Genomic DNA, 72,089 nt, shown 5'->3' with positions numbered 1-72,089 from the left:
GAATACGGCGAACCGAACATGAGTGGTCGCCGAACTAAGTAATTCAACTCCAAAGAAACAATACAGTTACTAATAACGGAGACATGCCTTCTTATTTATTGCTTGGGTAGACTTAGTCCTTCTTCTTCGGGTACCTCTCCTGGGCCTACATTTGCTTCAAAGTCTACAGTTCTGGCAAATGAACTATAGGTAGGTTAAATAGTTGTGACAAGACTACTAATGAGAGATATTGTATGTGATGAAGTAATGTACAATTTCATATAAAAGAAACTATGAACACATGCATTGTGCACAACAAGGAATCACCTTCTAGCAAAACACAAGCATTCATAGTTATGGCGAGAAATTCCAAGTAAAACATAGGTATATAAGCATGGCAAGGAATCACTATTTGTGCAAAACTCAAGTGTACATATATACTGCCGAGGCAAGGAATCATCATCTTCTCAAGCATGTAAAACTCATCATATTGCATCATATAGAATCTCGTCACATAAAATCTCACACAGAGATATATCAAATCATCCAATCTCACATAGAGATGTTTCAAATCATCCACTCTTACACATACATTCTCAAATAATTCAATCTTGCACAAAGATATTTCAAATGAACCAATCTCGCACAAAGATTTTCAAATAAACCAATCTCACATAGACATGTTTCAAATCATCCAATCTCATATAGATATATACATGTTGCACCGGGTAACACACTAGCCCAGCCAACCAACTTGAAGACACCACACATGATACACGTGGGGTATTCTCCTTCACATCTATCAAGTGAGGTCAATTAAAAAATGTTCCACTCCATTCACCACGAGGCATTCTCCTTTCCACATGAAATTAGTGGCAATGTATCATAGGAATGGTTTGGAAAAATGTCTACATGTCCATGATGATTGACACATGGTAAAACTCAGACACACCCACACCCGAAATTACCACATTACAAATCTAAGCCATTCAAAAGTCAAGATCTTAAAATCACGAAGCAAAGATGTTAACCTAATGGAAGAAAATATTATTCAATCATGATTAGAAATGGGAAATGTTACAAAATATGCAATGCAAATCCCATTGTATACCCATAAAATTTACCCCACATTTTCCAATATTATCTTAGAAGCTAAACTACTTGAAAAATACTACGACAGTGTTGGCGCTACTCTTCCTCTTCTCTCCATCTCTCTTTGGAAGTCACTTGCTTTCTTTGAAGGTTCCAACTCCAAAGAAAATCGAACACTTTACGATCTCAAAAGTGAAATTTTAGATTTTACCTTAAGCCATTTATAGGGCGGTGTCATCCAATGTCCTTCTAACTTCTCATGTGCTCGAATAGGAGTCTTTTAGCCCCAGTCATCCCTCTGCAAGATGATAGAGGTTGACCGACAGGACAAGGCACGCATGTTTCTACGGCTTGACTTGCGTCCAATCCATAGTCCTTTCCCAAGCATGGGCGTTACACGTGAAGTTTTACCATACCTCCAGGTTCAAAATATATGGCCTTTAGAGTTATAGCCTTTTCCCTGCAGACCCACTTCAGATGTGACCTTTCAAATGGAGTGTAGGCTTCTGCATATGACAATGCTACCCTCTGAGCATTTCCATGTTATCTTGGAAAGCTCGTACATCCGCTTGGGTTTTTTTCTTGATCGCTGCTCACCCTCCGTCTGAGCTACCATCCTCTTCAGCTCCTCTTTCTTGCCTTCTACACTAGCTTTTCTTGCCTTCATGTTTGCTCACCCGGTACAAGATGAAAAGTCCTATGTTACACCCTATGCTAATCTGTAAGTGCACAAAATTGTAACAAGTAGTAAAGTGTTTTAAAGAAAACAGTTATTGAACCCACAGGGAATAATTATGTTATTGAGTATTGAAATTGACTAAATTAATTACTATTTGGAAAACCACAATTTGAAGAATGATTTATCTAAATTAAATTGAAGAAAAGAACATTAAAATTAAGATTTTAAAAATAATAAAAATATATTTAGAGCATTTGACTTTACCTAGCAAATTCCACACAATTTATTCTTCCTTGTTATATATTCTTAATTATCCCAAGTTAATGATAAAAATTCCTTAACTATTCAATATTTTCTCTTGAAAATACCAAAAATATCTCCAACTAATAACTCCATATCTCTATGTGAATTTAACTAATTAGATATTCATTAAGTTTTTTAGATTTTTCTTGAAAATCACACTAGTCGGGGTAAAGCATCTCTGCTTTCGCTCAACTAATGGTGTTTAATCCTAGAGTTGTAATCGTAAATCACCTCTCGGTCTCATTGCAATCCAAAATATCGAACAATAGTTAGTTAGAAAATTGTGAACATTAAGAACAAAAAATAAACATTCAATCATAGAAATATTGAAAATAAAATGACTTGGAATATAAACTGCGTTCAATGCTAGGCTACATCAAAGCTCTAGAAAATAAAATTAGTTCATAATGAAATTAAAAAGAAAAAGAATAAAACGGGTGTTCTTCGTTGGAATCAGTTGACGAAACATACGGCTCTCGCCTCTGCTTCCCCAAATCTAACTCCTTGAAAGAAGCTCAAATAATAACTCTCAAAATTTGACTCTAAAGTAGAAAGAAAAAGATGAAGAAACCCCCAGTTCATCCCACAATTCGAGACTAAATAGATGTAAAAATGCAAATCTAGAAACAAGAAAATGTAGCTCTAATCTAGCCTAAGAATCTGAAAAATAGTTTCTCAAGATAAATATTAACACAGAAGGAAAAAAAATATCCCAAGAATATCGAATTTATCAAAAACGGAAGATTCAGTGATATTCGGCTTGATATGTAGAAATTGGGAGGATTTAGTAGTTAGCAGATTGAGTTCGAAACTTGGAAGGATCCCATCAGGTAAACGTCGTGTACGCTGAATATAACTAGTGCAGAGATTACAAATGAACGGGCGCAGAGATCACTAATGAACTGGCATGGAGATCACTCATCGCCTACTGAGTGGTAAGTCTTCTCGCCTTTGGGTGCGAGAAATCCTTTTGCTGCCTCTCATCAGTCTGAATCCTTAGTCCATTTTTTTGTACCAAAATGCTCTCCTTTTGCACTAAATCTTCTCATTCATTCGAATGCAAGAAAATAAATAAAAATATGTAGAAATAAAATAAAATCAATAGGATTGAAGGAAAAATGACACTTTTCATAATTAAAATAGGGATAAAAATACATAAAAATAGCACTTATCAGTCAGATGTGTCTGTCAGGCTTTCTGTGTAGTGTCGCTCACCCTTTTGTTGGACTAGTTGCTCTCTGCAAGCCACTTCTACTCATTTTTCACAAAAACAATGATGGAAGGTCATCTTTACCTTCCACTTGTAAGAAAATGCTCTCTTATTCACCTTCCCTTTGCCCTCGAAAGGTGGTTTGTCCTCTTTCGCTAGCGCGATCCTCACATCCTCCCCACCTTAGAACACTCTACAATCATTTTGGTGCAAAATATCATTTCTATGTTAGGTAATGCTAACAAAGCCTTCTACTACATTGATTATGCCTGAATACCGCTCATTTTTGCGAACATAATGGATACAAATGACTGGGATGCACCCAAGTCAAATAGGGTACTCACATGGTATTGTGATACTCTAACTCATCATGGAATGACCGAACAATTTGCGGCTTATGCTACGCTCCTAAAATCATTAACTAACTAAGGTCGGGATTTCATACCTGTCATGACGCCTGTTTCCTGGGTTTCTGGGGCATCCTCGTTATGGGTGTAACCGGTCTGGTTTGGTCCCTTTTTGACAAAATTTAGAATCGAATTGGTATGTACTGGTTTTACATTTTTCAAAACCGATTACGCCCCAGTTACCCTCCTAAACCGGTATCTCCGGTTTTACCGATTTTCGGTCCGGTCCGGTCCTGTTTTCCGATTTTTTTAAAATGTAAAAATATATAATAAAGTGTTACCTCTTATGATAAAATGTTATTAATAATTTAATATATATTTTTTATGTTTAAAGCATATGATCAATTAAATTTTCATCTTTAAGATTAAATTTTTATTTTATAAATTATAATAACATTATCGTATATATAATTATATTAATAACATATAATCAAAAAAATTACAAATGTTCATATTTAAGATTAACATTTCATGTTATAGTTTATAAATTATAATATGAAATTATTGCATATATGATATATAATTATATATTATATATAAAACTTATATATATATATAATATTTTGTATAATATATAAAATTAATTTTTATATATATTTTTTCAACTGGTCCGGTTCGGTCTCAAAACTAAGGAACCGAAACTGGACCTATTCCGGCCGGTTTTCAAAATATAGGAACCGATTTCAGACCGGACCGGTTCAAAAATCGGACCAATTGGTCCGGTTCGGTCCGGTTTTTCGGTTTAAATTTACACCCCTAGTCCTCGTCGACTTCTCCCAAGGTAAGGGCGTACACTCTTGCTTGCATTGCCTAACTTTGGTCTCCCTTTCCTACACTAGGATCAAGACATTGAACTGGCATTGCTTGAGGGCAATCCTTGGCGTAATGTCCTTGACTGCTTATACGCACTCTAATACCAAGTTGTGGCACCGTATTCCTTGATAAAGGATCTGGCGATGATGCATGGTCCCAAGGGTGCTAGCCGATCAGCAACATCCAAGATTTAGATTGAGATCATACATGCAATGTTCATAAGGAATTGCATGTGTTAGTGAATGGTCGTTAAAACCATAGTAGAATAAGTGGCTCTAAAAAAAATCTAACGCTTATGATCTCAAAAGTGAGATTTTGACTTTTACCTTAAGCCATTTAGAGGGTGGTATCGTCAGATGTCCTTCTAACACAGTTCTAACTTCTTACGTATCCGAATAGGAGCCCTTTAGCCTCATAACACACTTCTAACTTCTTATGTACCCGAATAGGAGCCCTTTAGCCTCAACTATCCCTCTACAAGATGACAGAGACAGACTAAAAGTACAAGGGATACACGTGTTTGTAGCTTGCCTTGCATCCAATTTGTAGCTTTTCCCAAGTATGGGCCTTCCACGTGGAGCTATACCATACCTCCGTGTTCAAGGGATATGGCTTGCAGAGCCATAGCCTTTTCCCTGTAGATCCACTCTAGATATGACCATTCAGATAGAGTGTGGGCTCTTACGCACAGGAATGCTACCGTCTGAGCATTTTCATATTATCCTAGAAAGCTTGTACATCTGCATGTGTCTTGTCCTTGATTGTTGTTCACCTTAGGCTCGCACCTCACCCTCCGTCCGAGCTACCAACCTCTTTAGCTTATCTTTCTCACCTTCTGCACCAGCTTTTCTTGTCTTCATATTTGCTTGCTCAGTATAGGATGAAAAGTCCTTCGTTACACTTTATGCTGAGATGTGTCTGCCAAGTTTTTTATATAATGCTTCCCACCCTTTTGTTAGACTAGCTGCACTCTGAAGACCACTTCTCCTTGGTCTTCACCAAACCAATGAGGGAAGATCATCAATTTACTATATCCGAAAACATAATCATACTTCATAGTTTACATATCCCATAAGTCATAACATAGTTCCAGCCAATCCGTATCAAAACAAGTATGGAGACAGCACTCCATAAATACATACATGATAGCAAACTACTGAATTAAACCACTAAGCCGCTTGCACAACTTGGCTATAATATCTACAATCACATCCAAGAAATGGAGCAGCTAATTGATCACATCCAAGAAATGGAGCATCGGCACAATTAGCTCCTCCTCATCTCTTGGTCGTCTATTCAACCTCGTCAAGTTTGTTGGGTGATTCTTTAAGTCCATACATATCGTCTACCATTCCGAGGGGAATGGTAGTTGGGACTATCAAGTGAGGTTTTTACAAATCTCAGCAAGTGAGCCATTAAGCTACCAATAGCATACATATGCACGCATGACAGTAAAGTGACATGTATGCATCATGACATAGATTTGAACATGCGTGACATGACTTGGCAAATAGTATGACATGATCCTGACTTGATAAATATCATGAATTGACATGAACATAAAACCTTGATAACATATACATAATTGATTAATGTGAAATTGTAGATGCTCCTCGACTTCTCTATAATCGTGTGCTCCTGCCTATACTGCATCACATCATTGGCATCTATGCCAGCTATGAATACGTCATAATAACTAAATTGATAAAAAAAAATGTTAAACGTGTAGTTGGCACTACCGGCTTTAGGTGCTTGACTTTGCTCCATCAACCAGTTACTAAGTTATCATCAAAAGCCTATTGATGGTATTTTGTCAACTTAGGAGATCCCACATATAGTTTAAACACTCCAGCATGGACAAAAAAGTTATATTAGGATACTCTCCATACTAGCATTTGGGGTCATAATAAAAATAAAAGACTCTAAATGACTTGAAAATATTTCATAACATAATCAATGCATGTGGCATGGCATGACATGTAACAATATAAACGTGTAATAGATGATATGGCATTCCATGACATGTAATAGATAAACATGTACTGTAATAAATGACATGCCATTACATATTATAACAATTCATAATAAGTATAATAAACATGAAAATGATTTCTTACAACTAAACATACTTAATAATACCAAGAGTATGTTAATAGCTAATTTATAGTGTTAATACGTAAAGTAAAAGCGAGTGTAAAAGTGCGTGAACTAAAATGAGATATTTGCTAAGGTTAGAATATCTAACTGATTGTATTTAATAATTTTAAAAACATTAGCTGATGCCTTGTTACATCGCGGACGTGACTACACAAGTGGCCTTGCTCTGGAAAGAAATAGAAGGCACAGAAAGATTAAGGTTAACATTCCTGATAACTTCACTGGAGGAGTGGATGATAAACATAGGACAGAAAACGTAAAGAATATAAAGGCGAGACATGAAGAAGAATTTTCCGGATGGTTTAAACAACGCGTATGTATTTTAAATGTCCCGTGACTTAAAATCACTTTGAACCATTTTAATTCTTGTTTACTTTTAATAATTTTGTTACTATTTTAATTGTTAGATTTTGGAACAACGTGCTAATGATCCCGCATTAGTTTGTTCCACATTGCATGCATTGACCCACGGTCCCTCACACAGAGCATTTTGATACACTACATGCACGGTTTGAGATTATAGATTCCATACTATGGGCCATGAATGTAATCGAAAGACGCAAAATTGTGGTGTGTTGGTCGAGGGAAGTCATGGAATATATGATATTGACTACTATGGTGTCATACATGACATTATCGGATTAAAATACCTGGATGAGAATGCAACATATGTTTTTAAATGTGATTGATGAGATATAGATGGTGGAAATGTGATTGGTGAGATATAGGCGGTGGTCGGGTTTCAATACATAGGGATAGTCACTTTACAAGTGTCAATACTGTATGTAAATGGTACGAAAATTATCCATTCGTATTGGCTTGTCAAGCTACCCAAGTCTATTAGTTGGTTGATCCAATGAAATGGGTAGATGAAGATAGTAGAAAGACAACTTGGCGAGTCGTAAAAAATTTGTACCTCAGAATATCTATGATGCAAGAATGGTAGCGAATCACAATCATAATAGAGATGAAGTTGACACAACGATTATATAGGCCTACCATGAAAATGGAGAGGTATTAATTTATTTGTTGACCTCGGTGCACTTGAACTAATCCTCTTATGTAGAGATAACATCCCATCCATACATCTCGACCCATCCATATTAAATGATCATTCAGTTCATGAAGTAAGTGAAAAAAAAGAGTCTGAAGAAGAAGAAGAAGAGTCTGAAGAGAAAGTCGATGAAGAAGATGATGATGATGAAAAGATGTTATTGATGTTGATTCTGAAACAAGTATGAGAAATACATCTGGAGATGAAGAATAAAAATATTAAATATTTTATTTATATAGATGAGTACAATACATTTTTTATAAATTATTTTATACTACTTTTTTTTTAAAAAAAATATTAATCATTTTCAAGGATGGCACCAAAATGACAACGAAGAAATGTTCCTCCTCCTTAAGTCTTGAACCCGTTCACAACTCCCCAACTGAGGACTCCGCTCCTAAACAAGTTAATACACAGTAGACAGACAGCCGGTCAACACTTACCAGTAAGGAAACTTTGTTGATAATTAATTATATTTCAATACTTTAAATTATGCAAGTATTGCCACAATTCTAGATCATGAAATTATGAATCAACAAAAACAGTAGCATTAATCTTGTCTCTTTATGCTTTGTTGCTCTTTCTTGACTCCTGAAAGTGAAGGGAAAAGATATAGTAGGAGATCTTGCTTTGCTTCTACTGACACTTGAAGAATTTGAGTGGCTGCCAAAAAATACAAAAATATGAGAACAGTCTACAAGTTTCCTAATGAATGTGTTACAGAGTTGTTCCTAACACAGAAAGCATATACTTTAGGCCATATTTGCAAAAGGAATTCTTGTCTGCCAATTGATTATTAGGTTTTGTCAAATTTAAGCATGATATCCAATGTAGTATTTGTAGGAGACAATTTGAAAGTTTCATTTGCACAGTCTTTGTATATATGACATCAAGAAAGAAATGCACAACTAGAAGTTCTACCATATATAATTGAGTGCAAGCATAGGACAATCCACTGCATGTGAAAGCTCACCATTTAACTTACCAAAAAATGTTCACATTTTTGTTCACTGGATTTTATGGTCGGTGAAAAAGGTTAGGTGCTGAGATTCCAACTTTATCAAAATCCAAAGGAACTCATTCAGAGACAAAAATGGTGAAATACACGTGTTCAATAAAATAGTGCTTGATATACATTATGTGAAGCATCGATTTGGTCAAATAAGTAGGTCCTAAGAGAAAACTAGCAAAAGCAAGACTAATAAGGTGGTAATATAATGTCTACAGAAACATAAACCATTCAAGTGTTCAAGGCAGTCAAACTGCTTACTTAATAGAGAGGGACTCTTTCCGATCCTCTATTATTCCTACAGAAACTGAATTATCAAGTAGAGTTCTAGTCCTTTGATTTACATAAAACTTTCTAACTTATGGCTAAAACTGTAAAGTTACTGTCTATTTGTGGAAAATTATAAATTTGCCCCTAAAATAAGGATTTTGCATAAAAATTTTAAAAATTAACAAAATCTACATTCCTAATGTAGATTTTTTCTGAAATCCAAATATCAACTCATAAAAATTTAAAACAAAATACAACTATGAGAAACATGATTGGGCAGATTCACTTATAGGCCAGAAACTTGATTTTTTAGTCAACTTGAACTTTTAACATACTAACATGCATAAACCGAATTTATCAACTCTCAAAAATCACATCCATAGTTCTAAAATTATGCTTAGATACCAATTTACACATTTCATGAAAACTCAAACTCTCTACATCAAGAAAAATGCCAAAATACCAAGTTTAGGTAAAACAATAATAACTCTTGATGTTCTTGGTCTAACACTTTTGAAATCAACTCCTAGGACTCCAAAAGTCCATAAATACTCTCCTACCATGTTCACCATTCAAACCTAGGCACTATCATGCTCGAGTAGCCAACCAAAAATCACAAAACTCTTCATAAAACAATTGGCTTGCACTAAAACACTAAACTCGAGTATATCATGCTTTGAACTTGAAATAAAATCACTAGATCTTTGATTTTCATACAGTAAATCTTCAAATAATAAAACCATATACCTCACTTTAAATTTATCTAAGCATTAAATCTTGCATGACATGGAAAAATTTTCATAAAAAATATATAGCATACCCGAGAGCCTTTGGATTGAGTTTTAAGCAAACTCTTGCATGTATAACAACATTCCATCAAATATCTAAACAATAACTCTTCAAGAATAAAATCTTAACACATATATTAAAGCCTCAAGAAAACATATATGAACGTTAAAGCCGTTAGATCTAGTTCCTAGAACCAAAATCACAAACTATTCCAAAACAAAAATTGTTTTGAGCCATACAATTTCTATAGCTTTGAAATCATACAAAACTCTTTCAAAAAAAATACAAACATGCTTTGAATACATACCTAACTTCTATATAAACATGTTACCACTTTACCATAGCAAGATCTACCCATTATTTCACCAAAACCTTCACAAAACTTTCAAAATTTTACACAAACATCAAGACTGTCACCATCGAGACTTTTGCATCATCGTACTTAGCTTTCACCAATCAAAATTCCATGAAACATTTCCCAACATATACTCACGTAAACTAGACTCAAAATAGAACAAAATACAGGAAGATTGAACCTTAGGAAATACTCACAAATAGTTTGAATGGTGCAAACAAGAAGCTATCAAGAAACTGCCTCTCAATTCTCTCTCAGTTGGCTTTAGAAAAGTGAGGGAAAAGTGTCTATGGGTGGAGTGAAATGTAAGGGACGTGTAATATAAGAGAGGGACTGACATGAGGGTGGCTGAGTGACCCTTGGATGGGAGGATGGCAGTTGAAAATAGGTGGAAAAATGGGCTACACACTCACTACTTTCCAGTTGTAGTTTGGCTGAGTGGATGGACTAGTGTTGTAGCCTTTCTTTGATTGCCATCAAGTCACTACTTGAGGCTAGCCATTGGGTGGCATGCCAGTCATAGCTTGGACTTAGGAAAAGGAAGAAGCTTGCTCAAGAAGCTTGAGCTAGGTGGTGGTTTCAATGGGCCAGAGATGGGCTTAACCAAGTGGGCTCATTTTGGGGTTTCAATGGGGTTTCATTTAGGGTTTCAGTTAGGGTCAAGTTCAACTCAAAATGTTCTTGGTCCAACGTAATTACCAAGATATCAGAGAGTAGATGAGAGTGAATGACTGTGTACTTGAGTGGTTAATAGCATGTGAAAGTGATTTAACCAAGTGATTAAACATTTAATCACAACCAGCCACTTTAGGGTTTGGAACTCGAGTTTAGGGTTTTAGTCATCACATCGGATTTAGGGTTTTAGTTGACTCTAAAAAATTTAGATTTTTACAAGGGTTGAAACTCTCTTTTGGTTGACCAAATAGTATTTTGGTTGGATGAAATAGTGTTTGGCATAGGTGGTATGATCAAATGGCTTGATTTATCCTTCATCTCCTTCACTTTTGTCCTCCATGTGACAAGTGTCCAAACACTTCACAAGTTGCTAGGATTGTGCCATGTGTCTAATCAAAAATTAATCATAGGGATTATAAGTAGATTTGGACATTATACTTGGCGATTTGACAACTGTTTAAACCAGTTGCCACATAGCAGTCTCCTGGGTGTTACTTTTCACCCGAAAAATCTTGAAACTTTTTATTACACCATAAAATCTTAAATATTCCTAAAAGTCTAGTGGTGTAATTCATTTCACAAAGTTCAAATCCTAAGTGCCTTAATTAAATATAGAGGAACTCCTATTTACTATTTATCCGAAAAACTCGAAACTTTTGTATCGTAAAATCCTAAATATTCATTCGAGGCTAATTGTGAAATTTTTTTTGTAAACTTATACTTCTAAGTGTCTTAATTAAATAGAAAGACAACTCTATCACCACAGTGGACTGGTTACTTATTGAATTGCATAAACATGTATTTTGATTCTGAGTTGTGGCACTTAGTTCCTTGGTAAAAAATTTAGTGAGGATTTGTGGTGCCAAGGGTGCCAGTTGATCAGCAACACCCAAGATTTAGATCAAGATCATACATGCAATGTTCACAATAAAGTGCATGTGTAAGTGAATGGTGTCGTTAAAACTGCAACAGAATAAGTGGCTCCAAAGAAAATCCAACACTTTATGATCTTAAAACTGAGATTTTGGCTTTTACCTTAAACCATTTAGAGGTTGGTATCGTCTTACGTATCCTTTTGATGCACTTTTGACTTCTTATGTGCCCGAATAGAAGCCCTTTAGCCTTTCCCATCTCATTGTAGGATGATAGAGATAGACTGACAAAACAAGGCATGCACATTTTTACGGCTTGCCTTGCGTCCAATCCACAGTCCTTTCCCAAGTATGGGTCTTCTAGATGTGACCTCTCAGTAGGAGTGAGGGTTTCTACGTATGACAATGCTCCCCTCTAAGCATTTATGTTTTTTCTTGGAAAGCTAGTACATCCGCATTAGTCTTGTCCTTGATCGTTGCTCCTTTTAGGTTTTTACCTCACCATCTGTCTGAGCTACCAGCCTTTTTAGCTCATCTTTCTCGCCTTCTGCACCAGTCTTGCTCGCCTTTGTGTTTGCTCCCTCGACATAGGATGAAAAGTCTTTTGTTACACCCTATGCTGAGATATGTCTGCCAAGCTTTCTATGTGGTGTCAGTTGCCCTTTTGTTGAACTAGTTGTACTCTGCAGTCCACTTCTCCTAATTTTTCACTAAACCAATAGGGGAATATCATATTTGCCTTCCACTTGCTAAGGAAAGACTCTCTTCTTGGCCTTCCCTTTGACTTTGGAAGGTTGTCTATCCTCTTTCGCTGGTGCGATCCTCACACTAACTTACCTCACATTATATAAAATACTACAATGGCACTAACGATGCTCTTCCCGTCACTCTCTTGAAGTCACTTGCTTTTTTTGAATTCTTTGATCTCAAAAGTGAGATTTTGACCTTTTTCTCAAGTCATTTATAAGGTGGGATCGTCAAGTATCATTTTGAGGTCCTTATAAATATGAGCCCTTTAGTCTCGACCTTACCTCTGCAGACTGATGAGATAAGGTATGTTGGTTCCTGCATCTTGCCTTACATCCAATCTGCATTCCTTCCCCAAGTATAGGCCTCTCACGTGGCGCTGGACCATACCTTTGAGTTTAGACGATATAGCCCGTAAGACCATAATCATTAATGCAAACTCACTCCTATGTGACCTCTTAGGTGGAGTGGGTTTCTACGTACAATACTTATGCCTTATAAGTATTCCCGTGTTATCCTAGCAAACTCGTACATCCGCATGGGTCTTCCTTGATCGTTTCTCACCTTAAGCTCATACCTTACCCTTCGCTTGAACTACTTGCATCTTTCGCTCCTCCTTCTCGCCTTCTACACCAATCTTTATCGCCTTCGTGCTTGCTTGCTTGGCACAGGGTGAAAAGTCCTTTGTTACACCCTGCGCTGAAATGTGTCTGCCAAGCTTTTTATGTGGTGTCGCTCATCATTTCTTTGGACTAGCTGCACTTTGTAGACCTTGTCTCCTCATTTCTCACCAAACCAATGAGGAGATATCATCTTTGCCCTCCACTTACCAAGAAAAGGCTCTCTTTTTCACCTTCCATTTGCCCTTGAAAAGTGATCAATCCTCTTATGCTATCGCGGTCCTCACATCCCCCCTCCTTAGAGCATTGGCAATGGTCTAGCCATTGCCAAGTCTAAAGTTTGGCTAGAATCTTAGTTTTTTGCTATAATATCAACTTTTGACTAGTGAGTCCACATTGGACTAGCCATTATAAAGTTAAAATAATAATATAATTTTTTATTTTTTTATTTTTTATTTTTTATTTTTTACAAATACAATTTATATATTTTTTAGATCTTCATGCTTTGTAGAAATAATGTGTCTACTCTATCAATTAGTAGAAATAATGTGCATGCCATGCATGTTTTACCATTCAAAGAGAGAGAGAAGTGATAAAATAATTAAATATTGCTTTCCATTGTGAATAGTAGCTAGCTATGTTTAGAGAGGACTTAAGATTTACTATTCATCAAGTCTTAAACTTTGGACCATTGGCTAGTCCAATGTGGAGGCTTTTTCTCACATCTAGCTAAAGTTTGGACTTGCATTGACATTTGGCTAGTCCATTGCCAATGCTCTTAGTAGGAATTTTGTCCTTGAAATTCGATGAGGACCATCACTCGATATGACATTCCCAGGAACCTTCACGAGGCAGGGTCATATTAAGTTTTTTTTTTTTTTTTTTGTTGACACCTCTTGAATCACATGCCTTCCCTTGCCTTGATCCGTCAATGAACCTTCAATATCCACTACTAGGATAAGAGCTTTCTCCTCTTACCTCCTCTGTTGGCTGCTTTTGGTGCACCCGCCGACACCGCTCTCTCGTATTCTAGCTCCTTTGCTAGATTCGACACTGTAGGACTTTGGTGAATCCCCATCATTATCCTTTTCTTACTCATCACACTCCAAGGCCATTCGTTTCTCCCCATGTGATGCTATGGTTGAGTCTTCGTGACCCAACATCTCCATTACTAGGGCTCTAGCCCTTTAAGAATTTTCTTCATCTTGGCGGCATTCCTCCTCTGCTTGTCAGTGTTCTGCTTCTAACCTAGTCGCTTCGCGTCATTCTTCCACGAATCAACGAATTATTTTGGGCAGTACATATGCCCTTCATGATGTCTTCTTCTCTCGTACCATGGTTATAGTTTGAGAGTCCTAAGTGTTGTAATCTAAAAGAAAGTCGAAGGATCATTTATAGTTGCACTCCAACCTTTGATTTGTCCTAACTACCCTTGCTACGTGCGTTATAACTCACTTACTGCAGCTTGAATAAATATGGGAACTGCTCCTGTGTGACTCGGTCACTTTTTCAAGTAAACTCCTCATTCCCCACATCTACCCATTGCACATTCACCAATGGTACAATTTTAGATCGTAATCTCTACTCCTTCCAATCTACGATTCGTATTGGTCTCTCTTCATAGGTGAGATTCGGTTGTAGTGGAACTCGATTTGGGGTACTCATTCGGAGTTGGTGGTTCCTGAAACTCTTCTTTACGAGCAAACTAAAACATGTTGTGAATTCCTTCATACTCCTTCGGTAATGCCATTCTATACGCTACTAGGCCTACCTTCTCCAACACTTGGTAAGGTCCAATATATTTTGGTCTTAATTTTCCTCTCAACCCAAATCTCTTTAATCCTCTCATGGGTGATACCTTGAGATACACTTAGTCATATTTCTCAAAGGTTAATTACATTCTCCTTACATCTGTATAGCTCTCCTGACTACTTTGGGTGTCGCCATCCTTTCCCGTATGAGCCTAACTTATTCTCTCATCTCTTATATGATCTTATGATCTCTGGCTTAATCACTCTAGCCTATCCCACTTCATCCCAACACAACGATGATCTACATTTCCTTCCATATAACACCTCAAAAAGGGTCCTCTGAATAGTCGTCTGGTAACTATTGTTATCAGCAAATTTGATGTGTGGGACATGGCTATCCTATGATCCTTTAAAGTCCAACACACATGCTCTCAATATGTCTTTCAGCATCTGGATCATCCTTTCTGATTGTCCATTGGTCTGTATTGAATATAACTATAGTCTATATAAGTTCTAGACTTTTTATATGAGTATATATGATCAAATATGTAAAAATGTATTTACAAAAAGAATATATATTATAATTTATTATGCCAAAAATGTATTATCATTGATATATATATATATATAAATATAAAAAATAAGTTTATATTAATAACATAGTATTAATGTTAAAACTAGGGGTGTCACACTCAAGTTAGAGAGGAATTGTAATATTATGAATGTAATGTTTGTATTATGAGTAGTGATATATATACTTACAATTTTTACGCACACTTTTACTTACAAGACTCATTTTGTCAGTTTTGTTTTTAAATTCAAAATTTGAATTTCAAATTTCATAATTTCTAGTATATCAATAACTGACATGCGGAGAAGTAAGTTTTTTGTAAGTTTTTCTTTAATTATTAATAACATTTGTCTTGTATTATATGATGGTTATTAAATATTATTTTTAGTACATTTAATGGTAGTTATCTGAATGATTCATAATATTTTAATGGTATTTATCTTATTTAAATGTAATATTGTGAATGCATTCAATATGATGCATTTAAATTAATTAATGAAATATATTTTTATTATGCATAAAATTTAATAGAACGAGAGGATCATAAATATGAATTATGAATTCAATGTTCAAGCAACCCTTTTTGATTGGAAATGGTAAGTTGTGTCTGTCACACTTGCCCAAAGATTCCTATTTGCCTAATTCACCAACCATGCATACTTGTCTGGTTTGTTTTGTAGATGAAATAAGATGAGAAGAGTTAAAATTAAAGTTAAAAATTGAATAAAATATTATTATAATATATATTTTTAATATTTTTTTATTTTAAAATTTAAAAAAATTGAATTATTTATTTCATTTTATGTAAAATTTGAAAAAATTATAATAATTAAATGAGATGAGTTGTAAAATATTGTGAAAACTAATGAGTAACTTCAATGTATTGTTATAGGGGACTTGTAGATGCTAGGCTACTAGCTGTGAATTGTATTGATTCAAAGAATCTTCTCCACGTGTGAACATGTAGAAGCGCACCATATGACTCGGAGGCAAAATGGTCCTAATGGCAATCAAAGAAGCAAAGCACCCTTAGCATGTATATGCAATTTTTAGAAGATTATTGGTTGACAACTCATAAAAATAGCATCAGTTTAGATCGGAAATCTCCCCCATAATAAATAATGTTGGAGTTTCAAGAACATTATCTTGCCAACTCCCAAGGATATATCAAATGGCCAATTTTAATGCATAAAATTAGGACTCGTTTGGATGATATGATAAGATGAGATGAGATGAGATGAGATGAGATGAGATTATTTTAAATGAGTTGAACAAAATATTGTTAGAATATTATTTTTTAATATTGTTATTATTTTTGGATTTGAAAAAGTTAAATTGTTTATTATATTTTGTGTGAGAATTTAAAAAAGTTGTAATGATAAGATGAGATGATGTGAGATAATTTCTGAATCCAAACGAGCTCTCCTCACATCCAACAATACTATTGAAACATTCATATCATTTTCATCCCTCCTCACATCTTCAACCCAATTTCATCTTTCAATCCATTGATCCTGTATAGTCTTTAACGTTTACAATGCTCATAAAATCAATAAAAAGAGAGATTTGGATAGTAAATTGAGATAAGATAAGTTTAGATAAAAGTTGAATAAAATATTATTAGAATATTATTTTTATTTTGAAATTTGAAAAAATTAAATTGTTTATTATATTTTGTATAAAAATTTGAGAAAGTTTTAATGATTAGATGAGATGCTCTCTCAATCCAAACAACCCCTAAAGTTATGTTAGGAAACAAAGAGTTCTTTAAAATTTTCTTAAAATTACCTCACTTTCAATCAAAATGCTTTTACACCAAAATAATCTCACTCATTAAAACATAATACCTCAATTTGCGTAATAACTTTTCAAAACAATTCACATAATTAGAAAAAAAAATCTCTTACTAAAAACTTCTTGCCAATTATATTTTTTAATGAATATGTCATTTTTCGGTTCCTTTATTTTGTTAAGATAGTACATTAGAGAAATGATATTTATATTAATAAAAATATTTGCAATAATAAGTAGTTAAAATTGGGACTCACATGAAAACATTATTTTTTTAATAATAAACCATACTTTTTTTTTTCAAAAGAGTGTACGAGACTTGCATACCTTAAAACTATATCTAACATCATTACTCTTTTATATTTGTAGTGCTAGGATGTGCAAGTTTAACACACTCCTTTTAAAAAATGATTAAATATGAAACTACTTAAAAAAATCATTTTCTTAATAATCCAACTTTTTTAAAAAAAGTGTGAAATTTACATATTTTGAAATGTGTAACACTCGGGCTAAGCTTGAGTTTGCTTTGTAAATATTTTTGGGCTTGTGTATGAAAAACTCATTTGAGATTTAAACGAATAATTTCAGAGCAGGTTACGAATCCAAAATTTATTTTGGAAGAGTATGAATTTAATTGGACTCAATGATTGGACAAATGCTCAATTAATAATTTGCAGACCAAGGGGTCGGAATAATTAGAACTTGGCCCAATAAATTTTTTTCTAAACGTCGAAGATATTGTTGGACAAGAGATTTATTTTGGACATGAGGATTATGGCCCGAGTTATTTATCAAGTCCAAGCCCATTAACGTGTCCAATTTCAAGCACACTAGAGTCACAATTTTAGAGTCTCATTCGTGATAAAAAATTTCCTTAAACTATTGCCTTATATATATATTGTAGAAAAACTCTGTTATTTTTAAATGTACTCCGGATCAGTTTTAAATTAGTCTTAAAAGTGGTTTAACAAAAAACAATTACGGTTTATAATTATATTATTTAGTATTAATTTTTATAGTTAGATTTCGATAATAAATAAGTTAGAGCTTAATTAGTTAGAGATTCTTTTTATTATTTAAGTGAATACCAATGTATTTGATAATTTATGATATTTTAAGGTTTCAAGAAATTTAGATTTTTTTTTAAAAGGTTACTTAGTATTTCAGGTTAAGTATTGAAAAATGTGTAAATTCAGATATTTGTGAAAATTGCGTGGCAATCTTATAGGTGACGAGCAACTTTCGTTCAACACTATTGTGGGCTTATATTGTTAAGTTAGTATTTTAGGATACTAATGAAATTAACAGAATATAAATTAAGTGGATATTGATAGATTTGAGAAATGATTGTATTTTAGAATTATGAGAATTTTTGTGTATTGAGGAATTAAAATATGTTAATTTTTAACATTTCAGATTTAAATATTGAGATACGTGTTTGATCAGAAGTTTACAATAATTTTGTGACTATTTTATAGGTGATATTTTTAGTTGTCCAGCATTGTTGAAGAAAATTTCTGAAAAGTTAAGAAGTTCAAGTAAGCGGGGTTCCTATGCTAGACTTTACATAAAATAAAATGAATTGAGGTCAATTTTAGAAAAATATGCATGTTTTGTTATGAAGAGAAATTTGAAATAATCTCAGTTATTTATTTTGCATAACTCATGAAATTCTGTATAAGAATAAAGTACTTTCTATCATAACTAGTGTAAACATGAGCAAAGTTTTGACATTCTATTTTTGAACTGTGCAAAAGAGAGCGAATATGAAATTTTGTGCATAAATTATGTTTTGTGATCTTATTCTGTTCTATTTTAAAAATGTTCTGTACTTTAATATGATGAGATATGATTTTTGAAACTTCTGGCATGACATTTTGTTTCGTTTTGACCTACCACGGGTGTAAAATTGTGGCCTCTATTCATGTTGGTACTAACTTTTCTGTTTTGGTGCATCTGCTTTGGAAACAAAGTGGTTTTCTGCGTGATCTTTCTTGTGTGCACACTCAGAGCTCCTTGAATAATAAGAGGAAGATTCACATTCTGTTTCTGCTCTGTTAGCCGCTGGAGTTTGCACAACCCTACCATGAGGGTTAAACATGGAATTATATTCTGATATGATATTTCAGTTATGCTATGTCAAAGGAAATTTTGAATAAGAATATTTCTGAACTTTCTCTCTAATATTTTTGATAACATGTTCTGATTCTATATTCTTAAAATAAAAATATTTTGTTCAACCTTCTGAACTTAGTAAATGATCATGTTTATATACTAGTATAGATATTTTTTGCTTACTGAGTTATTGATAACTCATTCCTTATTTTCACAATTATTTTTCAAATAATTTTAATACATCAGTTGGAAGTTAGGAATAGGGAGTACTAGCAAGTTTTGATGATTGTAGAAGATTAAATACCTTAGGGTACAATGACTTTTTGGAGAGTTTTTTTGATAGTGTTGATATTTTACATTGCTTTGATATTTTGAGTCATGGAGATTTCTGAGTTTTTGTGAAAACTTTTATGTATGTTATTAAGGTATTTCTTTTGTGACGTTATGGAAGAATATAGATATTTGTATTGAACAAATAAATTAATATTTTATGGAAACATTGTGTAATTTTAAATGTGTTATTGAAAATGTTTTTAGGTGACAGGATCCAACTTTCCAAACCGACGGAGATAGGGCATTACAAAATGGTACATTAATTATGTTACTATCATAATTCTTATCCTGTTGCAATCTTATGGTACAAAACTTTAATCCAATTTGGATACACAAAATTATTTTATTATTATAATTTTTTTAAATTTTTACATAAAATATAATAAATAATTTAATTTTTTTAAATCTTAAAATAAAAATGAGATTAAAAAAATAATATTTTAATAATATTTTATTTAAATTTTAACAAAATATCGCATGACTTTCTCTTCATCCCATTCTAAAATTTTTGAAGTTTTAGAAGAAAAATCGCGAAAAAGAAAAAAAATAAAGTGAACAAAGAAAGAGGAGATTGGAGGGGAAATGCATGCGCGGCGAAGCAGGGATATACTGGTAGGGCGAGAAGATTCTCTGAAATGGCATCTTCCTCCTCTATGCCTGCAAACACACTCAATCTTTCTCTTTTATTTATTTAAAAATTTTGAAATGGAATAGTAGGAAATACCAACAAGCCATGCGGAGAAAAGCGGAGCCTTGCCTTCTCCTTCGCTCTTACCTCCGCCGTTGCTCCTCCCACCAACTGCAAAACCACCCTTCCTTGCGCTCCTTTGGCTCTCTTCGCACTCTCCCCTATTTTCCACTCTTTCAACCCTCCCACCACGAAAACCGCGATCCTAGTCAAAGTCTCACTCACAGCAAGAGCTATAACTCCAAGTTTGGTTCCTTTGTTCAGCTACTCTCTCCTCATTCTCCGGTTGCGGGTTCCTCCGAACGCTTCGTTCTATTGGGATTGGTTTCTTTGGACGGCCTTCACCGTCATCATTACCATCGGTACTCCTCCCATCGCAGTAAGTTGTTTCTGTCTGTGTTCTTTTTTTGTTTTCTTTCTTCTTTCTTGCTTTCCAGACTTAAATTTGCGCAATTAACCTATAGACTTTCATTTAATAAAGATGGGAATTTTCTTTTTCGGTTGCAGATTTTTTTACAAGGGCTAAGCAAGTGAAGAAGATCAACACCGCAGATGAACACAGGTCAAAATCTTGTCTCCTCTTCTGTTCCTGTTTTTTCCTCTATCTTGTCATTCGCGTTTGTGTATCTAGCATCGTATATGTTCATGTTTCTAATTTGGTCAAACTTGGTACTGTTGTATGGAAAATATAACTGATAAGGAAATGTATATTGTATTGTAGTATATGTGAATTTAAAAAATGTCAATGGGAATAGTTGGAAGATGTTGGAAGTACCTACACATAATTTAGCCAGGGTTTAAAGACAGTACAGTTATTGAAAATATGGTGGTAAGTGATAGGACTACAGTCGTTGATGAGAAATTATAAACTCTGCTTTCTACACCAACCTGGCCATAGTGGGGTGCTCTGTCAGCAGGCACAGCAGATGCGTGGTGGGCCCATAACCCACAGGTCCTAGGATTGAAATTTGGCTCTGATACCGTTTTGTAATGTCCGAATAGAAGGCCCAAGCCATATGACTTATACTCTAAAAAGATTAGTAAATGATATAGTTCGAGCCCCATTGGAACCATTATAAAAAGCAATAACTTCTCATTCTAAACAATGTGGGATCTCATACCCCACCTACTATCCTTATCATATGGGTATCACAGTTCAACTAAAAGATCTCGCCTTTCATTGAGAAAAGAAGGCGTTGGAATTTTATCTTTAGTACGAGTCTAAAGTATCAAATTCAGCAATTCTCAGACTTGGCAAGCATCTATAAATACGTTTTTTTAGATGCTTTGCAGACTCAAAACTGTAGATGTAGATATATCAAGTTTCTACATAAAATGTGAGTCCACGTCTATGAAAAAAATGTGGGGAGATTATGACAGAATCAACCTCATTTTTTGACCACTTTTCTATTGTAAGACATTAGATTTTCCTATGGAGATACATTGTGTTTTAGCCTGATTCTACTCCAAGGCCCTTGTCCCTTTTTTCTATCAATTTATTTTCTTTCTAACCATGTGATCTCAATTGTCTCTCCTCTCTCATGTCTCCCCCTCTACCTTTGTGCTCTCTCTCCTTTGTCTCTTCTCTCTCTCTCTCTCATCTCAAACAATTGCAGCCATGACAAGGACTCATAAAAAGGGATTAATTAGAAATCCCAACAATAAAAAAATTATATTAAAGAGGTGGATGGGACTGAAGTAGACAATATGAATTTCTAGGCTCCAAAGATTCTAAGAAACCAAAGCCTGGAATTCATATATTAGAGGAAAAAAACCTCCTTAAAATGACTCAAAAGGGGCTATCTGTAATAGCCTCAATTAACTTTAGAATCACTGCCCTTCATCTTTAATAGAACAAAAAAACTTTCATATAACAAAAGGGGCTATTTGTAATAGCCTCCAGTCAATGTTCTCGTCAACGAAACGATGGCACCCACGTCGGAGGTGAAGGAACTTGACGTACTGCCAAGACTTGCCGCCAACCCACAACCTCCAATGCTGCAAGATACCAATTTGTTAGTATCTATTCAAACATGTGACAACAACAGTGGAGCTGTTGAGGAGGTACAGGATTTGAATGTAGGAGATGGTGGGGGTGAAAATATGGGTTTGTCGTTGGTGCCTTGCGAGGAGGAATGTTTAGGGCTTGGTGTATAGTTGGGAACTATGTCTGGGGAAGATGTTGTCCCCCTGGTATCTCTTCCTCTGATAAACAATATAGCTAGTTCATCATCCGATTGGGTTTTGCAAAAGGTTAACAAGATACAACAACATGTGGGGATTTCATGTGGAGGATTTGACCACCAATTCACAACACTACTCCCTGCAATTGAGATGGGTCATTCACTTGAAACAAAATCAAGATTTAAGAAGAGCAAGGAGTTAAAGCGCCTTACTTGGGCAATCAACTACGATGCAAAGGGAGGCAATAGAAGTCGAGGTATGACTAGAGGGAGGGTAGGAGTATGAAGCCCTCCCCTGTTGTCGTAGGATCATTCGGTTGGAGTATTAGTCTTGAGGGAAACAAGAGGTTGGGGAAGTTACAATGATTTGCTTTGCTTTGGGGATGCATGTTTTGTCCCGATCGGGCTTGGTGTATATTGGATAGGTTTCTAATTTCTCCTTCTTGGGCGATGTTCATTAGGGGCTCTATATTATGGGCTAGGTGTTTTGTCTTGTATACACCCAGTGTACTTGGTTATGCCTATTGATATTAATATATTTTTACTTATAAAAAAAACTTTGACCATCCAACTTCGTTAAAAGTCACACGCTAGTCGCGTGACATTTAAATAAGTACTTAAGACAATGAAGCATATCATAGTTATAAAAGACTGATCTTGGGATGGCTAATAAGCTAGATAAAATAGACTAGAAAAATTATTTGCTTTAGGCCTAGACTTACATCAACCCCTCTGGGTCAACATAATACTGGACTTTGAAGAGAAAACCTTGGCTGTTTCAGCATATAACTCATGATCAAATTTCTTCAACTCCTCTTTAGCAATCCATGTACTTTCACTAGCTGGCTTGCCGAATGACTTCACCAAGAACTGCCTATACTAAGTGTCTTTCCTTGATATAACATCTTTGAAATCAAGCACATTTTAGTGGGAGAGGCAAATTCCAGTTCTCTTAATATTTCTCATCTCTTATTTGTTGATGATACCCTGATCTTTTGTGAGGCCAGCCATGACCATACTTGAGCCTTTAGGGCTTTTCTTCTATGCTTCGAAGCCATTTCTAGATTGAAGGTGAACTTGGCCAAATCAGATGTAGTTTCGGTGGGGCATGTTTATAATGTGGAAAGTATGGCTTCTATCTTGGGATGCAAGATATCTCGTTTGCCAATGAAATATCTTGGCCTTCTGTTGGGTGCCCCATACAAGTTGATATCAATTTGGGATGATGTGTTAGAAAAAATGGAGCGGAAACTCGCAAGTTGGAAGAGAATGTACATATCCAAAGGTGTCGGTCACAGTTATTAAAAGTACCCTCTCCAATTTATAGACCTACTTCCTATCATTATTTCCACTTCCCTCTAAGGTGGCTCGCGATATGGAGAAACTTCAGTGGGTTTCCTATGGGGGGGATGAATTATGTGTTTAAATTTCATTTGTTAAAATAGGCCATAGTCTATTCCCCAATTTCAGAAGGAGGTATGAGTATTCAAAATTTGTAGATTTTTAACAAGGCTTTGTTGGGCAAATGGCTATGAAGATATCATCTAGAACGGGGGGCCTTGTGGAGAACTGCCATAGACTCAAAGTATGGTAGAGCATGGGGAGGTTGGTGCTCAATTGAGGTGAGTGGACCATATGGGTGGGGGCTCTAGAAGCACATAAGAAAAGGATGGACTACATACTTTAGTTATACCCAATTTGAGGTGATTGGTGGGTCTAGAATTAAATGCTAGCATGACATATGGTGTGGTGAAAGGGCACTCAAGGAAGCTTATCTAGAATTTTATGGTATAGCAAGAATGAAGGAAGTCTTGACTGCAGACCTCCTAGATCAGTCCAACAGCATTCCCCAAGGAAATGTCACATTTTTTAGAGCTGTCCAAGATTGGGAAGTTGACGCATTCTCCAAATTCTATAACCTAGTATACTTTATTCCTATGAGAGGGGAGTTGAAGATAAGCTTTTTTGGCACCCCTCTATGAAAGGAAAGCTCATTGTCCACTCATTCTACCAATCTAGGAAAACGCAAAATGCAAATCCATTCTCGTGGAAGAGTATTTGGAAGACAAAGGCCCCCCAAAGGCAACATTTTTTGTATGGGCGGTTTTCTTGGGGAAGATCCTTACAATAGACCACTAAGGAAACGCCGAATCATAGTCATGAATTGGTGTTTTTTGTGATTTTGTCAAAGTGGTACATAACTGAGGGGTGGATATTTTTGCTTCATTTTTGATAGGTGTATTCCACCCATTAAGACAAGGTGTTGAGGATAGGCTTTGAGGATAGGTGTAATCCTTATGCAGAGGATTTTTCAAAGTAAGTTTGTTCTATAATGCTTTGCCCTCCCATGATGTACTATCTTTCTCATGGAAGAATTTATTTATTTATTTATTGATAAAACATGGAAGAATATATGGGGGAATTTTGTTTGGACGACAACTTTAGGGAAGATTCTCAATTTGGACAACCTAAGGAAGTAACTAGTTTTAGTATTTGATTGGTGTTGTATGTGTAAAATGAGTTGGGAGTGTTTTGTGAAATTTATACTTTCAGTTTGTTTTGGGCTACATTAGGTCAAACCTTGATGGGTGGTATATCACTTGGTGTGTTGAAAGGCCATGTTGGTAATCTTCAAAGTGAAATATTTTTCTTTTTTTGATAAGTAAACGGTAGTATAAATAAGAATAGGCAAAGCCCAGGTACACAAGGTGGTATACAAGAGATAAAATCTATCTAGTTGCTAAAACAGAAGAAAGATAATCATGTACATTTAGGCCATTAGAATCTACATCAATTGCCCAAAGAAGTAAGGTGCGAAAATATAAAATTCTATGATCCTCTAATGTCTGCTCCTTATCTTCTAATGTCCGCTCATTACGCTCCTGCCATATACACCACATAATACAAATATGAACCATTTTCCACACAGCTTTGATTTGTGGAGCACCATCCGGCATTACCCAACTAGCCAATAACTCTACCACTGTAGCAGGCATCACCCAATTTAACCCTATTCGAATGAACACATCGCTCCACAGTGCTCTAGCTGTCTCACAATGTAGCAAAAGATGATCCATTGTCTCGCCCGCTTTCTTGCACATACAACACCATTCTAGAATAATAACCTGGCGCTTCCGCAGATTATCAGTGGTCAGAATCTTACCCAGAGCCGCTGTCCAAGTGAAAAAAGTGCTTTTGGAGGTGCCTTATTCCTCCACAATCCTCTCCAAGGAAAATGCGTGTTTGGAAGCATAGTAAGGGACTTATAGTTGGAGCTAACTGAAAAAACACCCTTACCTGTCGGATTCCACCCCAACTTATCTTCTCGCAATCCAGACATCCTCGAAGAGTACACTCCGACTGAAAAATGCCTCAAAACTGTTTAGTTCCCAATCTTGTGCCGCTCTGCTAAAGGATACATTCCAATGGAGTTGATCTCCTGAACGAACCATGAGATCTGCCATTGAAGCCTCTGGATCACATGCCACACGGAAAATGGAAGGGAAGGCGTCCGTTAGAGCCTCCTCCCCACACCAAATATTCCTCCAAAATTTTATACGAGTGCCCTCCCCCACCAAAAATTTAGTACGTCGAGAAAACACCCCCCTAACCACGTCGTATGTGCTTCCAAACCCCCACCCCATAGGGCCCATTTCCCTCTCTAGTACACCAATCCCCCCCCCCCCCCCCCCCCCCCCCCCCCCCAATCTTATCATGTTCCATAGAGCTTCTGGTTCCACATTATATCTCCAAAGCCATTTCCCAAGCAAATTATTCCATCTTGTTTGATGTGGTGCATTTGGTGGGAAAGAAACAGTAATAGTTTTTAGATTTTGAGTGGATGGTGGAGGATCTTAGAGCTTTCTTCATTAACTTCCTATGTCTTTCGATGTGTGTTCATTTTCGTACTATCTCTAGTGTTTTTAGACAGACCATGACCTTATCCAATCATTGAGGGCTCTCTTGCTTTGTTTCAAGCTTTCTCCGGCCTAAAGGAAAATCTTGTGAAGTCTCAGATGGTCCTGGTGGGCTTCGTGTTTAATACCAGAAGCTTTGCAAGTATTTTGGGATGCAAGGTATCTTCTTTGCCTATAAAATACCTTGGTCTTCCCTTGGGGGCAGCTTATAAAGCGAAGGCTATTGGGGATGGTGTGATTGAGAAGATTGAAAGAAGGTTGGCTAGAAAAGGATTTACTTGTCGAAGGGGGAAGAATCACTTGGTTTGAAGGAACTGCTCGAGTTTTGAAGACCAGGAATGCTCTTTGGATGAACTTAGATGTTTATTTTCTACACCTTATTTCTATGGGCTTCTGATGTTGTCTTCAATGGGGCTAGCTTTCTTGACTTTCTTGTAATTATTTCTAGCCCCTAACTTATAACTACGTGTTCTTTTCTGTATACCTCCTATGTACTTGGGCTATGCTTATTTATTTGAATCAATTAAACTTTATTTACTGACAAAAAAACTATTTTGCTTATCAAAAAAATGTTTTCAGCAACTTCTTGCTCTATTTTTTCTCCTTCCTGTTTATGTGTATCTCCTGTATACTCTTGCCTATTTAGCTTGCACCCTCATTGCTTTTTTTAATAAAATTTTAACATATAAAAAAAAGGAAAAAGAAAATAAATCAAGTGGACCCTTTATATATTTGTATACCTCTTGATAGTCACACGGGTGATTCAATCCAGCACCCTACTTATTGATATATCAGTTTTCGTTTGATGCTTGCCTGTAATGTGCAAAGAGCCAACAATTTTAGTACCCCAATCTTTTACAATGTAATCCTTCTCCTTTCATACCTTTGTCATTTGTTTATTCTAGTCAGCGAGCAGTCACGACTGCACTGTGGTGCAACTTCCTTGTATTTTCTCTGAAGTTTGGTGTCTGGCTATCAACCTCTAGCCATGTTATGCTGGCTGAAGTTGTGCACTCGGTTGCAGATTTTGCTAATCAGGTACTCTTTCAAGTTATTGTTCAGGACTGTTCTGTATTGAGCATTCTTATTTTTGGCTTGTTGCATTGAATTCAATTCAGTTTATTGATTATTAATTGTGGAAAAGCTATTTAGCCTTCACTTTGTGAGCAAGAGGAATCTAATTATTATTGACTTTGTAGGTACTTCTTGCTTATGGTCTGAGTAGTTCAAGACGTGCACCAGATGCTCTACATCCGTGAGTGTATCATGCATAAGCCACCTATGCCCACCATTGATAACATCTTAAATTTCCATTATCTCCACCATCAACCAACGTACTCACCATCTTATAATGAAACAACATGGGTCATTTTCTAGAAGACTTGCAATCCTATAACAAAATGCCAGTTTTTATTTTTTATTTTTATTGGATCTACTCCTACATTTAAGTATGCCAACCAGAGTATTCAAGCCAATTGGCTGAACGAATTGAGGAGCGTTCTGTTTGAAATTACTGAAGCTGAATGTGTTTATAATTATCTTTTACATGGTTAAATCTGCTTATTTTTTAACCACCCGAAACATTAGTGCACAGAGTGGTCAATGACAACTGTCTTTTCTGTTTTTTTAAAGTTATCCTCACCTTTGCACAGGTTCATATTTACTTGTAGGGTAAAAGCTCAAGCTCTAATCCTTATTGTTCTATGTATATATGCTGAAATTATCATTCTTTTGTTTTGCAGTTATGGCTATTCCAAGGAAAGATTTGTTTGGTCTTTGATATCTGCTGTCGGTATCTTTTGTCTTGGTTCTGGAGCTACAATTGTTCATGGCTTTCAAAACTTATGGACTTCACAGGTACTTGTCCAAGCGAATCTTTACTCCTGAACTTTTCTGTCTAAAATCATAAATATTCTCCGTTCTAAATTCCCCTTTTTTAGCCGTTGCCTTGGTGAATGCATTTGAATTATATTAATAAATGTGCCTTCTTCAGCCCCCTGAACATATTTTGTATGCAGCTCTAGTGATTGGGGGTTCTTTTGTCATTGAAGGTACTCATAGCATTACAATTTTATATGTAGTTTACATTTTTGCCTCAATCCTGCTTAACATAAATAATTCTTTTCTTTAGGTGTTTCTCTGATTGTTGCCATACAAGCTGTCAAGAAAGGTGCAGCTGCAGAGGGAATGAAAGTGAGAGACTACATCTGGCGAGGTCATGATCCTACATCTGTTGCAGTCATGACAGAGGTTATCTACTGTGCCTTTTTGATCTATTCCTGTAACAAGTTGAAACTTTCACTTCTCTTTTCAAGAATAAATATGAAGTATGAGGAGATTATAATGGAAAGATAATTACCTAAGCAAGACTATAAAAAACAGTAGAAAGATTTGGTCTATGCCAAGAGAGAACAATGGACTGTTTAATGGGGTTGAACTCTCTGTTATTGATCCAAAATCTCTATCCTGATCCATATATGATAGGACAACAGCTTTTCGGAATGTTTCTTGTACTTATTTCTTAGGGCAGGTTTGGGGAGTGAGATGAGAATTTTGTGTTTTGTTTGAGAGTTTAAAATATTGTGTTTTAATATTATTATTGTATTGAGATTTGAAAAAGGTGAATTGGGATTTGAAAAAGTTGAATTGTTTATTATATTTTGTATGGGGATTTGAAAAAGGTGTAATGATGAGATGAGATGAGAATTTTGTATCTCATCCCATCCCCCAAACCTGCCCTTATATTTTCATGATTTGTTAAATTCATGATCGTAATTTGTTTTGTGAAATTTGTTTTGAGGTTTCCTTTTACCAAGTTAATAAAAGAGAGAATGTTTACATAGATATCTTCATTGTTGAAAACTGGCTGAACTTTGCAAACTGTGAAGAGTTACTACACCAGTTATCCCAAAATATGATGGTTATGTGACTTCATTTGATTTTAGGGCAATAATATCTGTTAGAATATATTAGACCACTTTCTTTCTTTCTTTTTGATTGGCACCGGGTGTCCAAGAATAAAATCCCGATTAGTCCCAGCATGTACAGGCCCTTGGCAAGGAGTTTCATGCAAGTGCATCTCGGCCCCTCGGGTAATTCAGGGGAAGTTCCCCCAGTCCGATGGCCCTTAAGAATTGTTTGCACATAAGAATATTCGAACCTTATACCTGGAGGGAGCATACCACCAAGACCAAGGCCTTTACCACTTGAGCTAACCCCCAGGGGTTCATATTAGACCACTTTCATACTGGCCTTATTACATAATCAATGATTAATAACCCCAAGGGGTTGGCCCAAATGGTGAAGGCCTTGGTCTTGGGTATCATTCCCTTCAAGGTCCAAGGTTCAACACCTGATGGGTGCAAACAATCCTTTGGGGCCCTACCCCTTGGTGAAAATCCAGCGATTTAATCAGTTCCGTGTAGGGAAACTTTCGAGGGTGCTGTGCACGGGAGCAGAGTTTACTTTGCAGGGGTGGGTGCGAAGGGTCTTGCCTTGGAGAGGTTCCCTGACAAAAAAAAAAAAAAAAAAAATCAACGCTTAATAATCTAAACATGTGACTTAAATTGCTTTAGCCTTATAGAGAAGCCCATGAAAAAAAAAAATCATTGAAAAGAAAACAGATTACAGCCATTGATCTTGAACACACATCTTTCTCAGCCCCACATCACAATAGTTTATATTTGGACAGAGAGACGTAATCTCCTTATTGTGGCTGCTATTATTGTTGTCCACGTACTTGATTTCTTGTCAGTTCCATCAATCAATTCCTATAATTATTTTATGAGTTTCAGAAAAGGTATAAGATCCAAAAGAAAGATATATGAACCAGGTATTATGTTTAGTGTTGGACCAAATGGCGTCTCTTTTCCCATCAGCAAGTGGTGGGGGATAAGGCCACTGGTTCAACCTTATCCATCTGCGCGAGTTAGTATGATTTAGAGTTCATAAAAGCTGGTTTTCTAATGATGTGACCAAGATCTTAGAAACCTTGACACTGGATGAAACAACTAAACATATGCCATGCTTTTTTCTCATAATTGAAGAGAGAGAGAGAGAGAGAGAGAGAGAGAGAGAGAGAGGAATTTATAAATGCCATCGTTTTTGTTGCATTAGGGATGAGATGAGCGCTTTTTTTTTCTTGCTATGATGTAGGAGTGTGAAAGAAAAGCAAAGGTCAATATCTATCTTTTCTAGCTGGCTCAGGAAAAAGTGAGTTTAGTTGAGCTTTGTTAAGACTCTATTTGAATCAACTGGTGTGGCAGCAGAGTTGCTAGATCTTTAGATTTGAGAAATGAGCTGGGCTTGAGAAGGATTCTGGTCATCATATGCTGGAGGCTGTGGCTATCCCATTATTGATTGCGATGATCTGTGTGCGCTGAAAATGGGGTGAAATTGTGTAACACCCCGTACCTCTAGGATTTTAAAAGCAAGAGGAACTGAGTGCTACTAACCTTAAAATCATTTTTCTAGCGCTAGGTATAAAAGATTCCATCATCACAGTCCTAAAACCAAAAGTACTTTATTAAAAGAAAACATCCTAAAAAAGGTTTTCAATAGCACTTAGTGAAGGAGTCTAAAATCATGTGCTACAATAAATTAGTTCTGAAAATAAAGCGAATAACAAAATCCAAAATCCTCAAGCCTCGGTCTTGCCCCCTTGGGCCATATCCTATCCTGCAGCATGCTTATAAACATCATCACCTGAGGCAGGCTCAAATAAAAACAAAAATGAGTCAAATACTCAGTAAAAACTAAATCATACAGTAAACATAGTAACAATATGTGTTTTCAATCAAGCATCAAACATCTATCATCATAATACAATATGTGTTATGGTTAGTGACCCTTACGGTCTCGGCTTTACCCGGGGCTAGCAAGTAAGACCCCAGCTCTCCTTAGGAATGTGCATCACTAGGTGTATTGCCAATGACTCATTCCGGCATTGCAATCCACCCCTTAACCTCATGGTACCGTCTTCACTATCATGACCAATTCATTTATTTCATTAACAGTCAAACATGCAATCATTCCTTTTATTTCTTTTCTTTTCATTTAGCCTTTCCTTATATCTCATTTATTTAAAATATTTAGTCGTACTATATACATATCAGACAACCAAGAATCGTACATTTCACATATCACACACGACATTAATAATAAGAGTTCATGTAACATGGGCTGCTAAGAAAAGTCTATGCATATATACTTGTAAACATGTACATATCTATACAGTTATAAAATATGAGCTTAATGCATGTGTCACAAATCCTCAAATGGCACTTATATTCAATAATATGGCTGGATAAGCATTTTCTCACGTGTAATAAAATGCGAATATAAAACATGCAACTACTCCTAAAGAGGCTTCTCGTTACATTTAAAACTTTCCTAACTCAATTCTAATTGCCCATGTGACTTACAACCTATTTCCTTGTGGCTTGTTCTCTTCATTTATTCATCATATAAAAGTATACCTAGAAAGGAGAGGTCCAAGGCTGCAGCAAGGAGGTGAAGTTGAGAGTTGCAATCGGTCATGAACTTCCTGTTTTGGTCTACAAAAATAGAGTTGTTTTCAACAACTGGAAATGTGGTGAGGGCAATGTGTGAGGTTGGACTAGTGTTAGGGAGGGATTGGAGGCTCACCTAGTGGCTTGTTGGAGTCCTCATGGTGGTTGACAGTGGTTGGACTAGGGAGAAAGTGTCGTGCACTACGGTTTTTACCGTTTGGTGTGTTATCGTGTGGTTGGTAATGGATTGGGCACAGTGGTTTTGAGAATCCTTACAATGGTGTGGCAGTGCTTTAGGAGAGATAAGCTGGGCTCATGGTGTTTGAAACAAAATAAGAATAGAGGCTAGTCATTATACATCCGTGCGGTGTGAACAAAATAAACACTCACCTGCCGTCGGTGGCTGTGCAGGGAGGAGCAGGTGGCTCATTGACTTGCTGGAGGGGGACCTATGGGCTGCAGCAAAACCCTAGGAGCTAGGGTGCGTTTACGTGATGCATGAAAATGCATATTTATGCGCACAGGTATGCTATATACCTGAAGTCAAATGGGTCGTGGGTCAATAACTGGGTCATGCATATTGTTAGGTCCATCACAAGGGTCTTGGGTTGGATTGGGTCATAGGTCAGGGGCTTTATCTTGGTCCTTGTTTTAGACATGAGCTTGGGTCATTACCCTAATACTAACCCATCTCAAAGCTAACTTTTATTTAATTATAAATTCCCATAAGGGTATGAACAGAACGTCACTTGTCTTGATCTGAAGCACATTTTTATTCCATACCTCTTCTTTCTAGTTCTCTATCATGTTTTCTACCTTTTTGTTATACTTTTCCCGTCTATGCTAATATACACATTATTTCCCATGGTGCAACTATCATCTAAAAATGCAGGATGGTGCTGCAGTTACTGGCCTTGCCATTGCAGGAGCATCATTGATTGCAGTGAATACCACAGGAAATGCTATCTATGACCCCATAGGTTCAATAATAGTTGGCAACCTACTTGGAATGGTATGATGCGTCTCTCTCAACAACTTATATGTAGCATACCATTTTATTGTCCTCTTGCCCCTAGGTATTCTTTAAGTACGAGCTTGAATTGGTTTTGGGTACACTTTCCCTCTTATTAATGTTTGTTCAAGGTTTTCTTTACACCATTGCATGAGTTATTCTAGCATAGCACCTAGGACTTGAGCATTGACTCAACGCATTGTCTCCAAACCTTGTTACCCTAAAATATCGAGGGCACCTTGCAATTTGAATCAACAACCATCTTCTTGGCTAACCTAGCCTTATCCACCAGTAGGACCAACAAAGGGATCTGTTACAATCCCACATCAACTAAGTATGGGATTGGTTGGTGGCTTATAAGCTCCTAGGTACCCTTCCTTTGTAAACCGGTTTTCAAGGGTGAGTTCTATCTAGTGGGTTCATAACAAATGGTATCAGAGCCACCCCACGTATGCAGTCCATGTTAGCATGGTTGCAATCGTGCTGCACAGGGGGTGATGCCGGCATGACAGTGTTCGTCTAGGGCTAGGAAAGACCTAGCACACAGCCAGCTAGTGTGAGCGCTAGGACCGCCGTGGACGTCGGCTGTGGAGCGTGGTGGTTGTTACGATCCCACATCAACTAAGTATGAGATTGGTTGATGGTTTATAAGCCCCTAGGCACCATTCCCTTGTAAACCGGTTTTCAAGGGTGAGTTCTACCTAGTGGGTTCATAACATGATCTAATGAGTATTTACCTATTTCTCTTGGATTATGCCTTAACTTGACCTAGGCCATACTTGGTCTTTGTGATTATGGGGGAGCCCCTAGGTCTCCAAACATCAGATTCTTATCTCATTTCCCAGGACACTGGAAGCTTTACAAATAACTTCTTATTATTATTTACTACTACTTCTACCATTACTACTAACAGAAATATAAGAAAAATAATAATAAGAGCAGATGTTTAGTTTTGAAGGCAACAAAAAATGTGTGGGGTTTATGTTTGATTTGGATTGAAAATATTTGAAAAGATTCATACGATATGGATTTTTTTTCTTCATTTCTATTCTTCTAACCTTTTTTCTCCAATAGTAAGCACTCATGGGGTCCTTCCATGTCATGCCCCGTACCTTGGGGCGAATCCTTCTAACCATATGTAACAAGAATTGAAGAAAATTCTCAATAAAGTATCATGAACATCTCACCAAAAGTTCTCCCAGTGAAAAATAAATTCAACACTAATAAAATGTTGAATAATGCTACTTGTCCTGACTAATGGGTCGTGACAGGTCCCGACAATTCTTTTTTTTTTACTTGGTGATTAAGGAAGTGTTTTCGAATGATGTTTTGAATTTTTTTTTTTTAAATGTGTAAGAGTATTAAAACAAAGAAAGAAAAAAAGGGCCAAATGGACTTATTGAGACCCATCCTTGGGCTACACTCTCGGTGGGTGTAGCAAGACTCTAAAATGTTCCTCTTAAATATGGCAAATAACCTAATGCCACTTGGCACTTTTTTCACCACTCTTCTAAATGGTCCATCGTGCTTTCTATTGTTGATCACCAACATGAACCCCAATATCATCTGAAAAATATAGAATATAAACGAGTGAGTCCATTGACTCGGTAAGCAATGAACCTATATACTAGTGTGCAAAACATAAGCCAATTACAGAATGTCGAAAACAAACCATATCCCAAAAATAACATAGCGGTATTTGATAAGCATTTAATAATAATAGTATTAGACAAAAAGACCTCAGGCATAAGCATAATTGAAACAAAGGCTATGCTTACCCTGCGGTAGTGTTGTGCATCTCGGTGGCCAACTGATCTGGAACAAAAATTGGAATCTTTCCCCTATTAAGCTTGACGAGCTATGCGTGCACTCTAGAATGACCCACACAGAAAACCACTCTATCTCCAAAGTGGATGCACGCAAAAACAGAAACAAAGACGTCAGTACCAATATAATAATAGCAAAACCTCTTTGCATCAGCCACTGTTTGGCATGAGCCAAACCACTCATCCCAAACCCCCCGAATTTGAAATACTATCGGGCTGTGAGTGAGAGCTGATGAGAGACCGAGCTGATGGAGCTGATGAGAGAGAAAGATCGAACTGATGAGAGAGAAAGACTGAGCTGATAAGAGAGCTGATGAGAGAGAGAGACCTGAGGAGTGAGAGAGAGATGTGATGAGTGAGAGAGCTTGATGAGAGAGTCGGAGACGAGAGAGAGAGCTGGTGAGAGAGAAGTACTGATGAGAGAGAGAGAACTCATCTGTGTTTAGAGAGAAAAAAAAATAATGCCAGCTAAGGTGTGCTACGGATCAGCCGTGAACAGTGGCTGATCCGTAGCACAGCTCTAATAATAGGGGCCACATTTTATACCCATGGCGAGGCCAAAAACAGAAGCAGAATCATACTGTTATGCCTTAGAATTTTCAGATACAACATAATAACAGAAACATTGTACTATACAGATCATATCATTTAATCACATAAACATTTCAGAAGTCATATTCACATTTTCCAAGTAGAGCAAAATCAGTCAAAATTAGTACAATCTATAAGTAATAGAAATAACCTAGCACCTCTTAAAAGAAATGAGACGAAACATACTAAATAGCTCCATGCCAACAACCCCACGATTCCAATTCTTTTAACTCAATCACTACCCAACTTCAAAACCGAAAATAATTTCCATACTTTTTCTATAATTGGTAGGACCACCCATCTATGAATATGTCTGTTCAAATATTTCATAACACCCATTACCTAACTTGCCAATCCATTTAACCAAGGTTCAACCACATGTCATAAATAGGCTTATACCATAGTCCAATTCTAAATAGTAAGAACAATCACATAAAAGTACCCCAAATAATTCTTCATTAACCATCAATTGACCAAACTTCACTGAAATTAAATCTATCCCATCCTCTAGCCAACTCTTGAAACCTCTAAACTTATTCTAAATTTTCACACAATCTCCTCAAAACAAAGTTGTAAAATCATCCAAGTTCCACAACCAAACCTTATGATCAAGCCCAAATTTCCACCTACGCGAGACATAAACTAGCTAACCATATTTCAAAACAATGCTCTTATGCCAATCAAACTCACAAGCACTCCAACTAATTGCACTGATATTACTTCTCAACCTGCTTACTTCCATCTCCAAGTCAACAACCAAATTCAACCCAACTTCACTGAAAGCCTAGAAATATGAGCCAACCCCATGGAATTAATACATCAAATTTCATGACATTATATCAAAACAATCACTGCTTATCATGTCAACCAGCCTTTAGCAAAGTTATTCCATAACCAACCGAGCAATCTCATTATCTCAACTCATTAAACTATATAGTTTTGCCAAGTCTAACGTCTTAACAGCATACCATAGTGACCATCTTAGCCTAGGCAAGACCATAGCCCAAAGATCATAACACAATGCCCATCTTAGCCTGGGCACCATAGCCCAAGCTGTTGTGTCACAATGATATGGCTTTGTACAAGAATCGAATTTATAATGGAAAACTGAGTAGAGTCGAGGAAGCAAGACTGAGATTAAGGAATACCCGAAACTGGAGAGAGCAAGAGAGAGACCTCACTGAGATGGAGATTGTGATGCCCTTAGACCCTGCTTGAGATTGGATGGTGTCTGCAACGTCAGGACATGCAATACAAGGTTACACACCCTTCGTACATGACAATTAACATGCAATACACCTAACATGTTTCTAGCAGTACGCAATAATCACAGCTTAATAACTAAACTAGTAATGGTTTGAGCAATTTAATATGGTACCAAAACAAGTACTAATAATCCCAAAATACGAGGTTGTTTAAAACATCCATACAAAATAGAGTCCCAAACTATGACCCTTCGTAAAAATCCTCAAAAAATTGTTTTTCATAATCTAGAAGTCATTTTCTAAAATCTTCTGAATATCTTCCAAGAGCTTCAAAACGTCTCAGATGAACTATTTGGCTACCTTGACTGATCAATTGGTGAAGGGTCCGCGGTTTTCTCGGGACTCTTTGAGCTTTCCTTAACTATTGGGGGTTCTTCGTGCTTACGCTTCCCCATCCGACGCGTTTTCTCATATACCTGTCACGACTTCTATCATTCTAGGAAGATGGTAATGGAAACTATCACAGCTGAGATTTCTTGAAATCTCAGCAAGCTAAACAAAATAAATATACAAAGATAACATAAGCATGTATGAGGTAAACATGAACATGGACATATGAGCATGAGCGGTATTTTTGTCAAAATATAATTTTTTTCCCATCTAGATTCCTTTTCAAAACATTGAACTTCTAACATATAACCATTTGCCATTTCTTTTAATCACTTATACACTTGTTTCATATAACAATGTATAGATACCTCACAACTATCCTTATGAATCGTGGGCTCCCTGCTAGTTATTGCACCATATCATCGGTCCTTTGACCGGTGTGCATACGTTATATACAGAGATGCTCAGGTAGTTTGAAACGCCTTCACCATGAGCTTTCAATATGATATGACAGTTTGCAATTCGCCTTCACCGTATTTACCTTGTGTTGCACCCACTACCGTTAGGCGCTACTACTTCGCTCTGGAATTCTTATAAAAAGAACCCATTCGATGTCCATTGACTATACTTCATCAACCCAGGATTTATCACTCTAATTTAATCACTCTAGAGTAGATAGGGGAGTTCCACTAAGATATTCCCCTATCCTAGCATTGAGGTGGTGTCAAAACTTGTTTAATGTCACAACCCAAAACATGTAGCATGTAAACTTTTCATGAGATCATGACATGGCATGCAAACTTAACAGGTGATCTTGGCATATGCTTATACTCAACATGCAGTGAATGCACATGTGAACGACTTCAAAATATTAGGACATTTGGATGCATACACACATAGGCTTAACACAAGAATCAACATGGCATGTAACAATGCATATACTATGGCCGAGCATATCATTTAAACCAAAATTCCAGCAGGCATAATTTGGACATGTTATGAAAAATCAATCGTACAATGGTTAAAACCGAACATATATGCAAAGTTTACACAGACATAAGTATATTATCCAAAAGTAAGTTAGAAGCTAACTTACAAGCTCCGAAATTAAAGAATAATGGCAACGAACAAGCAAGCTGTAGCAGATGTTCTAAATGTTAGATTCTTGAAAGAAAATCCAAAGATCTAAGCATAAAATCCGTGTACTAAGGGGGATTAAAACCAAAACCCTAACCCTAATTCGTTTTTAGGGATTTCCCATCCTTCCATTCTTTCCCATGTTTTTCTTACACTGTAAGCTGTAACAAGCAAGCTGTAGCATATGTTCTAAATGTTAGATTCTTGAAAGAAAATCCAAAGATCTAAGCATAAAATCCGTGCACTAAGGAGGATTAAAACCCTAACCCTAATTCATTTTTAGGGATTTCCCATCCTTCCATTCTTTCCCATGTTTTTCTTACACTTTGGCTCACACCATGACACATGGCAACAAGCCCTAGGGGCCGAATGACATCAAGCTTCTCCCTTCACATGGATGAAACCCTAGTGGCCAAGTGTGACAAGTCATTTCTTGCATGAGCAAAAACCCTAATGGCCGAGTGTGCTAGATGTGTAACAAAACATACTTGTGTGTGTGAAACCCTAATGGCCGGATGTACTAGGAGTGTGTATGTCATTCTAGGTCGTGTATTCCTGTCTTGATAACTAAATGAAAGTATCCCATGAGAACCCTAGTGATGGTCGACTATCACTCAAGCATTCACAAGGGCTTTCCTCCAATCCATTTTTCTTCAAGTGTTCGGGTTCTAAGAAAACCCTAGAGGCAAGACCATACTCAACTTGATTTCAAGCATGGCTCATCCTCCCATTGTCAAAAACCACACTTTTGTTCTCTTCCCTCATGCTCCTTACAATACACAAAACAACCCTTCCCCTTACAAAACCGAGACCTCTAAACTTCTCCCCTTTGAACTTTCGTGATGTGAACTAGGAGTAGGGTTCGAGTTTCCTTACCGTGCTAGGCCCCACAAGATGCTCCTTTAATCCCTCACTTGATCGTATGAGAGAGGTTTTTGGAAAGAAGGAGAAATGGTGTTGGCTTCTAGGGTTGGGCGAGAAAGAGAGGAGAGAATGAGAGAAAAGTTTGGTGAAGGGACAAAATGACTTTTCAGCTTCCTTTTGAGTGTAACCTGTCGGGTTTAAATATCCCTTCATTTCCCCATGCCTCTCTTTCCTGTGATTGATTCTTCTTCTGATGACAAAAATATCACTAATCAACCTCATGCATGGATGCCATGTGGCGCCTCCTTACATCCACCGAAGTTCACTCCCCTTTCTTTCATTATTAGTTTCCTCAAAATTCCAAGAGAAAACTTCTGCATGTTTGCCAAGTGGCATAGCCGAAACCTCCAAGTCTCCATCGTTAGATCCTTCTTGAAACCCCAAGGGACATACACACGCATGGATGCCAAGTGGCATCTTCTTGTGGTGGCCGAGCATCCCTCTCTTCCCTTTGTGCAAATTCCGAGATTCTCTCTTCTGCTTATTGCTCAGATGCTTATCTCCAAGATCCCTCATGATTACTAGCTTTGGGAAGACTAAGTGCCATCTTGTGCATGAGTGCCAAGTGGCATTTTAGGGCATGGGTGGAGCCAAATCGTGTAGATGGCATGTGGCACCCATGTGCCTCTTCCCCTTCCACTCAATCATGCCTCAGTTCAGTTTGTCATAGATATTTGTGCTGACCAAAGCCTTATTTCCATTGGCTCCCTAGGTACATGCGTGGGTCAGCCCCATCTTTAGTCCATTGGTAATCTAAGGGTGAGTTGTACGGGCGCCATGTGTCTTAGACACACTCCAATCGAGCCAAGTGGTGCCATATCACCAACCACTGAACACCCTTCTTTTATTTCTCATGATGTATCTTCTAGAAATCCTAAAGTCTCCTTGCATGAATGCCAAGTGGCGTGGCCCTTTAGGAAACCGAATCCCACTCATCATGCTTACTTTGGGAACACTAAGGGTCACTCTAACCTCAATGCATGATAGACACTGGTCACAAGCTTTCTCTTCTCTTTGAAATTTTCGGAACCCTAATGCTATTCCATTGAAAATGCCCCCTCCTTCCTCCTTATTTCTATTTCAAATCTAAGAAGCTACGGCATGAATGCCAAGTGGCAAAAATTTCGGGCCAACTGAAAATCACAAGGCCTAAAACCTAAATGGGCTTGGGCGGCTTCCTATCTTTGAAATGGAAGGAATCAATTTGAAAAGAAAGGTTCTTAATAGGTGGGGTTTTGACTAAATGGGTCCAAAGTCCATCAACTCTCTATACTTGTATATATCTTAGGCCCAAAAGGACCAATCTTGACCTCAAGGTCCTAGCCAAAAATTGGGGTGTCATAGAGACCTAATGGATAGGAGGAAAAGAAAGGGCTTTAAAGATCTGTCTTGAAAAAAAAACATGGGCATGGTGGGCTTTATTCTCTTGGGTTTGGGCTTGTAAACGGGCCAATCCATAAGTGTAACACCCTGTTTCCCTAAGGTTAAGAATAAAGTCATTTTTAGAAATCTAGGGTAATCGGAATGCTACTAAACTTGCCTTTAATGAAGCATCAGGTATAAAAGATTCCATATAATAAATAGAATTATTCCTTATTAAAATATTGAAATATTAAATTGGTATAGTAAAAACCATAAGTGGTTGTAATTGATTCTATTTGGGCCTAGTAAAAACCATAAATATTCTAAAATACTGACAATCCATAAATGGCTTTAATATAATTAATGTTGGGCCTAGTAAAAGCCATTAATCCACCACAATAAATTTTGGGCTTGTATTCTTTTACAATACTTTATTTTCTTGGGCTTCGGCCATTATTCGTAATACGGATACTTTTCATGACCTGCTTGTATCTTTCATTAGTACCTAGTTGTAATTAGGTTTCATGATCTGTTTGTATATTCTTGGGTACTTTGTTTCTATTCTTATTTCAATAAAACTTACTTTTACCTATAACAAAAAATAAATTTTGGGCTTGTAGCCTATTCGAAGTTGTCCAATAATCCGCAATTGGGCTTCCAAAAATATTAGCCCATTAATATCATCCAAAATCATTCATTAAAACTTAATGGGCCTTAAAATAAACTTTTGGGTCTATGGGCCTAACTAAAATTTCTAGTCAACCTCAATAAATAATAGCTTGTGGCTTATCCAATATGGCCCAGTAACCGAATTTAGGCCCAGTAAAATTATCCTTATTTTGACTTTAGAAATATTGGATTGGTGACAATAAGATAAGAGTTTGTACCAAAACCATTTACGGTGAACAACCAACATATGTTCTAGCCATTAAAGATAATTTAGGCCTCATTTGTTTTCGCAGATGAGATGAGATGAGTTGAGATTAAAGTTAAAAAGTTAAATAAAATATTGTTAGAATATATTTTTTTAATCTTATTTTTGTTTTGAGATTTGAAAAAGTTGAATTTTTTATTTTATTTTGTGTGAGAATTTGAGAAAGTTGTAATGATTAGATGAGATGAGATGAGTTGAGATGAACTGTAAAAACAAACGAGGCCTTAGAGTGTTGTTCCTGATTAGTGCTTGAGGATACAAGTGCTAATTATAAATGCTAGGTACTATGGCCAAGGAAACAAAAATACCGAGTACCATTTCATCAAACGTATCTTTTCTGTCACTGCCTCTTTGATTATCTTGAGTATTGTAGGATCAGTTGGTGGCAGCATGTATAGGTTCTGGTCATATCAGATAATGTGGAAGCTATGATCCAGGTTGGGTTTTGAGTGTAGAGTGGAAACTGCTGTCCACAATGTTCCAAGTTGGTGCTAGTTGTAAATACTTGATATTATGACGTCATACCCGCTTCTCTGCCATTTACTGTTTGATTATTTAGACCTAGATGAAATATGGCTTGTCATAACTCAGAGGCAATATGGGACTAATTCTGATGTTAAGTATAAAGTCGATTACCAATGTTTTAGCCCCCTCCCCCTCCTTTCCTCTGCAAATTAGTACGTGTACTATTGAGAGAGAGAGAGAGGGAGAGAGGTCAAAGGATCAGAAGGCATCACAAACTATGCAATTATGATTATAGTTTGACATAAGTTTAATAGAACTGAGTTTACCCTTGCAGGTGGCTATCTTTCTCATCCAGAGGAATCGGCATGCTTTAATTGGTAGAGCAATCGATGACCATGATATGGAGAAGGTTTTGCATTTCTTGAAAAATGACCCGGTATAACTATGCTAATAATTTGACTTTATCCACTTGGGTTACGTTTGTATCACGGATCTGAAAAATAAAGTGTTTCTTGCAGGTTGTAGATGCTCTATATGATTGCAAAAGTGAGGTTATTGGACCTGGATTCTTTAGATTTAAGGCTGAAATAGGTGAGTTTCCTGTTCTATCCTATTCTTTCTTGAGATTTAAGGTTCTGCTCAATATAATCCATTTTTACTTCCTTCATCAAGATTTCCAGTATCCTTCTTGAGATACCCAACATATTAAAAGGTCAATTTCCATTGATATCATCAATACAACATTGGTGAGGTAATATATATGTTATGACATGGTGACATGTAACTAACTATATACTATGGTTAAGAAATATTAGTGCCCAGTTCTTTTTATAGGAATAAAAGGGAGGGGTGCAACATGAGGACTTCCCAGGAGGGTCACCAATATTAGTGCCCAGTTAACTGGTTGATCTGTAGATTTAATAGACCTTGACCTGTAACACATGCAAACGCTGCTAGTAAATCTATTAGCACTTGCTTTTGCATCTTCTGAAGTTCCACCGTGGATTTTTTAGTTTAAGTAGCTTTTATATTACTAAAATTTTGTTTAACGATAAAAAAAATATTACTAAAGAATGGGAATTTTGGATGAAACGATGTAGCTGAATATTTGAATTTTTAAATGTTCATCCAATCTATCTGTTAAAAATTTCACGGGATCAACTTCATGACATTAAACTTTATCTTGAGAATTTTCAAAGTTTGAGCCACCTGTCATTTTTTAGATTCCTCTGCAGGTCTTAATTTCTTGAACCTTATACCAAGGATTATTCCTTTTAAAAAAAGAAAAAGGAAGGAAACATAAATTGTAGTATGACTACCATCAAACTACCACAATTGCCCCTTACTCCCCAAATTTGAAATGTAAGTTGCAATTCATCGCCTCCTTTAAGATCTAACTGTTAAGATTGTTTCACGGCATCTTTTTTTTTTTTTTTCCATGCATCTCTGTGGTTGGGTTTTAAAGGAGGGGATAGGGTACAACTATTGGGGCTAAGTAGCAATTTTGGCATTTTAGTGGTTATATTATGAATGTAGTTTGAATTCAAGGGAGTCAAGTGTACAACAACAACAACAACAATAATTAGTATAGTAAAATAATAATTTTGTGGCTTATGGCCATTGTTCCACTTTGTATTATAATGGTTTTAGAAAGTGCCTCAGCTACACTGGCAATTTTAGGGGTGCTTGGGCCTTGTGAGTCTCGTCTATTTGTTTCCTTTCTCTCTAACTTCTTTAAAAAAGCAAAATAAAATTCAAAAACACGAAGAAAAACAAAAATATTACCTTGCCATAAATTTTGTGGACATTGATTTACTAGCACATGAATTTCAGTTAATGTTTTGTTTTAATTTGGCATATTGGTATGATCATTGGTATAACTGTGTAATTTAATGTTGGCTTGCTGGATGTGACAGACTTCAATGGAGTAAGGGTGGTGCAAAATTACATAAATAGGACTGGACGTGTTGAGTGGGCCAGACAGGTAAATCCCCTTAGCCTGTGATTTTTCATCTTCGGTTGACTCCCGGTAATCTTTAGTTTCTTTTAAATGATTTGTAAGATACAATTTATTGGCCAAGTAATTTCAATACTAGCTTCTTTTTGGTTACATGTTCCAAATGTGCAAAGATGCACAAACTTAGGACAGGCCAACAAATCAATAGCTTTGTTCTATAGTTGTCATAGCACCATAAATAACTGATCTGCATCTTCTCTGATGTCCTTGCCAATGAATTCCAAGAAACCAGCTCTGAATCCAGATATTCTTCGAGCCCCCCCCCCCCCCCCCCCCCCCCCCCCCCCCCCCCCCCCCCCCCCCCCCCCCCCCCCCCAAAAAAAAAAAAAAAAAAAAATTCTCTGGATTTTTTAACTAATCTTTGCATGTGTTACTACGCATATCTGACTGGACTTGATGGGACAGTTTCGTGAAGCTGCGAAGGGAAAGGATGATACTGCATTGCTCAAGATCATGTCAAATTATGGTATGCATTTTGTATGAGCAATATACCTTTTATGATAAAAAAACAATGCGTAGAACTTTTGAGCCTTATTGCAGGTGAGGAAGTGGTTACAGCTCTAGGAAGTGAAGTTGATAGGCTAGAAATGGAGATCCAGGAGCTTGTACCCGGTATTCGGCACGTGGATATTGAAGCCCATAATCCTACTGGCCCATCCCCGTGATCGACCCATTTCTATACTGGGGCTGTGTTCTTTGTGCATCCTTCTTCATATGATTGTCAATAATTTTGATAGGAAACTCTGAATATATCAAATAACAATCAAGTTTGGAGACCATGTACAATGTTATATATCCGGGATTGAACAGATAAATCTTGAAAAAAACAGGAAATTCTCTCCTAGAATTTTCTCTCCGTACATGTGCACACTTTTTTCTTCTCGTGGTTTCTTGTAACGTTTTCCTCATCGTTAATGGTATGTTAATTGGTTCTGAAGTTTTTGTGATGGTCATGATGGGTCGTTCTATAGAAGTGGTGATTGAATCCAAATGTTTTACTTTGTCAAAACTTGGTGGCGATTTGCGAGTCACTGAGAGAAGCTAGAAAACATAGCATATGGTGATGCTGGGACCTTCTTCAACACAGTAGCTTGGGAAGGTGTTAAAGGAGAGCCTAAGCAAGGGGAAGAAGGAGGTGTATTCGGCAACACGAGAAGGTTATTGTAGTATTATTGCTCAACATTGCGTAAATTGGAGAGGGAGATATCTTGAAGTTTCTGAGTATAACCAGGGGGAGGAGGAATGTTTTATGTATTCCAGAAGGAGAGAATGGATGGGGTTGGAGGAAGATGAGGGAGGTGCTGTTAGAGCAAGGGAATGAGGTCACTAAAGTGGGTGGTTTGCCTGGTGGAGGTCAACCAAGTCATGGTAAAGGGGTACTGAGGCACCATGCTTGGTCGTATAAGGAGGTCCTTTCTTCGTTGATGTCGAAAGTTGGAAGGTTGCGTGAAGGTGGTGCAAGAGTCTCTGACAGGGGGTAGGGGCAGTGGCGTCGTGAAGTTATGTCAAAGCCGAGTGGTGCGTCGAGCCACCCCCACGGCAGGGTTTCTGCGGTGTGTCAGGAGACGTGGGAGGTCCGAAGGAGGTTACTGGAGATGCAGGGGCAGTTGCGTTCTCTACAGAGGGACATGGTTGCGATAGTGGCCTTTGTCGGTTCTATTAAGGAAAGTGAAGATACGGTTGATTTAAAAGGAAAGAAGCAGGTCATGGGTAATGGGCCTAGTAAAGCCCAGAAAGAGGTCCATCAGAAAGTTAAAAGGGGTAAGGGGTAGACGGTGTGGCAAAAGATGGGTGGGCCATCTCGGCCCAAAGTGCAGATGTTGGATCCGTTTGGTGGGGTTGGGCCGTCTCAGCCCAGGGCCCAAAGTTGCAGGCAAGGGCCCAGGGAAGCTAAGCCCAAGGTCATCATACTCGATTTGCCCAAAGTCGTCGAGAGCCTTAGCCCGATTTTCCCAGCTGAGCTACACAGTCTCGGCTTCGTGCTGGATAGCCTGCCAACGGCGAGTGGTCAGGCGGCAGTTGCACAGACAACGTCGACGGAGGTAGAGGAGGACGCTGATGAGGTGTCGCCGGTGGTCTGTGCGCAACAGGCATTGGTGGGTTTCGAATCTCAGTTTTCTCCGTCAAAGGAGGTTTAGAACTCGTTGATGAATGGTGTTGGGGTGTTTTTGTCTTTGTGAAACCTTTTGAGGAGTTTGAGTTGGCTGACGAAGAGGAGGATTCGGATGACCTTATACATTTTGTGGAGGACGAACTTTTCATCCTTGAGGCTTGCAGTTTGGAGGAGTTTTCGGTGGGGAGAGTTTCAGAATTTCCAGAACAAGAAGATGGGGAATCCTATCGCACTGAACTACTATTTTCCATATCAAGCCTCAGATTGGGTAATATATAAAGCAAAAGAAATTTAACATGTTGTGGGGATTGAATGTGATGGGTATGAAGAGCAGTTTATAGCTTTGTTAACTGCTATGGAAGCTGGACACCACCAAAAAAAGAAGGGAGACTCGAAGAAAAGTGAGGAACTAAAAAGATTGATGTGGTCGATGAACTCAGAGGGTAGCTCCAGTAGGAATAAGGCAAAAGGGAAGGGGCTGATTGTTCCCCAATGAAACCCAAGATTGTATCTTGGAATGTCTGGGGTCTAAATGAGGTAGAGAAGCGTCTTCAGATTCAGCATCTACTTCGTGAGTGGAAAGCGGACATTGTATGCTTACAGGAGATGAAGCTAAAGATGATCAGTAGGAAGACTGTGCGGAGTTTATGGAGTAGTATTTATGTAAATTGGGTATGCTTGGCCTCTTCAGGGGCATCGGGAGGAGTTGTGGTGATGTGGGATAGGCGGGTGGTGGAGAATGTGGAGGTTTATATAGGGAGATATATGGTAGCATGTGTTTTTAAATATGTCAGATGGTTTCTTGTGGGCATTTGCAGGTGTGTACGGGCCTAATCTAGACATTGACAGAAGATTATTATGGCATGAGCTTGCAGGGGTACATAGTTGGTGGGAGCTCTCTTGGTGTATTGGGGGGATTTCAATGTGGTTCGATTCTAAAGTGAAAGTTTTGGAAATAGAAGATTGAGGCAAGCAAGTTTGGAGTTTTTAGAGTGTATCTTTGACTTGAATTTGATAGACCTTCCACTTGTAGGGGGTTCAGTCGCATGGTCAAATAATCAGACCTGGTCCCGCTTAGATTGTTTCTTAATTTCACCTAAATGGGAAAGCCATTTTCCGGATGTATGGCAAAAGCGTTTGGTTTGCCTAGCCTTGGATCATTGACCTATTTTGCTTGATTATTGAGGTATTCGTAGCAGTAGAAGGTATTTTAAGTTTGAGAACATGTGGTTGAAGTCGGAAGGTTTTGTGGAAAGGGTCAAACAATGATGGATTTCGTATCATTTCGAGAGTACACCCAATTTCATTTTTGCGAATAAACTGAAAGGTTTAAAAAGAGACTTAAAGGAGTGGAATAGACAGTCTTTCAGCAATGTAGAGGAGAACAAAAATACCAAGTGGATGGAAATACAGGATTTTGAAAGACTGCAAGAAGGGAGGCCACTTGCTGAGAAGGAGCAAACACAAAAAACTTTGCTGGTCGTAGATCTTGAGAGAATAATCCTACAAGAAGAAATGTCATGGCACCATAAATTAAGAGCTTTTTGGTTAAAGGAAGGGGATCGGAGCACAAAGTTTTTCCATAGAATGACAAACTCCTATAGAAGAAATAATAACATTGAGGTGCTGAAAATTGAGGGGTTGAGTGCAGAGAAGAAGAGGTTATTCAAGACCACGTGGTTGATTTCTTTGAAGCACTCCTCACTGAGCAGGTGGGGTGGATGCCTACTCTGGATGGATTGGTTTTTGACACTAATGAGTTGGGGGACATTGCTAGGATGGATAGAGCTTTCGAAGAGGAAGAGGTCTATGATGTAGTAAGGAAAATGGCAAAAGATAAGGCCCCCGGTCATGATAGGTTCTCTATGGGTTTTTTCCAAGAATGTTGGGAGGTGATTAAAGAAGATCTTTTGAAGGTGTTTCAGGAGTTTTTCTCGGTAGGAAAATTTGAGAAAAGTCTCAACACCACTTCTCTTGCATTAATCCCTAAAAAGGTAGGGGCTATTGAGATAACAGATTTTTGGCCTATTAGCTTAGTGAATGGTGCATACAAGATTATTGCAAAAGTGTTTGCTAATCGGTTAAATGGGGCTTGGGAAAGATTGTTACTAAACCTCAAAATGCTTTTGTTAAGAGTAGACAGATCCTTGATGCGGCTCTAATTGCCAATGAATGTTTGGACAGTAGATTGAAGGCTGATAGCTCAGGGATTATGTGTAAGTTAGATATGGAAAAGACGTATGATCATGTTAATTGAGATTTCCTTCTATATCTACTGGGTAGGTGTGGGTTTGGAGAAAGGTGGAGGTCTTGGATTAGCTGGTGTATATCCATGGTAAGGTTCTATGTGTTGGTCAATGGCAGCCCAGAGGGTTTCTTCCCGAGCTCTCATGGTTTGAGACAATAGGATCCGTTATCTCCTTTACTTTTTGTTATTGTTATGGAGACACTAAGCAGGACGATCTCAGCTTTAGTGACTAATAGGTTTGTTAGTGGCTTCTAGATTGGATCGCCAAGTAGGGGTATTACTACTATTTCTCATTTATTGTTTGCAGACGATACGCTTATTATGTGCGAGGCCGATCAAGACCAGTTGAGGGCTGTGAAGGCGCTGTTGTTTGGTTTTGAAGTAGTGTCTGGTTTAAAAGTGAATTATGATAATCCGAGTTGGTGTCGATTGAAGAAGTTCAGAATATAAGGGAGTTGGCTGGCACACTGGGTTGCAAGATAGCGTTTCTTCCTATGACTTATCTGGGACTACCGCTGGGTATTGCTTCAAGGGTGCCCTTGATTTGGGATACAATGATTGGGAAAGTAGAGAGGAGACTGGCAGGGTGGAAGAGAATGTACTTGTCGAAAGAGGGCCGAATAACGTTAATCAAAAGTACACTTTCTAATCTACCCACCTATTTCTTATCCTTATTCCGTATATCGATAAGCGTGACAGGTTGACTTGAGAAGCTACAAAGAGATTTTCTGTGGGGGGGGCCTTAGGAGAAGAGTTTAAATTTCATCTAGTCAAGTGGGAAATGGTGTGCCGTCCTATCTCTAATGGTGGTTTGCGTATTAGAAATTTGAGGTTGTTCAATCAGGCGTTACTTGGCAAATGGTTGTAGCGATTTATCAATGAACCAGAAGCCTTGTGGAAGACGATGATCGAGAACAAATATGGTGATTTAGGAGGGATGGTGTACTAGAGAAGTTAGAGGGGCCTCTGGAATGGGGCTATGGAAACATATTAGAAAAGGGTGGGAGATCTTCAATCAACATACTAGACTGCAATTGGGTATAGGCTCCAAGATCAGATTTTAGAAGGATACTTGGTGTAGCAACAATGCTCTACAAGATTTGTTTCCTACACTTTTCTTGATCGCAAGTGCCAAAGATGCCACAATGGTGGAGGTTATGGAAGTCTCAGGAAGGAGCATTCACTGGAACATCAATTTCAATCGGGGCGGCACAGGATTGGGAGATAGGGAGTTTTGTAGATTTTTATGGTCTCTTGTATTCTTGTCGTCCAAATATCTAGCATGAATATGATTTGTGGTGAAGTCCTGCAGGGAAAGGGGTGTTCACTATTCGTTCCTTCAATAAGGTCCTCACACAAGTTCCTGAGATATAGTTTCCCTGGAGAAGGCTTTGGCGTCATAAGGCTCCTCCCAAAGCTTTTTTCTTTGTGTGGATAGCGTTTTTGGGCAAGATTCTCACTACAGATAATCTGAGAAAGATGAGGATAATCATTACAGACTAGTGTTGTATGTGTAAAAGAAGGGGTGTGTCGGTGAATCATTTACTTTTACATTGCGAGGTAGCCAGAACTATATGGGATGGGGTGTTTACAAGAATGGACCTAGCGTGGGTTAAGCCAGAAACCGTGTTGGATTTATTGGCTTGCTGGACCTCAATTCGAGGTGTGCAACAGATCAAAGCGGTATGGAAGATGATCCCTATTTGTATTATGTGGTGCTTGTGGCAGTAACGCAATGAGAGGGCTTTTCAAGACAGAGAGATCTATGGCGGAGCTAAAAATTTTATTTTTTAGGACTCTTTGTACTTGGGCCATTGCTATGGACTTTAATGGCATGGATCTTCATGACTTAGTTTCTAATGCACCTACATAAATAGGGCATATTTGACTTTGTAATTAACAGTTGTTGGATTAATAAATACTTGTTTTACTTATAAAAAAATGTTATATATTCGGAAATGAGGACTGTCTCACAACGCTAAAGCATGCCATATGTTAATAATAAACATTATATATCTACCGTTTATTTATTGAACATAGATACATGCGTTGACCACACGAGTCTTATGGAGTAGCTGAAATTTTAGTGATATCTGATATGCCGAAGGTGAGGGTAGCAGCGAACGTATTAGGCATTTCTTGGACCTAACACCTAACATCCATAGATACTGTCCTTTTTTTGTGCGTAAATTAGGCAGTCATGAGCCTTTGCATTGTTAAACTAGTCCCTCCACTCCTACATTGCCTAGGATATATTTTGTATATTATTTTATTGGGTTCCATATAAATATGGCCTCCATTGAAAAGCATGTTCATGATTCAATAATGTATGTTCGCTTTAAACGTAGCATTAGAGCTGAGATTTTGAATCACCCAAAAGGAAACCTTTTTCAATCAGACAAAACTCTTCATCAGCGTTCTCTCTGGCGACGCCCATGCTTTTAGCAACCTTTGAGCCACTTCCTAGATCGTCTGAGGGTGGCTTGCTTGAAGATATATCCAAAATCGCTACTTGGAGCCCTCACACCGTCACACACTAAGCCATAGATATCGTGATTATACACAACTCTATTGTTGTTCGTTCATTTCACTCTAGCTGTGATCAAAGAGAGAAGATGCTGATGAGTCTAATGTCGAGAAAATCACCTTTATCTGATGTTTCACAAGCTCCCATGTGTCATAGAAAATTCTGACCTAGATCTCCATGCGCTGATGGTCTCTCCAATGCTATCATGTTCATCATTGGCCACATGTCTATGTCTCGGCTTCCCATGCTAGCCCTAGGTACATGTCAACCTTAGAAACACGTTAGCAACCACATGGTCGACATGTCATCTGCCATTTCAACTGAGTTGACAGTTAGTTCTGACCTTTGACTTTTTCAACACTAGCTACACATCAACAACCACATGGTTGACATGTCATCCGTCATATTAGTCGAGTTTGATTATTGGCTTTGATTGATGACTTTTACTATTGACCAAGTGTTTTCTATTCAATTTTTGTGTTGATTTCATATTTTTGGTCTATTTTTGCATTAGAGCTCTCTACTTGGCCCAAAACAAGATCTCTCATCCTATTAATGTTGTATTACATTGCACAAATTATACTATTTGGGCTCAATCTATGCTTAGTTTTTTCATAGGTCATAAACTTTGGATCTATGTGACTGGGGATCTTCCAAAACCCATCAAATGCCCTATTGAATTCGATGAGGCTTGTCTCGTACTCGCCTTATTGATCAGGATATTAATGATCATTAGATTCTTACGTGGTTTCGTAATACCACTATTACATCCATTAGTGCCTTGTTTGGTAATTTTGATGATTCGCACTCTTCTTGGGATATGTTTGTCTCTCGTTACTCATCTATTGATGGCTCTCATGATTACGAACTTATGCTTAATCTTTATCATCTAAAGCAAGAACCAAGTCAAAAGTATCAATGGCTTTTTTGATCTCATGCAATTCTTATGGGATCATATTTCTCTCTTGGATCTTGCTTGAAAGGATCCCATCGATGCCAAGCTATATGCGACATGAAGAGATCAACATTGACTTTAGTAGTTTCTAATAGCTCTACGTGATGATTTTGAGTCTGTTCGAGGGAAACTTTTGTATCACACTCCTACAAACTCGTCAATTTCATCATACCCATATAGTCTTGCCAACCCCAACTTTAGGTTCCTCATCTCTTCAACTAGAGCATTATGGCAAGACAATGTATTGTCACCCACCTTTCAAGTCTCTTGAAAACTACTATCGCTATTGTAGACGTCCAGGCCACACTATCGAGAATTGTAGGCGTTGCTTATAAACCTCCATGATCACTACATTAGTTACTAATATTGAGAGTACCACATCTCTCCTTGCTTCCTTCGGCTAGTCCTCTGAATCTACTATTATTCTATCTAAAGTTGACCTAGAGGCAATAATCTATCATGTTTTGATATGTTCTGGTAATGCATATTCCTCTACCCTCTCAGTCGTGCCAGGTAAACCTTCTCCATGGCTTCTTGATTCTACATGTTACAATCATATGACACCTTACCTATTCGCATTTACCACATCTACTCCAATCGACAATCTGCTTTTCAACCTTCGTTGTTCCACCTTAGTAAGATCTCTCCCACAACATCTTCGTGAGGCTTTAATTGACCCTCTTTGGCAAGCTGCAGAGGAACTTGATGCTTTATCCACGAATCATACTTGGGACCTAGTTAACTTGCTACTAGGAAAGTTTGTTGTGGGGTCTAAGTGGGTTTTCAAAATTAAAACTAGGTTTGATGTTACCATTGATAGGTATGAGGCTCGACGTGTGGCTAGAGGATTTACTCACGAGTATGGTATAGATTATGAAGAGACCTTTGCCCATATTGCTCATCTCTCTTCGTCCATGCCCTTTTGGTTGTTAATGCCTCTTATTATTGGTATCAATTTCAGATGGATGTAAAAAATGCCTTTTTTAATGGTGATATGAGTGAAAAAGTATATATGTAGCTACCTACTGACTTTTCTCATCCTCTAGACAAGGTTCTTCGTCTTCGTTGTGCTTTATATAGACTCATGCAAACTCCTAGGGCATGGTTTTCAAAATTTAACACCACTATCTCTAGCCTTGGCTTCTCTATGAAATCATATTATTTGGCCTTGTTTATTAGTCACACAACTAGAGGTATCATTCTTCTTTTCTTATATGTAGATGAAATGATCATCACGAGAAATGATCTTATTGGTATTTAGGAGCTCAAACAATATCTTAGCTAGCACTTTGAGATGACAGACCTTTGGACTAAGTTATTCTCGGTATTGAGGTTTCCTATTCCTGTACATGTTACTATCTGATTCGGGCCAAATACATGATTTCTGATTTTCTCTCACATGCTAGCCTAGGCCTGCACACCATCCAACCTGCACTGATTTTGAACCCGAACCGACCCAACCTGGTTTACAACCCAACAAGAAAAGAACCAACCCGACTTGAGTCGGGTCAACCCATCTATCAGTTGGGTTAAAAGTCGAAACTGATCTCCCATGCCCAAAACGATTTCTTTTCCAGGCCTTGAAAATTCCCATCCAATCCATTCCTTCCTCCCATCTCATCCCCCATTTCTTTTGCACTGGAAAAACAACCACCTTTCCCTTTAGCTGCTGCTTCTGTTTTGAGTGGTCGAGTGACTTTATGGGGCTTACAGTGGAGGACTTCTTGAATGAGTGCCAACAGTCCGGTGATGTGACTCTGCCCCATATCCTCCTCTTTTGGTTGCTTGGTGGACGAGGGCTACGTCAATCGTGCAGCGTCGGAGAATGCAAATCCTCACCTAGCAAAACTTCTTTTCTTAGATTCGACTCTACCCCATATCCTCCTCTTCTTCACTCTTCTCTCTCTCTCTCTCTCTCTCTCTCTCTCTCCCTCCCTCCCTCCATATATAATGCTTATACGCTATTGGGTTATGGGGAAGTGAATGATGATTGGATTGTTTGAGTCAAAATGGCTATGTGATTTTCCTTATTTCCCTTCTGTTTGAGGTTGTGCTTGTTGCTTGTTAGAGTCGACGAGGAAGACGAACGGAGTTGACAGTGATGACGAACGGAGTTGACGACGATGACAGTGATGATAAAGAGAAATGGGGAGGGATGGCAGCTAGGGTTTGAGATTTGGGGAGTTTTAGTCGGATCGAAATCGATAGTTAGCGGGTTTGACCTACAAGTTAGTTCAACCCGCATATATCGGTCGGGTCGGATCGGGTAGGTTCGTACGGATGGTGCGGGTTAACGACTTTTCTGCACAACCCTATTTTAGCCTAACTGATTGTAAGGTTGCCAACATACCGACTAAACTTAATGCTCGTCTTAATCCTAACAAGGGCCACTATGTCTGTTGCCATCTTCTTCGAGGCTCGTTGCAACTTCATTATGTTACTTCTCATAATCAGTTAACATACATGTTTACGAAGTCACATCCTTCAAAAAAGTTTCGCAATCTTGTTATCAAATTCAAGTTGGTTCCTTGTATGCCACCTAGAGTTTGAAGGGCGTTGTTAAACTAGTCCCTCAAGTCCCACATTGCCTGGGATATGTACAAAGATGTACTTCATATATTAATTTATTGGGCTCCATATAAATAAGGCCCCATTTGTACAGCATGTATGCGATTCAATAAAGTATTTTCACTTTCATTAGGCATATTGAGTGTTGTTTTGTGGGCATTCATGCCCTTCTCTAAATAATTCGATTCTCTTCACAGGCATCGACCCAACATTTCAGTACTTTATGTGCGGATTCACTTTTCCCGTTAGCTTGCATTGAGGTTAGGAAACTGTTTGTGAACAACTTCGTTTTAGATAAACAGGGATTGTAACAGAGTTAAGGCGCATGACATGACACAGCAACTGTACAAACCTCTTTTCAAAATGTACTAATAGTTCTTTGCAAAAGGCACTCGAAACTTGTACGTAGACATGAACTTGTGCAAATCATTTTACTATCCAAAATCGCTTTTTCCTCAACTATTCAAAGCATCAAAACAATGTACCTATAATATTCTGATCGAATTGAGTTAGTAGTTATAAAAAGTAGTATCCCAAAGATTCGAACTTTAATTTACGTCCATATATATATGCATGTGACGACATCGATTGCCCCAAATCTTTGACAAAAGATGCATATATATATATGCTTGTTTTTACGTGGCTTGCTATATATATAATATTCATTCAGATCACGATGCTAATGATTAAATTGGTAAGGCATATTTATCATGAGCATAATACAAGTTAGAGATTAAAGTTTCTTATAGTCCATATAAAACCTATATATTGAGAGTTTCGCAAAGAAAGATGAATAAACTATATAACTGAAATATGGCATGCATGCACGTACGTACGTATATATTCGTAAAGTAGTTGCTAGCTAGCCAGCTAACGTCAAATGCTTATGCTGCGCCAACTGCCAAGTGTGCATTCACCGGCCAATATATCTTCTTATCCCATTGATCAAAGCAAAAAAACTGTAGATTTTTTGGCCTGGAAAATATAGAAATACAGCAATAAATAATTAGATAACAGGGATTGTAAACGTCATGTTGTCGTATTATGCCTTTACAAAAGTACTAGTTTAAGCTATTTGTTTTATGTTTTTCTTAAAAACAAATGCAAAAGCAAGTGTTTATTGAAACAAAGTTACTGAAAATTCGATTGGCATTGCCATCATGTGCGTGGGAGGATTAAGCTGCTGGTGTTTGTGCAGGATATATTAATGATGCTAATAGAGCTATGGATGAAGAAGAAGAAGGTGAGGTGACTTCTCCTATTCGATGAATAAGAAATAGATGACGCGGTTTCAATGGGACTGGGGTGGCCTGATTGGCATAACCCCCAACCTCCAAAATAAAAATCTAGAGTTTGAAACCCCCCTCCCTTAAATGTATCAAAAAAAAAAAAAAAAAAAAGGGACTGGGGTGAGTATGAACTATTATTTCAAGTATCAGAGGCGCTTCATAACGGTCAGGCTGCAATTCAGCCAAAAACAACCCTCTATTCATCTCTAGTCACGTAGGAAAAAACACCTTAAGAAAAATACACCCACCACAGAGAAGCACTTAGGAAAAACACTCAATTATTATGTGCTACAGTGCTAGCCCGTTTCTCATTTGCACTGTCCACTGCCCTTCTCTTCGCTGCTGCTTTGTGGTCGTTGCCCTCAGTTTGATGCCGACGCCGATGCCGACGCAAGCATCTCAGTCCGACGCTGATGCTGACTCAACCATCTCAGTTCGACGCCGACGTTGACGTATCTCAAATCACACCATTCTCTTCCTTGCTGTCCCTCTCTTCCTTTTCATTTTCACTGCCCCTCTCTGCCCCTCTCTTCCTCGCTGCCTCTGTTTGCACCGCCCGAATCTCAGTCCCACGCCGACGCCGATAGAACCAGTTATCCACAATGATTTTTCAAGGTTGACACTCAAGTATGATACATGTTTGATTAAATGTCACAAAGGGCTCTAAAGCATTTCAAAAAGGGCTGTATTTATCCGATATTCTCTCCATTATTTGTGTAACTTAATCCATCGCATGGTCTTGTGATACCCAATTATAAAGAAAGTTCTAGGAGACATGAGTCACGTAGCAATCTATGCTTATGTATGCAGCACGTGATATATATTTGGAATGTTAGGCAATGCTAAATTGGTTAAACCAGATTTTCTTATTCCTGTATTGCCTATATTGTTTAATTAGTGGTGTGTTGCTCGTTTCTTGGTGTGTTGCTCGATCTTCCTCCAATCCTCTTTTTTCTGATATTGTTTAATCAGTGGTCATTAAATGGGGCTTTGCTTCAGAAATTGGGAACCATACATTTATATTGTATTTATTTGAGGAGATTTGTGAAGGGTCTTCACATAGGAAACATCATGTTCTAACCACATCTTGGAGGTGAGACTCCTAACAGAACAATAAGTATTATATATGATGTCATAATTCTTCTAGATGATTAATTGATTGAATTTGTCTTATCTTCATAGACAACAAGAGAGTAGAAACTGAGAAAAGGGATTAATTGTGCTAGGTGTGATTGAGAAAAGGGGCACACCAAACATATGAATATATTCAACAAGATGATATCAGCTAGATATGTCTAAAAGCAAGCATAATTCTTTTTTTTTTATTTTTATTTTTTACTCAAGCATGGTATGGTGGTCTTTTTTTTTTTTTTTTTTTTTTTTTTATTCAAGCATTGGTATGGTGTTGTACTTGTTTTTTTTTTTTTTTTACACTCAAGCATTGCTATGGTGTTATCTTTTTTTTTTACTCAGCATTGGTCTTGTCAATAGTACTAAAACTGTACAAAGTGGTTGTTTTGAATAACTATTGAATTTATAATTTGGTGGTTTCATATGAAAGGAATAAATTTCTTGAGTTGATAATGATGAAGTTGAGCCTAAAAGTGTAGATGGACAATGTGATATTAATGTCGAAGATGGGGTGAAAGTTGAAGATTATGTGAATGTCGAAAATTGTGTGGATGTTGAACATTGTGTGAATGTCAAAGATGGAGTGAACGTTGAAGATGGAGTTAATGTCCAAGAATGAGTGAATGTGGAAGATTCGAGTAGTGGTCCTTTGGAGCCATTCATTGGCATGATATTTGACGATGTGGAAGACGCCCAAGCATTTTACAAGGCATATGCAAGACGAAAATGTTTTGCAAATCGGACAAATCACACTTGGTTGTCGAAAGATGATAAAAAACTTTGTGCAGTAGACTATGTTTGCACAAGGGAAGGATTTCAATGAGTAAGTCGGAAAGAAAAAGAACGAATAGTTCCTGAACTTGCCGAGATAAAGATTGGATGTAAAGCAATTATGGGAATAAAAAAAAATGGTGAAAAATGGATAGTCAACAAGGTTGTGGTTGGACATAACCACGTTCTACTTACACCGAGGAGTACTAGTTTGCTCTGTGGAAATAGGAAAGATACAAAAGTCCAAAAAACGCTGATTATGACTTTTAATGAGTCTGGTGTACCAACAAGAAAGATTATGTTAGTGTTGAGTAAAGAATCAGGTGGTGACTTCAATGTTGGTTGTATTGGCAAAGATGTTGAAAATTACTTGAGAAACAAAAGGAGAAAAGCATTTGAAGAGGGGGATTCACAAATGTTATATTCTTACTTTCTTGAGCGACAACTCATAGAACCTGGGTTTGTGTACTCCATACAAGTTGATAAGGATGGATGAATGAGAAGTTGATAAGGATGGATGCGCGGTTAAGAGCTGAATACCAGTACTTTGGAGATGTTGTTACATTTAATGCCACGTACCTGACTAATATTTATAAGATGTCATCTGTGCCATTTTCCGGAGTTAACCATCATCATCAGATCATAATATTTGGTTGTGTCTTGTTAGTTAATGGAACAGCAGAATCATATACATGGTTATTGAGAACATGGCAAGAGACAATGCTTGGTAAAGCCCCTTCAACTATAATTACCGATGATGACAAGGCTATGGTGAAGACCATTGCAGAGGTACTCCTGAATACAACTCATAAGTTGTGCTTGTGGCATGTTTTACAAAAGTTTTCCGAACACTTGGCCCATGTATATAACAAAATTTTGGACTTTGGGAATGATTCCCGTCATTGCATCCATGAGACAATTACATTTGATGAGTTCGAGCAAGAATGGGCTTCTATATTAGTGAAGTATGAGTTATGAGAAAATATTTGGCTGGAAAATCTTTACAGCTGACGAGATAAGTGGATTCCGGCTTACTTGCGTTCAACATTTTGTGTTGGTATGTCAACAACTTAAAGGAATAAAAGTATGAACAAATTTTTCAAAGATTATGTTTGTTCAAACACTACGGTTAGTGACTTTGTGTATCAGTATGAAAAAGCTATCGATGCATATTACTTTGAAGAAAAAGAGAAGGATGTGTAGACAAAATCTACTCGAGCGATATTGAAGACACCTTTTAAAATTGAAGAGGAAGCGGTAATGATTTATACAAGAAAGTCTTTCATTATCTTCCAAGATGAGTTGTTCAATAGTCTATGGTACAAAATAACAAAATTGTCCAAAGAGGGAGAAAACAAGACATATGGAGTGGCAGTTTGTGGTAAAGAAACACCACTTTACTATGTGATATTGGAGAATGGTGACGAACATGCAACATGTATATGTCATATGTGGGAGTTTATGAGGCTTCTTTGTAGATATATCTTGTGTGTTTTTGGCAAGAAAATGAAATTAGATAAATTGTCATAGCATTATGTTTTAGATAGGTGGACTATTAATGCTAAAAGTCAACCCATTCCTGACATACCATTAATTGAAGGGCAAGTTCGGCAAGGACATGATGATCCTACGATGAGAAAAAGCAAGTTGATGATACAATTTTATGACATTGTTGAACTTAGGTCACAGTCAAATCAAAAACACAATCACCTATGTCTTGCATTGGAAAAGGTTTACAAAGAGTTACTTGCAATGGAAGATCATGTAGAAGGTTCGCAAAAAGGGGAGTCAACCAATGACATTCAAATGGCAAGAAGTCAAGTTGTATCCAATTTTTCACAAATGGTCTAGGATCCTCCATGGGTGCCAACAAAAGGATGGCCAAAATTTTTAGGAGCAAAGAACCCAAAAGAAACACAAACAAAAAAAAGACGTTGTAGCAATCGCAGGAATGAGGAACATGTTAAAAACAATTGTCCTTCAGTGAGGTATAGTAGTTTTGTAGTTATTTGTATTTTATCGATTTTTAATTGAAGAAGTTAATAAAGTTTGTGTTTTGTTGTTGTTTATGTAGGGATTTTGGGCCGACACCTGACAACATATCGATACATTTAAAATCATAGTCGAAATTTTGAAATATCTTATAAGACACATTTATTTGTCTTTTGTTATGTTTAACTCAGCCTATTTATCGGTTAATTTAATCCGTATTTATTTTAATGTGACAGTGAATGTGGCAGTTTGGCATTCTTCAGAAGTTTGGCTTTCTTCACATAGTCCTCTCTTCATAAGTCTGCTCAGATTGTCCTTCAATTTTTGTACCAATTTTTTTGTACAAGTTTAGCTAGAAGACATACTTTATGTACCAATTTTCTAGCTGCATTTTCTTTTGGACAATGCATGTATCCATGAATTTGATCTTGGTTTATCTGTAGTTTGATTAATGTGAAGAATAGCAAAGTAAAGAATATCTTGGTACGATTAATGTCAAGAATATCTTGATACAAACATCAGGTGCTTGGCAGAAAGATTGGAAATTATAAAAGGGAAGATTGTAAAAATTCTTCAAATCTGACCACAATACAACAGCTAAGGAAATTTCAAATACATTTAAAACGTGCAAGGATGTTCTCATTACATTAACCACATTGAGTACATTCAACTGATCAAAGTGTTAAAAAAAGTACGAGTTACATGAGCTGTAGCTGAGATACATTACCATTTTTTGGATACATAAAAAGTACACCACAAACTATTATTAAAAAAAACCATGTCAAGATTAATACGTTCAAGACTCCATTGTACTTCTTCTCCAATGCTTTAAATTTCAATTCTTCGATGGGTAGCCGCTCATGAAGTACCCTGTCGTGCCTCCGTTCAGCCAAGTCTAACGTCATCTTACAATAGCTGTTTTTCTCACTTTAAAGATCAATCCACTCAAAAAAGCCACATTGTGTATTCATCTTATAGTTTGGACAATTGAAAAATCTTCTACCAAAACTACTTGTTTTTCCAGAAATCCGTAGTTTCACTTGGTAGCCACAATAGCAAAGTGGTCTCTCCAAACTAACTTTGTCTTCTCCTCTTACGGTCCAAGAACTTGACCTGGAATGAGAACCCGAACTCTTCATTTGCTATCATAATATTGAAGTAAAAAGAGCCCCCAAATCAGTATATATTAGACAGTATATACATGCATAGGAGAAGAAATATACACTGCAACTATTTTGATATTAGTGAAGTAAAATAAGGACAAAGTGTAGAATAATGTGATATGCATGGGAGAAGAAATATATACACTACAGCTATTTTTCATGAGTGCAGCTATATACAGAAATATATACACTGCAGCTATATGCATGGGTTGTCTCAAGCTTACCTCAGGGTTATCTCAAGCTTACATATGCCAAGAAAACCAAGATTTCCTCGTATTTCTTATTAATGGGTTGTCTTATTTCTCTAAGGAAGCAATATATTCTTTTGGCTAAGTAAGACAAATTCGTCATCCTTACAATCTGAAGAATAATTACTTATTAAAAAAAAACAACCTAAAGAATAATTATGAGCTTCAAAACACACCCATTATGCCAAGAAAAACCAAATCATAAACCTCTTTTATTTTATATTCTATAAGCAAGCAAAACATAAACTTCACCAATTATCCCCGTATTTCTTGTTAACTGCTTGGTCCTTGCATCTCAAAGTCAGATATAGCTAAACAATAATTCCCATAAACAAAAATTCCCAACCCAATTATACCAATTCACCTAATCTCAAAGTCAGATTTAGAACTCCAATGCAATACAGTGGTGCTTTTTCTTCTTAGAAATTTTATCAAACAGGTAAAATGCACAAATTTCTAGTTTCTTGCATACCAGATGAGGAGAGGTTTGCCAATCAATTTCAATTTCACTTTCTCAGACAGACAAATTAGGTGGTTCATTTCTTACAGCCACAATCAATTTCGTACAGCCACAATCAATTTTATATAGAAATGACATACCAGAAATCGAAAGGCGACGGAGTTGACGTCGGGTTGAGCTTCAAGGGGCTGTGAAGGGGTTGAGAGGCAATAGAAAGGGCTTCGGGTTGAGCTTCAAGGGGGTGTGAGGGGGCTGAGAGGCGACGTAAACCGCTTCGGGTTAAGCTTCGAGGGGGCTGAGACACGATGGAGGTTGAGCTTCGAGGGGTCGCAAGGGGGCTGTGACGCAACTAAAAGGGCTTGGGTGCGATGCCGATGTTGTTCGGTTGGGCTTGGGTGTGACGCCGACGTTGTTCGAGTGCGATTTGTGGGGCTCAAATCACCTTGTAGGAAATCGCGAAGGGCGATGCAGGGGTTTCGCCCGATTCTGATTTCTGTACTCTAAGAAATCGCGAAGGGAGATGCATAATTCTGATGTATTGCTGGTCCATGATAAGTATGATAGAAGCACTAGGTGTTAGTATGTGATTGGCAGGCTGTTATTTGCCTAAAACCAGCCCGACCGGTCCTAGGGAATTCCCTTCAAGTATTTCAAGGGCTAATAATGCATTGGATGTGCAAAGGATTTCCAGTCGTTTTAAAGCAAAACAGCGGGACCATAATTTAAAATCCATTCAGTGATTAAAAGCTTGTTTTAATATGATCCAAATCCAAATAATATATCTATATTGTAGGTACCAAGTGAAAAATCTTGTTTTAATATGATCCAAATCCAAATAATATATCTATATTGTAGGTACCAAGTGAAAAATCTTAATATTTAAGGGTTCAAATCCAAATCTTAAGTTCAAAGTTTATTGCGCAAGAAATAATGCCTATTCTTGGTGAAATTCACAATAATAAAATAAAAATCACAATGAAATTAAAATTGAAATGAAACCAGTTTGAACCGAGACAAAAAAATTCCATTCTCTTTAAAGAGATTCAAACCCTTTGCACTATATAAAGTTTCGAATGAACTGGCACAACAAACCTCCTTTTGACTTGTCTCCTCCAGGATATAACAGTCTAATTGATCATCATATAACTTGAACCAACCATGCATAAGTGGTTGAGCCCAAAATTCAAAAAAAAAAAAAAAATTAAAAAACCTCTCTTTTATCTGAAAAAAATCTCAAAAAGTTCCACAATTTCTCTTATATTAATCTCTCCACATCGTATGCAAAATAATCAGTCGGTCAAATTACTCTTAAAAAATAGTCATCATTGTTAATCCCTCTAGGTGTCCTTTCCAAATACGAGAACCATATGCCATATAATAAAGCCAAAATAAAGCTAAGAATTATGAGCAATCAGTGATGGTAACGTACAAGAGGCCATAAAGCGTTTTTGACTTTTTTGAAAACAAGACACTCACGTAAAAGAGATTCCGAAGACCATTAACTATATATATATATATATATATATATATATATATATATATATATATTCCAGCTATGAGGATTAATGCCGGACGTAAAAGGTTCATATACTAGAATGAAAAGACAACGGCAACAAAATAATTGAGAGCGGTTACTTATTGACCAACTTTATGATCAACCATAAATCCTTTTTTTTTTTTTTTTTTTTTAAACAAACTTATCAATCTTAAAAAGCACTCAATGGCCAACAATTAAGCCAATGTAACTCCCAATCCTAATGGTTAAGGCTTCGTTTGGATCCTTAATTCTTCTCAATTCATCTCAACTTATTATTACAACTTTTTTAAATTCTAACACAAAATATAATAAACAATTTAACTTTTTCAAATCCTAAAATAATAATAATAATATTAAAAAATAATATTCTAACAATATTTTATCTTCTCAACTCACTTCAACATCCAAACGCAACCTAAATGAATTTCAAATTGAAAAGTGCCTTGAATAAGTAGAGAGAAGGGTAACTGAAGGAATGAATGAATCCTTGGAGAAGATTTTTAAGAGGGAGGAAGTAGAGGAGGCTCTGAAGATGATGGGGCCATTAAAATCCCCAGGACCAGATGGTTTTGGGGTATGCTTCTTTCAATCTTTTTGGCTGCATATTGTTGGTGATGATGTGTGTGGGGCAGTGCTTCAATTCCTTAATGGTGGAATGATGGTTTCTACTTTAATCCACACCTCAATGGAGGAATTGGGCAAAAATGGGGGTTGCAAAAGCTGGTGGAGGATTGGGCTTTAGAGAACTTGTAAGCTTCAATAAGGCTTTATTAGAAAAGCAATGTTGGAGAATGTTGACAAATCCTCACTCTTTGGCTGCAAAGGTCCTGAAGGATAAATACTTTAGGCATTCTGAAATTTTGTTTTCAAAGCTGGGTCTTAGGCCATCAGTTATTTGGAGGAGTTTATGTGATTCTTTGGAGTTGTTAAAGGAGGGGTTGGTGTGGAAAGTAGGTGATGGGGAGAGTATCAACATCTGGAGGGACAAGTGGATACCAAAACTGTCTACTTTCAGGATTCAAACTCCCAGAACTTTACTAGCAGCTGAAGCAAAGGTCAAAGAACTTATTGATGGGGACACTAAGACTTGGAAAACACAGATGGTAAAAGACATTTTAAATGAAGAAGAGGTAACACTTGTCTGTAGCTTACCTATTAGTTCATCAGGTTTACCTGATAAATTAATTTGGGCTCATACTACGACTGGTCAGTTTGATGTCAAAAGTGCATAACATCTAGAGTTGTGCAAGAAAAATAGAGAAAATGGGGAGGTATCGAAAGTTGGTACAGAGAACTGGAAGGTGTTGTGGAATTTAAATGTTCCTGGTGTAGTGAAAATGTTTTTATGGAAAGCAATGAATAACTATCTTCCTACAAAGTTTAACTTGTCTTGCAGGAAGGTTCTTAAAGATTACTACTGCCCAGTTTGTAAAATGCATAAGGAAACAATTTTTCATGCTCTATGGAGCTGTGGTGGAGCTATGGATGTTTGGGCAGATAATCTTAGTCCTGTGCAGAAATGGGCATCTACTGAGAGGGATATGCATGAGCTATGGGCAGACTGGTGTAATAAACTGAAAAGAGAAGAATTGGAGTTAATGGCAATAGTACTGAGAAGGATTTGGTTGAGGTGAAATAGCATTGTGTTTGAAAATAAATTTGAAGGGCTTGATGTATTTTTAGGCAAGCTACTGACTGTTTGCTTCATTTTCAACAAACTTAACAAAAAGAACCTAGGAACCAGATTGATAGAACTCAGGCAAGAAGGTTATGCAGATGGAAGGCTCCTATAGAAGGCCAAGTGAAGGTTAATTGGGATGCTACATTGAAGGTTAATGAAGAAAGGAGGGGGATTGGTGTAGTGATAAGGGATGTGCAGGGAGATGCGTTGGTCTCATTGTGTGCTCAGAAGGGGATTGCAACTTCTCCTCTAGTAGCTGAGTTTCAGGCTCTTTGGCGTGCTATGCAGCTGTGTGCAGAGTTGAATTTATCAGAAGTGGTTTTTGAAGGGGATGCTCTGAGTGTGATTAAAGCAGTGAATGGTACTGAAGTTTGCTGGGAATGGCATGGTCAATTGGTTGAAGACATTAAAGGGGTTTTGAAGAATAGATCTAACTGGACAGTCATACTTACATATAGGGAATGCAATTGTGTAGCTCACTTTCTAGCAAAAGTTTCTTTACTTGTACATGAGGAAAGAATTTGGATAGAAGAAGGCCCTATAGGTATACAATACTATGTTCAAAAGGATAAAGATGTAACAGTTGAAGAAGAATGAATACAAGTTTCGATGTTTTGATTAAAAAAAAAATTAATTTCAAAATCCACCATAACAAGTCATCAACAAAAATTAAATAATATTTATTAAAAAAATACCAACACCAATGATGAAGGGGACTACACTTATGCTGAACTTTCTGGTATAAAAAGGTTGTCAATTATTTTGTGCTTTGCGATTAACAATCAATATTATGGTCGAACGGGTAATTTAGGGACGAAAAATGTTTTTCCTAAAGTCAGTTTGCGTTTGAACGGGTACTAAAACGTTTGATCATGAATGAAATAAACATTCGAGCAGAAATTAGTTACAATCAAACTAAAAATTGGCGGGATAAGTTAATAATTTAAGCAGGAACATTGACTTACCTTTCGATCGATTTATTAGGCCCTGTTTGGATAGTGAAAGTATTTTATCTCGTATCATCTCATTATTACAACTTTCTCAAATTTTCACACAAAATATAATAAACAATTCAACTTTTTCAAATCTAAAAAATAGTAATAATATTAAAAAATAGTATTCTAACAATATTTTATTCAACTTTCAACTTTAATTTAAAACTATTTTATCTCATCTCACTATTTAAACTGCACCTAAATGTTCGAAAGTACATGAAATTTTTTTATGGAATTGAAAAGAGAACAATTATTGTTCGAACGCTGTATATTTCATTCAATTGATATTTTTGGAGACGAAAGAAGTTATCCCAAATAATATAACCATTTGAACATGGTTAGTAACCGTTCGAATGTACATTCAAATCTCATTCAAATGGACAATATAATGTTCCAAAGTAAAATATGGCGAGATCAACGAATTATTTGGCTGGAGTGGAAAAATTGTTTGATGGCTTATATAGTATGTTCAAACATGATCATAATTTTTATTTATTTATATGTCAAAACAATACCTTAATCAATTATGGATAAATATTTATTTATATTAAAAAATAGTAGTTAAAGAATATATAGAATGAAGATCAATAAATAATCTAGAAAATGAAAATATGGATGGACATTAAAAAGCTTGGTTATTAGAGAAAAATCTAATAATCTCTCTATGTACGTCAGAGATGACACTCTAGATCTCTGTACATACGTCATCTCTGGCACTCTGAATCTCTTTACGCACTGCATCCATCACCTCAAATGTTTGTGTGCGGGGTTCTACGTGTACTATATCTGCAATCTCTTCATGAATAGCTGTGCGTGTTGCCCCTGCGTAGATGCCTCACCTGATACCCCATGCCCTATCGGGTGCGCATCTCCCTGAATCTTGATTGTCTCCATAGTGGGAGCACGATACCTCTTATTAGAGTGTCCCTTACTACGTGAGAATGTGGAGGAGTTAATCGACCCAATCGGCTTTTGGACACGCTCATCAACATCTGCATAGACCTAGTGGCTAACAAAAATCGTGTGATCATGACCCAAAAGGACAAGATATTTGTTGTAATATAGTGGGCCTATGATCGAATACTAGAAAAAATCTAACTTGTTAGGTCGATAGGCTCCCCACGAGCAATGCGTATCATAAACCACACTCGATCCATGCCTACCTCAATCTTGTGCTGCTGAGGATCGATATTGTTGGCAATGATTAAGTTCATTATCTTGAAAAAAATTAGATAAACCATCTTGTTTGATGCTTTTCCTCCCATGATAGGGAGGAGCATCTGGACTCACAACTAGCTGCTGAACGTCATGATCAGAGAGGCTGACTAGTCCATCTACATCAGTGATCTCGTCCTCAGCCGTCTCCCCATCATCTACAGCTGTAGACTCCTTAAGCACCATGTTTGAATATGCAGTGGGCAGCCGAGGGATACCAAGGAACTCGACGACCGCGTCCACTGAAAAATGTAACAGATACACTCGAACAGAAATTGTGTATGCTTGATCATCCCGGTTGGAACCACCAAGCTCTCTATAGAAATAAGATACAACGTCAATGTAGGTGATGATATTTTCCATCCCTTCATCCTTCAGGTCAATAATTGATCGCTAATCATGCTCTATAAAGACATATGCAAGGGACCGCCCCTCCAAGCAAAGATTCTGAAAGTCCCTCAACTTCACCTGACGCTTGAGTAATACTGTTCTCTCTCAGACATCCTCGCTGGAGGGTTGACCAGCCTTGCCACGCTTCCTACCCCTATAAGCCATGGTGATCCTGAAATTTTAAAAATAATACAAACAACAATGATTATAAAGTAATCTTTATTAGAAGCTGCAATTGATATTGAAAATTAAAAAATCATATATAAAAATAACTATACGAATTGGAAGGTATAAAAATGTGAATGGATTCAAAATTTTCATACAATATTTAGAGAACATTATTAATTATGAATTTTAAGTGTAGATAATTTCCATACAACGTTAATGGAAAAAAAAGCATGATATACACAATTTTGCATTATTAATACAATTACTAACATAATTGCGTGTACACCGTTTGATCGAATTTGAAAATTGTCACTTACCACTCAAACGTAAAAGTTACTATTTGAACGGGATAGAAGTGGTCAAATACGCCGTTTGAATGCTCGTTAGAGCATAAAACATGCAATAGAACACATACTTTAGTGGTATATTCAAATGGTAACATAAGCGTACGAGTAAGTAACTATTGATTGAACGCGTATTGGAAGCATTCGACCAGTTCTTAGATCAAACTCAACGATGGCTGAGTCAACTTACTTCCATTAAACCGAACGAATCAGAGAAGTCTTTTCATTCTTCCATAAATAATAAGCATAGAAGGTCGGGATGAGCATAAACGCATCTCGTCCTTGTGTTTTTTGGCCACCTATGGTGTCCCATGGCCAAAAAATGTAAACCTAATTTATTTCCATATTTTGTACAAATATTATCCCAAAAAACTCAAAATCAACCCAAAATTTAGAGATGCATAGGTGAGGCCCATGGGTAGCAACACTTTGGAAATGATGAAGATCTAGGATGCCTGCGATATCGAACGGTCTATTTTGATTATAATAAATTAAAATTTCCTAGCAGTGTCTGAGAGGGGCTTCGTGGCCACTATTTTGCTCCATATGGGTGATTCCCAACGAAGTTTGTTCTCGAAGTGTGTAGCCATTGAGATTCTTGTAGAATGTCAAGGAGTTTTGTGGGAAGCCTCCAAAAATGAAATTCAAATAGCAAGTTTGTGAGAGACAAACTATAGCCATTTAGTTGTTTCTTTTAATCTCCCATTGATTGAGATTGTTTAAGGTTTTTTTTTTTTAATTGAGACTCCTGGTTGATAGGCGATCAAGGTGCACTGTTCATCAACTCTTCGATCTTCACGTTCCTAGTCGTTTGCTCTAGATTGAATTATTTAATTTACAGACATTTTGTACAAATGTGGAGCTCATGGTGGAGTTGAGTGTGATGGCTCAAGTCGTGTGCTTCCCAGTGGTTTTGTCTTTGCTGGTTGTGACTTTGAGTAGAGTTTGTTTCCTTTCTCTTTGGCATGACTTGGTGCCGCTGCTACAGAGGAGGAGGGCGCTGCTAGAACCAAACGGCTACAGAAAAAATTGATAGATGAGAATAAATTAACGGATTATTCTATTTTTAATAAATTGATACCAAGGGGTTATTACAAAAAAATTTTACTAAAAAAAATTATTAGTTCAAATAGTCATAAAATTTATTCTATTTATTCTATTTCTAAAGTAAATTAATATGATGAATCAAAATTATTATTTATTATCCATAAAAAATTATTACAGTCATGATTTTAAATACAACCAAATACCAAAAATTCTTTTCCACGTCAGTTTCAAGGTGCCAACCAAGTATAAAAAATCAACATGTTTTTCAAAAATACTTTATCGGGTTTAAAAAAAACCGATAAACCGGTTAAATCAAACCGGATTGGTACTTAAGAACCGAAATTGATTCTAAACTAGTCTGGTACCAGTTTGAACCAAACCAGACTGATACATATAAATTTTTAATATTATATATAAAATATTATTTATATAAATATTTATATTGTATTATATATATTATATGCTAAATTGTTAATTAATATAATATGAAATCTTAATCTTATTATTTATGTCTATTAATCTTATAACATAAAATTCATATAACATTTTATATAATCTCATTAATAACTAATAAATTTATCTCACTAATACGGTAGACATTACTTATACTATATTAGTATAATTAGATACTAATGAATTAGTAATTGTTAGTAATAAATAAGAAATTTCCAAAGTCGAAAATCGGATCGTCGGCTCAAACTGAATAGAAATCAAAAGTTCCAGTTTTAGTGATGAATCGGACCGTATCATTTATTAAATTTTTAAAACTAGTATATAGCGGGTGGGTTCCAAAATTTTTTCAAAACCGAACCAAATCAGACCAGTTTTACCCATAATCTGAATACATTTTCTATTTTTCCTCATTTTAACCCTAAACAAATACAGCCTAAACTTAAACCAAATTGACGAGGAATTTCCTATAAAATAATGATATATACAAATCTGAAATGTACGAGCCTTGCACTGGTTCTTTATTAAAAAAAAAAAAAAAATAGACCTCTTTTTTAACGGAATATATTTTTTTACAAAAGACTTACATGCCGGTTTGACTTATATCCAATATTTTCATTTATATTCCGTACTGGTTAGAATGGCTGAATTTGTCGTGCTGAAACAGTAACTGGCATGACTCAATAGCATGTTTCATTCCGGATAAAATTCCTGTCATTTCGGCCTCTGTCGGTCCATTCTGGCCGAAATAAGTGTTTTAGACGGAATCTTGCATGCAGCCCGACGACAATTCTCTAAAGTGGAACTCCACGATATCTTCCTGTCGCTGTTCTTGTCGAACTTGTTGAAGATCTTATTGACCTCATCCATGGAGCGCGCCTAGAGTTGAAGACCTGCTTGATTTTCTGGACGCCAATATAAAAGATAGAGGCACGAAGATAGAGAGAAATTTTGGCCGTATTTCATTGGTGGGCTTATTTATATATATATGTATTAAGTTATAACGCAAAAGTCCACGCAACTGTATATACGCGTTGGAAAAAGCTCAAAGACGGACGGGTGCCTTCCCAATTTTTACACCAACCAATGTTACTCTGCCACGTAGTAGGTGAAAGAAACTCCATTCCACACCCGCATGCATGATAAATTTTTTTGATTTCTCTTCTCGAGAAAGTCTACTTTATCTTTTTAATTTAACACTTTTATTTGATTTCTAATCAAAATTTAAAGAAGTAATTTTAAATATATTGATATATTTTTTTTATTTTTTAAATATATTTAAATATGTTAAAAAAATATAAAAAAAAAAAAAAAAAAAAAAAAAAATTTACGCTGAGCGGTAAGCAAAGCGGTCAAAATGGGCGGCATAGTAGCCGCCCCCTTCTCTCCTCTCTCCATGCTCTTTCCTCTACCTCGCATATCCCCTCTCCTTTCTCCTCTCCCTGCGCTGATTTCCTTTCCCCAGCAGCCATTTCCTCTCCCCTTCTCCATTTCTTTCTCTTCTCAGCGCCCCTGGAATAAGATTTCAAACATTTTTATAGAAATTGTTTGATGTTTCTTGTTAGTAGAAAACTATGAGAAAAGATTTGAACAACCTGCTCTCTTTCTCTCTCTCCCTCTCTCTCACACACACACACATACTCTCCTTCGAATGAGTTCATTTCACCTTTTGTCAAATGAGTTAATTTCAAAAAATTACACTGTCGATTTGTAGCCTAGGCAAACAGGGTGGAGCGTTATAGCTCCCATGATATATATAATAGCCAGAAAACATCAAAACATGGGCTTGATTCTCATTGGTTTTATCACGTTGTCTTCCACTTGTGAATAGAAAAAGAGCGCATGGGCATGGGAGCTAAAATGACAACCCAGATCCAATTTTGAAATTTGCCAGTTTGGGGGTGGGGGAGGAGGGCGAGAAAGAGGAGAAGATGTTGTAAATATATATATTTTTTTTCTGCATGTAGGTGTAGAGTGAAGTTTCACGCACCTCATACGTGGTAGCGCGTCATTGGAATGTGTAAGAACGGGAAATGTACTCGACCGGCCTGTAGCTTCTCCCATACGCGTTTAGAGGCTTTGACTTTGAGTGTCAAGATCATCAAAATATTTTATATTAAATAAATGATATTTGTAGTTTGTACAAACGCTATACACTTATTTTTTAAAAAATAAATAAATATAGAAAACTCAATTTTAGATATAGTTTGGATAGTGAGTTGAGATTATATAAGTTGATATAAGAGTTAAAAGTTAAATAAAATATTATTAGAATATTATTTTTTAATATTATTATTATTTTAAAATTTAAAAATATTGAAATATTTATTATATTTTATGTGAAAATTTAAAAAAATTATAATGATAAAATAAGATAAGATGAAATGAGATAAAATATTTTTATTATCTAAACAAGGCCTAATAGTAGACTATCACTATTTTTCAAAACGAGTGCATAATACTTCCTTAATCCATGAATGTACTTAGAATTACTCTTTTACCTCTACATGATGTACCTAGGCACTAATCAGGTGTGCTTTTAGGGTCTATCCAAGAGGATGTATTAAAAGCTAGCGTCTGTAAATTAATAGAAAAATTTTACTCATTATTTTTATACTATATACTACAAATAAATTTTTTTATTTTTTTTTATTTTTTTTCTTACCAAATGTATCGTATGTAAATAATGAGTGATGAATTCATTTAATTTAGTAAGAATAAAACAAAAAAAAAATGAAAAATCAAGTGTGATTTGCAGCGCAGAGATAATGGGCTCAAAGCAATAAAAGTGGATTATCGATTGTTGGGAAGTTGGAATAGTTACTGCGTGTGCATTATATTTGGAAGGAAAATGTCTAAGAGATCGATAATGGTTTCCCAAAGTTACCGATACCTTCTTTTTTTTTTTAATAGATAAAGAAATGATTTTTAGAGTTTGTGGTTTTTTTTAAAATATTTAAAGGTGTTTAAAAATTATTAAAAAACTGTATTTACTTATTAATACAATTGAGGGCACCCTTCTCGCTCCCCTGACATTTTCCTAT

General features: G+C 36.9%; 1 protein-coding gene across 3 annotated transcripts; it reads left to right on the top strand.

Annotated features, from left to right (window-relative positions):
- The first annotated feature begins 20,132 nt into the window (after positions 1–20,132).
- On the top strand, positions 20,133–50,142 carry LOC121265328 (metal tolerance protein C4). Of its 3 annotated transcripts, XM_041168919.1 has the most exons (14): positions 20,134–20,659; positions 20,788–20,842; positions 27,286–27,418; positions 27,580–27,635; positions 28,123–28,237; positions 28,374–28,431; positions 28,512–28,630; positions 32,783–32,902; positions 42,071–42,172; positions 42,255–42,327; positions 43,653–43,720; positions 44,159–44,219; positions 44,294–44,550; positions 50,068–50,142. In XM_041168919.1, exons 1-13 carry the CDS (start codon positions 20,326–20,328, stop codon positions 44,416–44,418), a joined length of 1,419 nt encoding a protein of 472 aa, XP_041024853.1. In that variant the 5' UTR covers positions 20,134–20,325; the 3' UTR covers positions 44,419–44,550; positions 50,068–50,142. The 3 variants fall into 3 exon arrangements, with proteins under 3 accessions (XP_041024860.1, XP_041024853.1, XP_041024867.1); XM_041168926.1 differs by lacking the exon at positions 27,580–27,635 and having other exon boundaries at positions 20,133–20,659; positions 28,399–28,431; XM_041168933.1 differs by lacking the exons at positions 20,134–20,659; positions 20,788–20,842 and adding an exon at positions 26,255–26,814.
- Positions 50,143–72,089: the final 21,947 nt, after the last annotated feature.

Source organism: Juglans microcarpa x Juglans regia, chromosome 1D, assembly GCF_004785595.1.
Source record: "Juglans microcarpa x Juglans regia isolate MS1-56 chromosome 1D, Jm3101_v1.0, whole genome shotgun sequence".
In the NCBI taxonomy this organism is placed as follows: domain Eukaryota; kingdom Viridiplantae; phylum Streptophyta; class Magnoliopsida; order Fagales; family Juglandaceae; genus Juglans; species Juglans microcarpa x Juglans regia.
Note: the sequence above shows the minus strand (reverse complement) of the source record. Positions and strands in the feature narration are given on the sequence as shown.

What these genes read in the sequence shown, in the direction of transcription:
- LOC121265328 (XM_041168919.1), top strand. Translation starts at nt 20,326, where the DNA reads ATGCGGAGAAAAGCGGAGCCTTGCCTTCTCCTTCGCTCTTACCTCCGC. An exon ending in AACACCGCAGATGAACACAG is followed by an intron (nt 20,843 to 27,285) that starts GTCAAAATCTTG and finishes TGTTTATTCTAG; the next exon opens with TCAGCGAGCAGTCACGACTG. An exon ending in TTGGCAACCTACTTGGAATG is followed by an intron (nt 32,903 to 42,070) that starts GTATGATGCGTC and finishes TTACCCTTGCAG; the next exon opens with GTGGCTATCTTTCTCATCCA.